The 72,089-nt window shown below is 38.6% G+C and overlaps 2 protein-coding genes across 3 annotated transcripts in view; one reads left to right on the plus strand and one right to left on the minus strand.

Annotated features, from left to right (window-relative positions):
• The first annotated feature begins 32,897 nt into the window (after positions 1-32,897).
• LOC117400692 (neurensin-1-like) lies at positions 32,898-45,099 on the plus strand. The gene is made up of 3 exons (XM_034000969.3): positions 32,898-32,997; positions 39,202-39,408; positions 42,426-45,099. The coding sequence occupies exons 2-3, from the start codon at positions 39,202-39,204 to the stop codon at positions 42,822-42,824; spliced, it is 606 nt and encodes a 201-aa protein (XP_033856860.1). The 5' UTR covers positions 32,898-32,997; the 3' UTR covers positions 42,825-45,099.
• Positions 45,100-63,011: 17,912 nt separating this feature from the next.
• LOC117400758 (doublecortin domain-containing protein 2-like) overlaps positions 63,012-72,089 on the minus strand; it is a 55,113-nt gene continuing 46,035 nt past the window's right edge. Inside the window, exons 8-10 of one of the 2 annotated variants that reach the window (XM_059022299.1) lie at positions 71,991-72,089; positions 65,811-66,086; positions 63,012-64,926 (exon numbers count right to left, since the gene is read on the minus strand). The exon at positions 71,991-72,089 is cut by the window's right edge and continues 2 nt beyond it. In XM_059022299.1, the coding sequence (XP_058878282.1) occupies positions 64,816-64,926; positions 65,811-66,086; positions 71,991-72,089 (486 nt within the window). In that variant the 3' untranslated portion in view covers positions 63,012-64,815. Of the gene's footprint in view, positions 64,927-65,810; positions 66,093-71,990 lie in introns of both variants that reach the window. The other variant, XM_034001084.3, reaches the window with a different exon arrangement.

Here is a 72,089-nt window from a genome sequence, read left to right on the forward strand (position 1 = left end):
CATAACCATTTTAAACGGTAAGGGTAACATGATTATTAAAAAAAAAAACATTATTATGCAACCCATGACAAAATAACAATTTGAAGAAAACTAAACAGTGAATGGCCATTTTACTGTAACTATCAAAAAATGCCCTTTATAATGAGAGTCTATACATCTCCCATTTAAACAGATATAAACTCAGTCTAATACAGAGATTTCTGAAAAAAACAGGTAATTACTGTGGAATGTAATTACTTTTTTTTTAAAATCAAATCCAACAGGATGTTTCATTATCCCTGTATCTTTCTGCACACAGAAAGAAGGTGACCTTTTTAAAGCAGTAGCCATGGTAACAGATCCCTATGTGCTGTGTAGCACAGCTTGTACACAATAAATAATAGAAGACTGTTGATGGGAAATATCAGTGCTTGACCAATGGTGATACCTGAGACTATAGAAATATAGAACTACAGAAATATGAAATGAAATGAATAAATTTATTAGTGGTGAGAAATCAGAAGTTTGTCATGCAATCATTTATATTCTGTCTGGGTGTCTATGTCTAGACTGGTGAGATACATTATCTTGTCTCCACAAGTGTGGGTGGTGGGGAAAGATGTTTAAATAAAAGCTTTTGACACTTGTAATGTAAAGTGTAGAGACAAACAGTTTTTTTTTTTTTAGAAATATTGCTGTGCAGAGCATCTTGCATCCACATAATAAGCCAGTTTCAGGCCAAATCCGAGTCGGAAATTGGATTTACACCTGGAGTTGGATTTGACTTTATTTAAAAAAAAAAAAGTGGGTTTCAAATAGACTTTGCTGTATTGTACTTTTTGCTAACCCCAGGAACCATGTATAATGTCCTAGTCATCAACTCTGATGAATCCTATTTGTTTAAAAACAAAAAAGGGGGGTAGGTAGTATGAATATTATGAGGATCTAAGGGTCATAATATTATTCTATCAACATATTATAATACACTGTTAACCAAGGCTTTAAAATGTTTTTTCTTACCACTTATTAGAATTGGCATCATTGAGCTGGATTTTGCCCTCACCCCAGTTTAGCTGTGTTGAGCATGCTCATTCATGGGGGTCTCGCATAGTAAAGGCATGGCTATGTAGCGTGCAAGGTATGTTGTACAGTCTGGACAGTGCAGGTCAGAAAATGCACAGGGACTGTTGCATTAGCTACTGCAGGTTAGAAAGGTAAAATCTAAAAGGACTGTTTCTCCTCACCATGCTACGGCGGACCCTGGCCAGGCACCCACTGAGCTCAAAGCAGACACTTTTACAACAAAACAAAAAAAGGCCCTTCTTTATAAGTTTATAAGAACTCCATTTAAGAGCCATCCAGTATGAAATTAAATGTAATTTAGTCCCTGTTTTTCACTTTACTGGCTTATTTAATTTACCAGAAATAAGGACAAAACGTGATGCTATAATAAAACTGTTTGGCTATACCTCTCTGAAGGCTGTTCTCTGTTGCCACAGATGGTTCCCCTGGGCCATTTTAAATGTTCTAACACATTTCTCCTGCCTTGTGAAATTAAGGGGACGTTCAATCTGTATTAGTTGCTTGATGTGGTAGAATGTAGATTGTGGAAGCACTGTATGTGATAATGGCCATCTGGTTTCACATAAGGAATCCGGTTTTGAAGCATGTGAAACGCACGGGCACAGATACATTCAGCCCTCTGGATGAAATTAATTACTTACCTCCCTATAATATATTTACCTTGGGACTTGGGTGTACCAGCAGAACACTTTAAAACGTTTGTGAGAAAATACTATAAAAAAGCTGACTATACAAGCTAATAGGGTTGTCAGTTAAGCCTCCAAATAGCAATCGATTAACTGGGCAAACAAAATCGAATCATTTGAATAAATATCGATGATTGTACCGCCCACATACATTTCACTCCATTCCTCTCCCCCCAATGTGATTGTTTTAATATCATTGCTGTAAGTAAAAGCTTGTGCACAATAATTGGATGTGACGGGTAATTACGCCTTGATAGCGTCAGGAGAAAAAAATAAAATAAACAAAATATCATTCGCAACAAGCCTAAAGCAAGTTTAACATACTACAGGGGTGTTACTAAAATATGTATTCCAAACAGATTACAGTACTTTGGAATGTAATATATATATATATATATAGACGAGATCACTTGCACGTTGCTGGGTGAAAAAAAAAATCTTGGAACCACATGACAGCTGTGTTGCATCTTGACACAACATTTAACCAATCAGAGAGTTGAAGGGGCGGGTTTCCTGTGTTAAGCACTTCGAGAGGCTAAAACATTAAAGACTGCTAAAAAAAAAACAACAATTATTTTCAAAGCAAAAATAGTGACAATGAATGCAGGGGGTCAAAATAAGCCGGCAATCGGTGCAATCAACCACCTAATACTCTTTGTGCCGGCTACTTTATTAAAAAAATATTAAGATTATTTTCTGGTATTATCATTCAGTCCATTTTTGTCGTATTACTGTACTGTAAGGTGATATATAGTACATAATAGCTATACATATGCACCACAAAAAAAAGTATTCCTATTTTGATATCATAAAAATATGTACCCAGGTGCTTGTGAGAGACATTGGGGGTTCATGTATAGAGGCTGTACGCCTTTAAGAAGAAAGGCGTGCTGGGATCAGCTGAACTTGTCAGCTGATATACAAATGCTTAAGTGCAGAGGTGCTGGATTATTACACTCTGGTTTCATGCAACAGTTATGATGGTGACCAAACGTGTGCGAGTGGTATTGTGTAAAAAAAATGGTTAAAATGAACAGTTGCATTCAAAAAATGTAGAACAGCGATAAACAAAAATAGACGTGCATTAACAAAATGCCCTGAAAACTTAACATAAAGATTTGATTTCCATTACACGAGAGAAGATGTTAAAACTTCATGCTGATTTGAACTCGGCTCTCGCCAAGATAAGCACCAACTAAGACGTAGCTTTACAGTAAACTAATGTGATCCATATGTGTCTCCATCCATTTGCGCTTCCTTCCATATGATGATGTAGATATCTTTCTGCCTGGTGTTGATGGCTGAAGTGTAATGCTGGCTCCAGGGATCAGCTTATTTGCCTCCCTAGCGTGTCAACACACACAACGGCTGCGATGCTGGCTCCGGGGATCAACCACAGTGCGGTCTCCCCAGTGCATCAGCATGACAACCGTCTGGATTGAGCTAAGTAGGGTACTTCTCTGGGGGCTTCAAGTGGGCACCTTCCATCCTCGGTGTTTCATTGACTAGCCCACGACACCTCAAGAGGGCTCGACTGTGATTCTGGCGTCCCAGCATCACCCCCCTCTGTCCCCCATTCAACTCAACCCAGCTTACTTACCCATGCATCAGCGTTTCTTTCTTTCTATTGTGCTTGAGATCCCCAACCAGAATCTTTCCCTCTCAACCACAGCCATTTGCTGCTCCTCTCTGCTGCTTCAGATAAGTTCTTCACTGTGTGACGCAACTCTTGGCCACTGAATCCGACGTCTCTGAGAAACCGGGTTGTAGAGTGTCACAAATCCTTGACAACCCACCTCCACTGGGCAAACCTGGACTCTTCATCCTCGCTGTTCCACTTCAGCGGCTAGTTGAGCATACCGCAGTTTCTTCCTCTCATACGCCTCATCTACAGCATCCTCCCATGGCACTGTTAACTCTACCAAAACAATTTAAATAAAGCAATACACTCAATAATTAAACTAAAAAGGAAGTGAAAAGGTTTCCGTTTTTTTTTGTGAACTCCAATAAACCTATGTTATCTTTCCCCAGTCAAATCGTAGAGTGCCTAAATAAGCACGGTAATTCACCATAATAAAAAACAGAAATGAAAAAGAAAGAATATAGTCAACAAAAGACCACACATTATTCAAATTCTTTGTTGTATTATATATTTAAGGTAAGGCCAGTTTATTTTTCCGTTAAAAGTGCTCCCAGCTATAATGTTCTGCCGCCCGGCTGTACAGAATTCCTGGGGATAACCCTGAATAATAATAATAATAATAATAATAATAATAATAATAATAATAATAATACAAACAAGTTGATTTACTTCCACAACGTGCACACCCGCTATAGGTCAAGCTGATCGTTACTCCAAAATTGCATTTAACATCACAGATCATTTTTTGTTTGTTTGTTTTTTTAAAATGTTAACGTTATTGAATATTGTTAAATATTAATTATATAACTCTTCATTTTGAAACTCCAAAGAAGTGGAAACTATATACAGTCAGTTTTCTTCAATGTGCACAATTTATTTACAGGCTGGTTTTTGTTTGTTTACATCGAACACACAGAGGGGTGTACTTACAAAGCATTTTCAAAACTGATTCACTGGTAGGATGGGACCAGCAAATCAGATGCTGGTTAACACGAGCAGAAGAAGAAGAGCACGCCCCCTGCTTGTCTGGCAGAGATACTGTAAATAGCGAGGCAGGGCGTTCGGTGCATTTTCGTTGATAAACATAAATAATGTTATTAACTATGCGCGTTACAAATATTTTAGCAATCAGAATGTCGAGTTTTTAATTGATTTGAATACTTACATTTGTTTTTTTTAATGCGATAAATTTCAATATGTCTGCCTTTTTTATTATTCTAATGGTGTATGGATATCTACCAGTGATTTGCCCCTTTTTGAAACGATCGGGTGCAGACCCATGGTGATATGCTGTAATATCACCCCCATGTGACCTGTTTTGACCAATCAGGATAGAGTATATAAAATACCCATTATATATATATATACTGTTATGGACCGTTGCTGAAATCGGGCAGTTGACGTATATATATGAATACATGGATGAAGGCTATATCTGCATCCTGAGCCATTTGAAAAAAAATTCATAATACCACAATAGTGACGTAAAAAAGTGATAATTCCTGTAGAGGAAAATATACTTGAACATTGACCCATTCGACTCCTTGAGACTATCACTTTCAATTAAAATACAAAATGTCTTGTTTTCAATCACTCGACAACACCCACAATACAGAAATGTTCATTAATGATCAACAAAATTATAATATGTTAAAAAAAAATTATGTAAAGCTGGTACATTCATATGTCAGAGGAACTGGAGAGGAATGGGAAATTAAAACAAGGTAAAGGCAATCATCCAAATAAAGCTGACGCACTAATGGATAACGACATAGAACGTCTGTAAAGCACTGAAACACTACATTTAAAAAAAAAACTGCTGAACCTCGTCTTCTTTAATATTAGCATCACAAGGGTATCCAGGTATTATAAAAAATAATTTAGTGAGTTACAGTTACAGGAAAACAATTCCATCTCGGGTTTCTGTGACAGTTTATAAATTATTCGACCTTTGGTCTCGTAATTTATAACGTCACAGAAACCAGAGATGGAATTATTTTCCTGTGACTCTGAAACCCATCTATTATTATTATTATTATTTATTTCTTAGCAGATGCCCTTATCCAGGGCAACTTACAATTGTTACAAGATATCACATTATTTTTACATACAGTTATCCATTTATACAGTTGGGTTTTTACTGGAACAATCTAGGTAAAGTACCTTGCTCAAAGGTACAGCAGCAGTGTACTCCACCTGGGATTGAACCCACGACCCTCCGGTCAACCACTGCTCCACACTGCTGCCCTGATATACTATATATATCATCATCATCATCATCATCTTCAGCTTTTTTCAATCCACTGCTGGATTAAGGCCTCCCCAAGATTCTTCCACAAAAGCCTGTTTGCTGTGTCCCTCATCCACGTTGCTCCAACGTGTTTCCTAATTTCATCTTGCCATCCTTATGCCTCAAGAGGAAAGTCTTCGACCAATGCATGTTGCCAGTGCTAACTTATGGATGCAAAACCTGGACCCTCAATGACTCAAAAATTAAAATGACTCAACGGAGTATGGAAAGATGCATGCTGGGAATAACAAGAAGAGACAGGAAAAGGAAGGAATGGATAAGAAAGCAAACAAAAGTATGCAATGTTATTATAAGAGTGAAAAAACTGAAATGTGGGCCAGACATGTAGCAAAAACAACAGACCATCGCTGGACCAAAGAGATATTAGACTGGATCCCAAGAGATTTAAAGTGACCAAGAACAAGACTTCCAGGAAGATTATATATATATATATATATATATATATATATATATATATATATACACACACACACACACAAATATATTTAAATTCACATTTGGAAATCTAGTCATAAAATTAACAAAAGTAAAATTGTCTGGTGGCAGCCCAAGTACCTTTTGGAGGAATGCCCTTGTGGCCCGTGGTCACATTTGTGTTCATGGTCACTGACCTAGATGAAGAAATAATTATGAATGGTTATTTTCGATGTCATAATCACTGACTTTCCTTGAACTACCTGTGTTTTTAAGTCAGAACAGAGGAAAGGCCAGATTGCAGTTAAAAGTGACTACAAAATTAAACATATTTCAAGTTTGAATTTCCTCTAGAAAGAGGAATTGAAAGATTGTGGTTAGAACAAGTCATGCAGAGTGCACCAACAGGTTATAAAGAGTGCACCGATAAAAAGTTCAGGTTCAAATCCAGAATTTGAGTCAGTATTTTGGAAAACTGGAACTTAAACAGTGATCTAAGTAGTGATTGTTGATAGTTAAGCCAGGTGATCCATTCTAAGTCTGCTGAGAGAATCCACTGTAAGAGCTTCATGCTTAGGAAGGAGAGGGTATAGATTCCACTCTTTTAACTTCTTGATATCTGAAAGTGTTGATGTACTTTTAATTGTTGAACTCTCTACTCTCTCACTTTTGTTGATGATTGTTATTTTGATTAATGCTAAATGCTGTTTGCTACAACTGCTTTTAAAAATATCTATTGGAGAATTCTAATTAAGCTTATTTACTTGATTCAAAGACAGCTCATTTTGCCATCTGTTTCCAAATGAGTGTCGTCTTATAAATGTCCTGCAGCCCCTAGAATCCACTTTAAGCTAATTGACTGAGAACTGTTAAGGTTCAAGAGTGTGACATACCACATTGTCAACAGTTTTTTTTAGCAAGCATTTTCCCTCATGCATATTTCATATTTACAGCATTTTGGTAGGCTTCATGAATGCTGTGGGAGACTGTAACAGCTGCAACCCGCTCGGACAAGAGCAACAATATGCAAGGACAGGGAATGGATTGTTTGTAATTGATTGTTGCACATTTGTATACTATTTTTCCATACAAAGAACAGAGAGTGTAAAAGTTTATAGGCAATTTTATATATATATATATATATATATATATATATATATATATATATATATATATATATATATATATATATATATATATATATCATTGTGTTACAGTCAACGACGCTTTATCAGGAAGCCTTGGTAGAAGTAGAAATATCCCGAATAAGCATCTGTCCCAATTAAAAGAGGCATTTGAGACAATGCATGGCCAACTTCCGACTGACCCTGGAATGAACTGTCAAACCATCCAGTCTGGGGCACGCTGTTCCTGTTATACCGTGCCCTCACAGATCGGCAGGATTCATTCGCTTTCTGTCACAAGCAGGCTGTATAAAAAGTGCTTACAAGTATAAATACCCCACAAAACACCTTTTTAAACGTACAGAAGATGATCAATCCAGCAAGAATTTGAAATGATCTGAAGCGTCTTTATTAATAGAAATATGTATTTATACTACTGGTACAGTAGTCTGAATCAAAGTATTATACTGTCCTGTTCATTTTGTATTTGTTAATACATATAAGAAAGGTTGAAAAATGAAAACTCAGAGCGTTGAACTTAATAATGCACTGAAGTCTAATTATAATTGTAGGGACGAATTCTGGATGTTCACCTAACCCCAAACAATTCAATCCGTAGGTGCGTTGAGTTAGATCAAGTTTATTTGAAGGTTAACACACAGCTTTTACAGAGCGCTCCGGAGACCCACTCAACCGGCACTTTATCAGTACATGGAAAAATGCGATCTGCCTGAATTCCCTTTTACATCAGTATATAGCATTCTCTATTCTAAACATTGCACCAATAATATTCCAACACACAGCAGTTAATTCAATCATCCTATGCCTATTCCTTTGTATCCTCTAAGAATGTTCACCTACAATCCAGCATTTTCTTGACTTTTCTAGAAGTAGGTTCTGCATTATCATATTGACATTTCTAGCACCTTGTAGACAATGCTATCATAGCATCAAAGGGCATGAATACTTTTGAATTGGCATTTTTGGAGTTTTGCAAAAAAATGCTGAAACAAATAATTGTAGATATCTATTTCTTGACTTTTTTTCCTCATCCACAAAAGCAAAACTTTTAAGTTTTGCTACAAAATAATTTTCCTAAAATTATAAGTTTCCATTGGGGTATGTAAACTTTTGACTACAACTGTATATTATTTTATATATAGTTAATGTTCCTTCGCAAACATGGTTGGCTTTGTGAGCCAACATGTGTATTTTACAAATTGAAGCGATGTTGTAATATAGAGATTGAAGAATTGGTTGATAATATAGTTTATTTTGCTTATGTAAATATTAAAGCCTATATCTGATGAGCAATGCAATGAAAAACATTCTGGCAAATACATTATAAATGTTGCATCAATCATCCTTCTTCTCTGAAATTGAATCCTAACAAGAAACAGATGCATTTCTCACAGGAATTATTTCAAATATTTGTTTGGAACAAAAGATCCCCAAAAGCAAATTGAAAAAACAAATGAAAAAACTGAGCTCGGTCTGCTAGTATCTTTTCGGTTGCTAACCATGTATGTTTGCATATTCTCACATTTTTACTTGGTGAATTGGCTTGTGATGTTTCTATGGTGACCCTCATGAAACATGCTAATTATCCTCAAACAGACAGGGAAGGATACTGGGGAAGACAAAAAGGAAATAAGATGTTGCAAAAACAAAGCAGCCTAATATTAAGTAAAGCTCAGGCATCATATATTTCTAATTGTGTGTTCTTCATTCTTGTTAAAATGGGTACACTACATTTGGTGGCTTGTTAATATACTTTTGAGGGGCATGCTTACTAATTGTCAATAAAATTATTGCAATCTGTATTGTTCAGACTGCTGGTCAAAAACCAAGCAGTCATGCTTTGGGGCGATTATTTATAGAAAACAGTTACCTGCATTTGGTCTTAACATACTGTACGTCAAAAAAAATATACCACTTCTGTTAAATAAAAATAAATTTTTTATTTGGCCCTTACCTTTTTATGATACTCTTTTATAACATATACATACTTCTATCACCATTAGCCCAAGGTCATCTGTAGTAGATAGCAATGAGTGGGAGTGGTGAAAGAGCAGTTGACAAGGACTGTTCTGCGCATATTGCACATTGCTCTTGTCAAAGCTTATAGAGTTATTGGCCTGTGGCACAGTCCCTGTCATTGTCATAACGAATTCCAATTGAGAAGGCCCTAACATGGTACAGCATTGATAATTAAGCCATAAACTTTCCACTCAAACCTATCAGACTTGGCAATTAGCTACTTAGGTACTTAACACTCAATAGACTTTTCCATTGATTTGGCCAAATGCAGTGGGTTGCAAAGCATTTAGTCAATATCAATAAATCAAATCGCTGCTTTAAAAATTAGCTTGTTAAAAATGTGCAGCACAAATTCTCTGCCTCTCCTTTACACACGCCTACTGCCTCGCTTACTCTCCTCTGTGCGCGCACCCTCTCTCAGTTAGTAAATTCTGTCTCCCACTTAAAGGCAAGACAATATGACATTTTAAAGGGACAGAACAGATTTACAGATTGTCACACTCCCCCTCCCATGAAAAAAGCTCATCCATAAACCCCAGAAACTCTTCACTGCCACCCTCTTCATTGAAGAGCTCCATGACTTTTCTTTTGTCCTGCTCCTCAAGTTCAGCTGCAGTAGGGTAACAAGGCTTCAGATTGGCAATGTGAACAGTTCTCAAATCTTCTCCTGTCTCCTACACTACCATTTGGTAATTACAGGTCCCACTTGTTTTACAATTCGATAGGGTCCCTTCCATCACTGAGCAAGCTTAGCAGTGTAATACATAGGGGTCTACTTAAATCGCGGTAAATTTATGTATTTTTCACGGGTATGTTGCGGAATAAAATTAGGATTTCGCGGACATTTCACTGACCTGTTAAACATTAAATAAACCTAAGTAGACAGTATTTCAGAACACTATAAAGCCTAAAAATAGTGGTACCTGCTTCCTTACTAAAACAGAGTGCTGGCATTTGTTAAAAGGCAGGCATGCAACACCCCCCCTGTAGTTGACTTGCCCATACATTGAGACTGCACGTCTGCATCCACTGAATTGGTTGGAAGTTAAGGCAAAGCTTTGCCAAGTTATACAGATGTGGAAATTGATTAGAAACAGACCCAAAACTCGGTTACCCTCAAGGGCATCTGGCATACTTTAAAAAAGGCAATGTATGCAGCACGTTCGTTGTCATATTATTTGTCCCATCCAATAATCTATTTTATCAGTAACGAGTCACAACAAAGAGAACGTGGCTATTCGGGTCAAAAATTCCAACTGCGAAAAAGTAAGCAGCAGGTTGAAGCGAGGTGGCTGTGCTGGATCGTTTTAGTACTGATTTAACTTGCAGACAGGAATACTTCTTGTCTGGGCTGACTTTCCAGTTTGGTTTCTGAAAGCTGTTTATTTTACGTTCTGTTCAGCAGCCTCTGTAGTAGCCTTTTGTTTAATGTGTGATTCTGAAGCTAAATTGATCGTATTTTCTCCAAAGACACATTAAGATATGCAAAACAATTACCTCAGTCTGCATGTACAGTTTCTTTGGGAAATATTTTGAAATGATCATCAGCCGAAATATACTTTGCTTTTTTTTGTCATCCATTTCTACTATTTTCCCTCCAATGCTGAAAACTAGATTTTAGCAACCTAAATCAAAACAATGCAGCACCAACTTTGTCCCACCCCCCAATGCACAGTACAGATCACATAAAAGCAGTAAAGAAGCACAGATAGGCTGATTTAAACTTTGTCATTTGAATAGTAAACAAGAACGTTAACCGCTTTGTGTACATATTATTTGTGGACGTTTTTTGTTTGTTTGTTTTTTGCTTAAGTGCAAAGCACACGGGACGGCAAAGGAATAAAAAAAGCGCTATCTACAGAAGGAAAATACGTAGTTTGTGTTGCTTGCATTGTGCAGTAGTTCATTTAAACGAGGTTCTTTTTTTTTCCTTTCTGTACTTGTTTGTATGCATTGGCCCCTAAGAGGTGAATTTCGCGGTGACCCCTCAATTTCACGATTACCGCAAAATCCGCGAAATCGCGATTTAGGTAGATCCCTAGTAATACACAGTGGCTTTAGAGTGATTAAGTACCCAAACTCAATCTTTAAGATTAAAGCAAACCTCCCTTCGATGCTTGTAGTAATTTCTTTTCTGGCGCTCGAGCCTTGGTTACATTTTTCTGAACAGATGCACGCAGTTTTATTACTCCGGAAAGTACATCATAAACAGGCAGGTCCAGCTTAATGTGTTGCTGGAAAGCTTTCTCCAATGACCATTACGAGTACGTCCTGAATTTACTTCAGCTGGTGTAAAACCAGTGGATTCTTGCACTGTTGAATTAATGGTAAAACGAAATTCATAAAGGTACTGATCCCACTTCTTATGGTGATCAGATACATAAGACGCCATCATAGGTTTCAGTGTACAGTTCGAGGATGGTATGCAGTGGTCAATTTCTGCACTACTTGCCATTTCACACACACACACCTCCTGAAGCACTTGAGAAATAAACTGTGGTCCCCAGTCAGAGAGAAGATATTCAGGGGTTCCCCATAGAGTAAATATTTCTTTGATTAGGATTTGGCCTACAACCCCTGCAGTGGCCCTTTGCAAAGGAAATAATTAAACCCATCTTGAATATTAATCCACAATCACAAGCAATTGAATATATCCTTTAGAACTATTAGGAAAGGGACCCATTAAATCTACAAGGGGTCTAGTTTCTGGTTTAAAAGTTTGGCACACAGTACAATTCCTGACATAGTTTACCACATCCTTCTACTTCTTTGACCAATAAGCAACCTCTTGGGTGCGCTTTAATGTCTTAAGTCAACCAAAATAACCACTAAAAGGATTATCATGGAAGGCCGACAGAACTTTGTTTCATATGGTCAATGACACATACACCTGGTAGTGAATTCCCTCATTCCACTGTTTCACTTTCCGGTAGAATTTTTTTAGAGATAGCAGAAGTTACCTCATGATCAGAAAGAAGGGCAGTATACATTTCCTGGATCGCTAGGTCTTTAGTCTGAGCTCTCCCGATATCTTCATCGTTCAAAGGAAACGGGTCGAAACACTCCTTTTGCTCGGATCTTTGAGTTTGCACTCACAAAAAGATGTTCTATTGAAAATGAGGGGGTGCTCTAGACAATGCATCAGGGGCACAATTTAATTTTCCTTTTTGATATTCCACAGTAAAATTAAATTCCTGTAATCATTACGCCCATCAAATTAATCGAGAGTTCGGATTGCTGGTATTGAAAATCTACAGGAGAGAAGAATGATCGGTAACTACGGTGAAGTATCTCCCCTTCAGGTAATGTCTCCACCTTTCCAGGGCCCACACCACAGCCAAACACTCTCGTTCCACGGTGGAATAATTCCTTTAAGAAGCTGTTAAAGGAACCTCTTCTGAATCAGGAGAAACACCTGCACCAATATAGCACCAAAACCATAGGCACTAGCATCAGTGTAGACAATGAAGGGCAAACTTATGTTTGGGTGCCCCAGCACTGGTGGAGAGGTCAAACAATCTTTTAGTACTTTACCCCTTAGCGGTCCATTTATTCAGCGCCTCTCAGGCGCGTCAGGTCCAATTTATTTTCACCCTACGTGCAGTTTATTTTAGACGCGCTGTTTAAAAGTTTTTTTTCACAGTAAAACAGGTTTAAAAGGCACTGCATATCAACAGGACACTCAGTACACCCACCCCACACCCCTTGTTCGCTGTATTTTTCACATACCTCTTCATAGTCGTGCATACTGATAAATCATCTCCTGATCACTCGTTTTATCACCAAACTCCTCAATAATGTGATTCAAGTCATTATTTTGTAAAGTGCTTGAATAATTTTGACATTGATTTTGATGTGTCACTGCATTGATCTCTGTTTGCTGTTTTAAAAAAAATAATCTGTCCACACAGTATATAAAATAGTTCCTTGCACACGAAATACCATACTTTACCTGTGACACAGCCGTGATTTAAAAAATAATAATAAATCAGCGATTTTCACAGGGCCTAAGTCACAAACAGTGACACAGGTGTAGGCAATTACTACACCACAGTTCTCAATTGGAAACAACTTACAACACTTATCAGGCTGGATCTATGCTCTCATCTGCACACACATTTATTAAATGGCCTAACTCCTAAAGAGTCATTTCAGTAAAACCAAACTTGGATTTGTATTGAAAAATGGACAGTTCAGAAGTACAGAACACTGTCATTTGCTTCACAGGCTTGTGGTGTTAGGTACCACATGTTGTACCATGGTGCAAGCTGACTTGGTACCCTTGTAAGTTGAGTAAAACTACAACAAACATATTACATTCCAAAGTTACAATACTTTGGAGTTTAAAAAAATAATGAAAGAAAATATTATTTAAACTAAAGTAAATAGTGTACTGGTTCAGTCAGCAGATAAAAAAGTGAAAATTGCACAGTAATTTCATGGCGGTGCTTCCTAATGTTATGCAATGTGCACATTTGCTTTAGGAAAATAAACTGTAAAATCAGTGTTTTTGAATTAGAAAATATTGTTCTTCTTAATTGCAGCCAAAGCCTTTGGAGAATTGTGAGCAGGAATTATACGAGAGCTGGCCTGTAGCGTATGAATTAACAGGGTCTAATTTAAAAAGTAATTCCTATGAGGGTATTATAAGCACACATCAGGGTCTCTGAGGGTCACATATTTAAATATCCATTAGCGGGAAGTAAAAGACCAAGAACATGCATGTCGTAAACCAGAAATGCCCTTCAGACAGATAGTCACCAGGGCCCATTTGAGCTTGCTAAGGGGGACATTCAGCTGTATGATTTATCATAAACTGAAATAATTAGGCTTTGCTGTAGCACTCTAAGTACCACTGTAAGCAAAAACATGATCCATATTAACCTTCCTTCAAGGACCCAGGGCACAGGAGAAACATGCAAGGCATTTGTAAATGACTGCTGTTAAGTAACTGTTATGTGATAATTCCTTGTCATTTGTCTGTCTTTGACAAGTCCTGGTGCATTCCTTTTTTTCCAGCAGTTAATGTACCTGTCATATTTGCCATCAAAGAATTGATAGTTGTCTAACTGTCGGGTCTAAGGTCTAGAGGGGCTCAGGTGTGGAAGTGAAAAAATAATTTTCAGCCAACTTTATTAATCACCTTTAAATTGACCTTATATTTGGTGCTAACATAGGCTTTGCACAGTTCCAGAAATCTACACCACGGAATAAGACAGACTCATTGATACTTCATTACCTACAGTACTAAAAGTTTTAACAGTAGTTCTAAAGGCTGCTGCTATTTTCCAAAGACGTGACTAGCTATATATTCAGCAGACTGTACATCTTGAAAAAATAAATAATGTACTGTATCATGGGTAGATTCCAAGCCTGGATCAAATTCCAACAAAAAACAATTCCAAGTGCCTTGACAGTAAAATACAGTGTAAATATGTCAACTATCTCACCTAATACAAAAAAAGTTCTAAAGATACATATCTTCATAAACAACACTTTTTCTGGTTCATTTGTTTGTGTACAGATTGTGTACATATTTAAGAAATAATATATGCAGTGTGCATTGTATCTGCTTGATAATTGACCTTCCATCTTTCTTGAGAAGCCACCTGGATCTGTTTTGTTGCAGGTAACGACTGCTGTGGCGTGTATTGTTGCTTTAATATGCATGCCCTCTACAATGTAGAAATCCTTTTGAGTATGGCAAATGTTTAAGCACATTCTAAATGTTCATATCACAAATGTACACTCAGTGTAAAAGTCAAAAAAGATAAGATTGCACAGATAAGATTACACCAAATACTGGTTCGCTGTAAATAATTTTCAGTGCTAATAATATCAATGTACAATAGAACATTTTGTGTTCCTCACAACCAGCCAGTGCTGAGTCTCCCTCGGCTCAGGTGACTAATCACAAGCTGCGATATCTCAGGTCATCAAATGTTCATAAAAGGCTGTCCCAGTTGATAATCATATTCATGAGGACTGTGCCTGGAGAGAAATATGTTAAGAGGTGGAGGGTTAGAGTGCTTCTAGTTTAAAATCTGAGGGGACAAAATAGAACGAAAACTAGAAACTGCTCAGCATAAGTGCTGATAGGTGAGTTATGTGCAGACAGATGTGTTTGTGATCTTTCTTTATGCTTTACAAAGTACTTTATTTGTTTCTAGTTTATGCTAAAACAAAGAACATTTGTTGAGTGATTCCTGCCTATGTAACAGGACAGAGGCTGGGTACTAACTGTCGACCACACATGCTGCAAGTAAGCATCTTAAACACTATACAAAAGAGTCAGGCTCATCAGCATGTGTGCTTTTAGAGCTTTTAACCTCATCTCACCAACAGATAATGATAAAGAGTAGCACACAACACTGCCTGATACACCTACCTGTTCTTCCTCACCTTCACAATAACCTTCATAATTGCTAGGCGTATTGGACCACCTACTATCTATGTTTTTCAACAGACCAAAAAACTAATAGCCATGTATTTAGATTTGAGAACTTATTCAAGAAAAACTTTTTCACCCTGTGCGTAGCATTTTTGGGAAGAAGAAGCTGTCCTTTACTCATGGCAGTGAGCAAGGACTCATTGGGGGTTTTACATACATTTACAAGAACTGAAATGTGTGGGGTGTACCAAGAGTAAACCAGAGGAGCAGAATTCAGGGCAGATAAATACAATTTACATGAGACTTTAAGAAACATAAAATATATTTTAAAAAGCATGGGTTAAACATATTATCCACACAATAAATAACAGGTTCCAAAAACAAACAAGATATACAATATATTTTTCTATTTATAATAAGATTCAAGCCATCTATTACTGTATATTTCATGTTTAGTTTGTTGCCAAAACCTAAATCAACATATCTGATTAGTCAATCCATGTTCTTTGAGAAATATCAAACTGCCTTTTATAACTGTTGAAAAAAAGTTAAATGACTCATATGGCAGAGAGGAGATATTTCATATGCTGCTGGGGAAATATTGAGATCTGCATGTTATAGTATGAAGATGGGAATTCATTATTCCTCATCAATGAATGGTGGTATGCACATAAAACCAGCCTGAATCATGCATTACAATTTAATTCCCTTCCAACTCTTCTTTTAGATATATTCAGACAATACATGTTTATATTTAATATCTGTACGCTTGCTACTTTGATCTCAAATGTCTATTTAAATGTATTATTCATTTTTTCACACGAAAATGGTTACAGTACTTATTTTATTCATTAATCTTGCAAGCTCCCGAACATTGTATCCATTACTTTATGTGTGATGACATGCAGTAACACATATTTTGATCCTGTGGGATAATGGAGGCATAGAGTAATAATTTAATATTCAAGAATTAAAAGCATTAAACCAATCCAGAAGAGCTTTTAAACAAGAGCCAGGGTGCATTAATCTACATTTTCCAATGTGTATAAAAATGTTTAGATACAATTAAGGTAAAACCTTAGTTTGGACAAAACTCAGAGCACTTGCCATACCTCTGTCAAAATAATTTAATATGATTAATCTACAAGGTGTTTTGTTTCCAGAGTAACTTCTCCAAAGCCAATTCCAGTACAGATTATACCTTTATTGCATTGTGTTGCCTCACTGTTGAATTTTAATTAATTGTCATCCTATCCTTCAGCTAAATGAGGCGACACTGTGCAATCCTAGTTGCCCAATTGTCTTTGCTTTCCTCATGAAAGTGTGTCTCTCTTAAACTTTTTTTTAAGTGTTTAAGAGGTAATTTACAGTGCCCAATTATTTTGCCTGTTTTTCTCCCTAATGGAGAAGGTCCACATATGTTCCCTCAATGCAGCAGCACCTCAAGAAAACATAGTCAGAAAGTGTCCTCCAATTCCACCTCCAATACAATCACCTCCTTTACTTACACCTAGGAGTTTGACAGAGAATGTCACCAAGCTAATCTGCTGACTTTATGAGGGTTATTTTCAAAGGAGATCCACCGGAGGATAGTGCTACACGCCATTATTTCGACTGTTTTTTTTCTGCACTGATTTTTTATATTTTCTAAAGCTGTCCACTAATTTGGTTCATTAATTAGTCTGACTTTCATTTTGGCAGAATATATAATGATCTGAGAATCTGTGTCTAGTTTCGAAAGACCAAAGTGGTGGATAATTTAAACTTCCACCAGTTTGCTTTCCACCTGCATCAGAATGGTCAATACTTATATATCCGCCAGTATAAAAAGAATTACCGCACTTCAGATCCAGTCACCCTGACTTTAAACATGAATCCTATGTTAGTAGCAGCTGCTGTTATCATTGAGCAAACACAAGAAAATCCAAGAAGGGGGAGAGTTTATAGAACATTGAATTTTAGTCAAAGAATACATTTTTTGCATTGGAAGCAGTGGCGCTGAAACAATTTTTATAGTGGGGATGCTGAAAGCCTTATCACAAGCTACCATCTTAAACGTGTTGATCTAGGCTTGCACATACTGTAGGCCTACTCATCTGAAGAAGTAATATCAATACTCAATACTGTGAAAATATGGGAGGGAATCAAAGGAAGTCTAAGGGAGAGCGGTCAAAAGCAATACAAATGTTAAATATGAAGGCTAATCACTCTTTAGATTAAAGAAAAAACAATATTGCCGTTCCAATTTGGGTACGTTTCCAATAAATGAAGCTGCAGATATATAAAAACTGTTATTTTTAACTTAGTCATTTAAACTAAACAGGTAACACAGATGTTTATGAATGTAATCTGCAAACTTTGTTGTAAAGTTCATTGTGAAGCAAAAAACTATTTTTTTCATATGCTTCTTGTTTTATATACTGATAAAAAATGTATAGCCTACAATACATGATAGTATTGAAATACTTTTTAAAAACCAAGAATATTAAACTAAGAGCTGACAAGTATGTTTTCTTTGACTTCTAGTTAAATTAATCAGTAACTATGGGGCAGCAGTGTGGAGTAGTGGAGTAGTGGTTAGTGGTTAGTGGAGTGGAGTGTGTAGTGTGGAGTAGTGGAGTAGTGTAGTGGTTAGGGCTTTGGACTCTTGACCGGAGGGTCGTGGGTTCAATCCCAGCTGGGGAACACTGCTGTTGTACCCTTGAGCAAGGTACTTTACCTAGATTGCTCCAGTGAAAACCCAACTGTATAAATGGGTAATTGTATGTAGAAAAATAAATAAATAAATAATGTAACTGTATGTAAAAAATAATGTGATATCTTGTAACAATTGTAAGTCACCCTGGATAAGGGCATCTGCTAAGAAATAAATAATAATAATAATAATAATTAACAAGCATAAACCTTTCCCACATATCCCACTGTATCATATGATTTTAAGCATACAGCTGAACCTTCAGTGAATGTACAAATGCTGGGACAACAACAAAGTTGGCTTTCTAATAAACTGGAATCATGTATCTCTAAACAAAATTATGTGGTCCATACAAGGTATAGAAAAACACTACCACTTTGAATCGGTGAGCATTTCAGACAGGTGTGTGTCAAGACAGAGAGAGAAAGAGCAATTCATTGAAATCATTTTAATATGCATGTTTCTTTTAAGCCTATAAAGGTACGGAACGGCGTATAGAGTATATAAATAAATGTGTGGGATGTTCAGAGCCTGTGTGAAATGTATATACAGTATGTGTATACAGTCTTCCTACATATTTTTATTTTACTTTGTATTTGGTGGATAAGGTAAAACATAACTTTTTGGTTCTTTGTGCAGCTGCATAAATAACCATTACTTGAATAAGATGTAATTTTGATAGGAATTAATGAAAGCAGCTGCTATATAATCACACTTTTAATTTTAAATATTGCAGTTATCGACCTACCGGTAAATCTTTTATACGTAGACAAATATTGCTTCCTGATGTATTTGTAGCCTTCAATGTGATCAAAATACTGTAACTTTATTGTAATTGTTAATGTGGATAGCGATATTGTTTCTGTCTGCCAGAGTAATGAATGGCAATGATCATTTTTATATGCACACGCACATTTTTATTGGTAAATGTCAGTATATTACAGGATTCTGCAGAGTCAACGCCACGGGGGTGTAACGTTGTCATTACGGCAAAAGTGTGGAGGGGCGTTGGCTTAGGCAGTGGCGAAATTACAGGCATTATTGCAGAGGGAGTATTTTTTACATTAGGCAGATAGATTATGTTCAAAGGTAGAGCACTGCACACAGTCACAGTAAATAATCAAGAAGCTCAGTTAACATATTTAATGAATGGTGAAATACAATTCAAGGTTGTTGCAGTATGTCCACTGTTTTGTCATTTCAAATCTTTTCACAAAACAAACATTAAACTTTAAAGCTGCAGTGCCCAGTGTAAAGCACATTATGAAAAACCACATTTGTAGGTGAAAACCGCTAAAATAAAAGTTGCTACAATCAAAAATTATACAGTATAAACATGTAAAATTTCTGGTCCTCTAAAATAAAGGGGTTTACATAATCTCTGGAAGTAAGAAATTGCTGTGTCCAGTGTGAAAACACAACACGAAATAATAAATTAACATCCAAAGTAGCAACTATTACATTTAAATGTTCAATACAAAAAAATGGTGCCTGAGTTACAAGCTCTTGCATTGGCTAAAAAAATAAGAAAAATATCCAAACATGGATTGCAGCATAACTCCACTTCTTCGGTATCTGAACCTTCATCATTGATGATGCAAGCAATTGCATGAATCATTCAATGCACAGAGCAACTACTTCTAGGCAGTGAGCCAATATATTTCCCCTCAGGCATCCTTTGCGCATTATTATTAAAAACCAGAAATTAATGGTGAAAATGTCAGTGATTTCAACTAACCGGGGGGTCGGCAGAATCCGGTATATATGTTTAATGACAATTTACATTTACTACAAACAATCTGGTAAGATTACACAGTTGCATTGTCCTGCAAGTTCACACATTTTCTTAACAGTGTATAATAAGAATAATACAAAAATAAAATATATGTTTGCATTTGCGCTTTGACTCGTTTTTTTTTCTGCTGGTTTGGGACAGGTTTCGATTGTGCTTATATAACATTACTCCTAAGAACCACACAAAATTATGCATGAAATGTGATCTGCTGGCGGGTGAAATGGAGGATCACTTTAGAAAATAGGAGGATATTTTTTAACAGATTAACAGGTGGAGAAATTCAGTGGATTTTGCTGTTTCACTAAAAATGAAACCCGTTCCAAAATCGGGTCCTATGTCTCACTTTTCACACCACAAGGTTTTACCTTTACCAAGCCACTCGTGAACTCTCAGCAGTGGAGAAAGTTTCCAACGGGGTGCCGTCTGGCACAGAGGTTTAAATTCAACCTCAATCACAAGAATTATGACTTTGATATTTAACTTATCCCTCAATGGATATCATAAAACCCCAATACAATTGAGTACTTTGCAAGAAGGTAGGATTGGATAAGGTCATATTCAGACAATTCATATATGTATTCAATCGTTGTAAACTTCAATTCAATCAATCTAGTTATTTTATTTGTTTCATTAGATTGCCATTTTACTTGTAATTAAACTATCCTGTTGTGCATAAGGGCAATACAGAAAGCAATTGCCACTGCCTGCTTCCTCCCCAGTGGGTTAAAAAAAAGAGGATTTCAGTTTCCATGGCAACCGGTCCAGGACTTTTCAACGATGATGTGCATTAAAATAAGCCCCTGTAAAAACTGAAAATGATACACGTGACTTTAATTAAACAAAAAGCATTGTATGCAAGATAAGTGTTTTTCACTCAGACATGAAGATTGATGAATGAAAATTGTCTTTATTGCTGAACACACAAAAAATGATTTTTTAGACCCAATTACCTTGAGAACACAGTATTTTATATAACATGCCATTGCCATTAAACCGCATGACATTAAAGCCATGTGACATTTCCAGTGTGCAAGGAAAATTGTATTATTCCCTCCTACTGAAACTTAAAAATAACTCAAGATAAAGGACACGACACTACTTGACCAGGTCTCAATAATATACTTATCAGTGGTCCTCTCCTGAGTAGATCATGCTTTCCACTACACCAGTATTCCACATATCCTCTTACCTCTCATTAATTTCAATAATTCCTGTTGAGCTTTATTTTTAAACTATTTAGTATATTTGACTCAGGTTTATCTTGTCAAAACACTACTAAATGTACATTTTTGCATTTGTTTATGTGTGTTTGCATTTGTTTATGTCATGTTAGGCATTAATGTAGAATGTTATGATTCTTGTGTTGCCCTTATACTATTCAATCTTTCTGCATCAAGTCAAGACTAAAATTAATTTGCCAAAACTATAGTAGGTTTTACCTTTAACACATCATGACGTGAACATAGAATGTATTGTGGCAAGACAAAATTACTTAACCTTCCATAAAATTCACAATGGAAAATGTTCATTGTAGAGTGTTGTGTAACATGTTTAGTATTCTGACCCCTGCATTCTGTGCAAATGAGCCTGGCTCTTTTGTACAGTGATTTAAGAGAGTCTACGTCTGCTGAAGAAACTGTGCTGTTTGAGCCAGATAAGAGGATGACATGGGATGAAGGCCTGCAGATCCAAGGGCAGCTGGTAAGAATTCCAAAACGATTGTCTTGCAAAATTAGCATCACTGTGAACAACACAACGCAACATGACATTACCTTACCCAGTAAAACTATTCTAGGCAGTTTGCAGAAAGTAAAGGGCTGTTATCCTATTGATATTGAACATGACATACCGCTGAAGGGCAAACAGGGGGAAGTGACTGCAGCCTCTGTCCAGGAAATGTCTCCACCTAAATCAAACTTAGACACCAGTCACAGAGAAACAACACTATGGGATCCACCAGTAACCCTACACCACTTAAATAGTGAACAACAAGAAATAATCCAAAAAATGTTCAGAGGAGAATGTGGAATCTTCGAGAGGGATGATCAAGAAATTGGCTGTATTGGCTGTCTTAAAATGGACATAAAGTAGCTAATGATGTCCCAGTACCACGTCCTTTATATGAGGAAGTGAAGACCTGTTGAACAGGAATTTCGTAAGAAACCAATTGTGTGCATTAGACAAAAGACGGAAGTTTAAGACTATGTGTGGATTACAGGGAGCTAAACAGAAAGACAGTCGCTGATAGGCACTCTATACCACACATACAATAAATACTTGATGGGCTAGGAGGAAACTCCTGGTTTACAGTTCTAGACCAGGGAAAATCCTACATGAGGGGTTTGTTAATGACGATTCAAGAAAGCTCACTGCTTTTTATTACGCTGTGGGGACTTTATGAATGGAATCGGATACCATTCGATCTCAGAAACACTCCAGCATTGAGTTTAGAGGGACTCAGGGATAAAATTTGGATACCCTACTTTGATGACGAGTTGGTGTACAGCCAGACATTTGCACAAAACATGGAAGATGTTCGTCAGGTTATGAGACGTCAGCGAGAGTATGGCAATAAATTGCAACCGAACAAGTGTGAGCTGTTTAAAAATGAGGTTTGCTACATAACGAAAGTCATTTCAGCAGAGGGATACGGAATGGATGAAAAGGAGATAGCTGCTGTACAAGCCTTGAAGAGTAAATCACCATCCAACATGAGGGAGGTAAGGAAGCTACTGTGTTTCCTAGGATATTACAGGAGCTACGTGCATGATTTTTCCAGACATGCAAAATGCCTGTATGACTTGCTGACTGAGAAACTTGATTCCAGCTCAGCAGGTAAAAGAACATCTAAGAGAAGGGCAAAAGGATTGGGACAAGCACCACCACATCAGAAAGTAGCCTGGACTGACGTCCATCAAAGAGCGTTGGAATATCTAGTTGATGTCATGTCAAACCCACCAGTGATGGCCTACCCAAAGTTCCAGGATCCCTTCATCCTTCACATAGACACATCTGAAGAAGGACAGAGCAGTCTTATATCAGAAACAGGAAGGTAAACTTTGAGTTATAGCATACTGTTCAAGCACTCTGACACCTGCTGAAAAAAGGAAAGCTGGAATTTCTTGCCCTCAAATGGTTATGCTCCGTCAATAACTGTCTACAGTGACAAAAAGCTGAAAAATATACCTGGGGTTTACTACTTCAATCCTCATTGACTTTGGTCTAATTTAATCTTTTTTTGTACTAATGATTTAATTGAGAACATTTAGTTATGGAAATAATGTATTATACTAAGTCTTCGGGAGTTGAAAATGTAAAGATATCTGCAAGGATTGCATGTGTCTGGCACTTGGGGAACTCTGTGTGTATACCACCTACATATAAATGTTCCTCATTTTATACATTTTTCAGTTACCAAGTTCATATAGTGCTAAATATTAAAAAAATTACATAAATACATAAGATGCTTTGCATACAACCACATAACCAGACTTTCCCAGAGCAAGCTCATGTGCTTTTGTCATCTATTAAAAATAAGAAAGCACTGTATCAGCATGCCCCCTGTAACAACTAGCCCTGGTCTCCCCTAATAAAATATTTGAAAGATTAAAAAAAAAAAATAATAATAATTTACTCAGTCAACTAAATGTACATAGACCAAAAGTTCCAGTTCTTGTTCTGTCCCTGTACTGTCAGTTTAGTAATACCACGTCAAAGCCCATAAAATGACAGTCGCTGTTATACTTATTTGTACTAATTTACTATAACTTAAAATAGTATTTAGCATTAACTTTTGAGTTGCGATGAAAATGACACTCCTTGGAAGATAATTAAGGGGTAAAAGTTTATTTAACATTAGAATGTTGCTTTGAAATTAGCCTACAAAAAATATATTGTATTGGTAGTTCAGACTCTATTTAATGAGAGATTGTATTGGTAGTTCAGACTCCATCGTACACAGACTGTTCAGTAATTTCTGCGTCCTGATTATAAATAGGACACTGTTTTTCTCTTTATATGTATGTCATATTCTTTATTTGTCCTTGTTCTTTATTTAAAAAAATGTTCTTAGAAAATGGACTATTTTCTTAGAACGTATTTATTCAGCGGAAAGGTACCCAACGAATCGGTACAAGTTCAAGGTAAATCCAGGTTTTAAGGCTTTTTTCTTAAAGAAAACAATGGTAATGACATGGAAAAGCGTTTTGTTTTGTTTTTTTACTCAGAAGTAATGACAAATCTGAAATATTTTTGACGATAGTAGTACAGTATAACCCTTACAAATATGTAAAAAAAAAAAAGCAATGCACTGCAGTTTTGTAGGTGGGGATAGGGTTTGGTTCAGTAGACAGTATTGATGTCTGCAACTCATTATCAGCATAACAGATGCACCAACAGGTATTGTGATACAGCTGCAAGCCTCACTCACACTGTTGCTGTGACAACAGTTATGACAGTGGTTCACGGAAAACAGGAAGCTAAATAGAAAGGGTAGACATTGATTTGTGTTCACCAAAACACAGTCTACACAATTGTCTTGTCACTGACTTAGGTTTCAAATATTTTTTTCCCCCTCTCTATTGAAAAACATGACATAGAAATAATATGTGGAACATTGTGAACCAATATAAATTAAATTGAGTTTTTTTATGCTCAGTATAAAAATAGGCCAATGTGTCATTGTCCAATAGGAATTGATTGCAACTGCAGTTTATACCAATAGATCAAAATGGTTTCTGTGACTAATAATCCATCACCAGCTCAACAAAAACAAGCGTCTGCTCATCAGTTCACTGTTAGAGAAGGTGTAACAGCCTATTATTTTTCCAACCACATTTCATTGTTGTTCATTAAATCTGGGAATTATTTGTTCTATTGTTTTAACCATCAGGGAAATCATACTTTGGACAGCAGTGTCTTCCAATTAAAGGATTATTATTTTGTACATAAAAACAATAATACATAAATTGTGTTTACAGTGTAAAATCTTTTTTTTTATGTATTCATGCATACTGTAAGTTAAGTCCTGCAGGACATGTAGAGGCTAGACAAAAAAATTGTAAACAACAGGCATGTGTAACACATACTCTGACCTTCTAAATACTTTAGATAGCCCACACCAATATGGGGGATATAGGGAAGGCAGGCTTACGGCTTATAACTAAAAACGTACTTGTCCAGTTGTCACTAAACTTGCTAAGGACCTTCTTTTGAACAAGTTAAGATTATGATTTCCATTACATGAGAGTGGATGTTAAAACTTCATGCTGATTTGAACTTGGCTCTCGCCAAGATAAGCACCAACTAAGACACAGCTTTACAGTAAACTAATGTGATCCATCTGCATCTCCATTCATTTGCGTTTCTTTCCATCTGATGCTGTAGATATCCTTCTGCCTGGTGTTGATGGCTGAAGTGTAATGCTGGCTCCAGGGATCAGCGTATTTTGCCTCCCTAGCGCATCAGCACACACAACGGCTGCGATGCTGGCTCCGGGGATCAACCACAGTGCGGTCTCCCCAGCGCATCAACATGACAACCGTCTGGATTGAGCTAAGTAGGGTACATCTCTGGGGTCTTCAAGTGGGCACCTTCCATCCTCAGTGTTTTGTCAACTAGCCCACGACACCTCAAAGAGGGCTCGATAGTGATTCTGGCGTCCCAGCATCACCCCTCTCCGTCCCCCACTCAACTCAGCCCAGCTTACTTACCTGTGCATCAGCGTTTCTTTCTTTCTATTGTGCTTGAGATTCCCAATCAGAATCTTTCCGTCTCAACCACAGCCAGTTGCTGCTCCTCTGCTGCTTCAGATAAGTTCTTCACTGTGTGATGCAACTCTTGGCCACTGAACCCGACATCTCTGAGAAACCAGGTTGTAGAGTGTGCCACAAATCCTCGACAACCCACCTCCACTGGGTAAACCCGGACTCTCCATCCTCGCTGTTCCTCTTCAGCAGCTAGCTGAGCATACCGAAGTTTCTTCCTCTCATATGCCTCATCCACAGCATCCTCCCGTGGCACCGTTAACTCTACCAGATGAACAAGGCGTGCTGATCCAGACCACAAGACAATGTCTGGTCAAAGGTTAGTGATGGCAATCTCAGGTGGAAAAATAAACGGTTGACCAACATCTGCCAGCATTTTCCAGTCTCTAGCAGCTTCCAGTTGTCCTGGGAGAGGCTTGGTTTTAACACCTTTTCTTGGTGGTTGCTCTCCTGGACGGAGGAATATTGTCTTCCGTTTGTAATGCTTTGATGGAACTGGTGGCAACTTATTGGTCATGTTACGCTTGTCTTCCAATGCTAAGGCCAAACATCGCAGCACCTGGTTATGGCGCCAATTAAACCGTCCTTGGCTAAGACCCACCTTACATCCTGTCAAAATGTGCCATAATATTGCAGATGATGAACACAAAGGACATGAGGGATCCTCACCCACCCAGAGGTTTAGGTTCTGTGGTGATGGGGAAACTGATCCTGCTCTGTTCCATTGTCCATAGGCCTTGCCAGCCAATCTTGCGTTGTTCCACACTCTCCCATCTCATCCATTCTCCCTGCTTGGCCTGGAAAATGGCCTTTACACACCTCATTCTCTCCTCCTGCTTTTGCACCTCGTTGACTACCAGCTTCCTCCATTGAGCTGGGATTGCCTTGTGTCATGTAGGAGGAGCTGAACTGAGACCAAGACCCCCTCTTCCATGCTGAACTTGCCCCATAATATCACCAATTCGAAGGGCAGCTTTTGCACGTTCCATGGCTTTCTTTGCCACCCACTTTCTTCCAGTTTTCAACACAGATGCTGCCTCCCTTACACATTTGTCGCGTGAATCTACACTTAAACTCCTCGGGTAGAGCAGAGACTGGTAGCTGCAGTATTCCTTTACCATAAAGCGTGGAACTCCCAACCATTTCCTGACGTATGAACTAATTAAAGCTTCCAGCTTCTCAACTGTTGTCAAAGAAACCTCGTACACAGTCAGTGGCCACAGCAGCCTCTGCAGTAGACCAAACTGAAAGCATCAGAATTTCAATTTGCTCGGTTAAGCGCTGCTGTCTATGCTCTTCATCCCTTCCACTGCTTGTTGTCTAACTTCTCCCACATGAACTGTGTCCTTTAGATCCCTGTCGTACCATCTCCCAAGATTTTTCACTGGCTTCTCAGACACTGCTGGTATTGCCTCACCATTAATGTAGAACATTTTATCTACTACTTTACCTTGAATTATAGAGATGCTCCTTGATTTAGTGGGCTTGAATTCCATTCGTGCCCATTCGATGTTATTGGTTAATTTGCCCAATAACCGATTAGCGCATGCTACTGTTGTAGTCATGGTTGTCATGTCATCCATCTGTGCTCAGATTGGTGGTAGTCGCATTCCAGAAGCCAAGCGCTCTCCTCCCACTACCCATTTTGATGCCCTAATAATTACTTTAAGAGTATCAGAATCTGGGGGTATATAGAGCTCGCTGTTTGTCTATCTGTATCACATATACATTTTTTACATATACAGGAGATATAGGCCATGGTGAATAACTTGTCATTGATGTTTTTAATTACAGCCATGATGGGGGATGCATGTCATTGACATGCTTGTTAAAGAACATATTTTATTATCAAAAGTCGATGCAATAACACTTTATAATGGGGTCCTGTTTCTTTACCTTTTTTTATGCTGGAAGAATTCAGCAACAAGAAGGAAGTGACTCCTCTTGGTGACTCAGTGGCTGAATTGGGAATAAAGCCATGATTTCATTTTTTGCTACTGGTTCTTAGTTAAAAAAGAAAAAGAAAAAAGAAAAAAAACAGAATGCATATTGCTCACTGTGAAAAATAAAAGATAGGGTTGCCAAGACATCTGCATCTGAAGACTCCTGTTTGTACATTGTGAGACTACATCTGTGGCACTAATTTTAAAACTATAAAACATGTATGTGCTGGATAGTGGTGTATCCACTGTAGTTATAACAAAGATGTTCTGCACCATAAATGTCTAAAAACAGTGTGTGTCTTACCCATACATTTGTATTATGTCATTACTGTCCATGTAGTGGCTTTTAAAAAACACCATATAACAAAGTCTGTGATAACTGCATGCCTTTATTTAATGACAACAATGGATAAAATGCTAAAAATATACCAGTTACAGTGTCTTTAGCTTTTTCATTGCAAACTTGTCGAGTACTTATAGGTCTCGGTTTTACAACAACTGTTTAAAGCACAGGACTAAAAACCAGGTGTCCTCAGAGCTGGTCAAAAGCAGAGGACGTCTAGTAACCTCCCAGACGTGGATTAGTTTTTATCAACAAAAGTCGGGAAATTCAAAATGAAATGTGATGTTGTAGCCAGAGAAGATGCTTTTGTGTAGGATTTGTAAACGATGAACCGGTTTTAAATAACTAATTTTTTTGCAGCTTCTTTTTCAAAGGCTACAATAACCATTTCGTCCTGGAGTGATATGTATTACCATACATATATTCAAATGCATCATTAAAAGCATTAATTTCTTAAGTCGCTAATTATGTTTTGTATTTTCGCCCGTCCCCAGTTTGGTTATGCCCAATCGTTGTGTTTTACTGAACTGTTGAATCTCAGGACAGATTGTATCAATTGTAGAATTATATTATGGTTTATTGCAAACGCTGGTATTTTGAGGGGGCAGCAGTGTAGAGTAGTGGTTAAGGCTCTGGACTCTTGACCAGAGGGTCGTGGGTTCAATCCCAGATGGGGGACACTGCTGCTGTACTCCTGAGCAAGATACTTTACCTAGATTGCTCCAGTAAAAACCCAACTGTATAAATGTGTAATTGTATGTAAAAATAATGTGATATCTTGTAACAATTGTAAGTCGCTTAGACTTATAATTGTTGACTTGCTAAGAAATTAATTTGAGGCGAATACCCAGGAAATGCTATATCAATTGTAACATAACACTGACATGGTCAATTCGCACAGGAGTGAAAAGTCACAGGATGCATGAGTTTGAAATTCACATGGGATTAAATTTTATCAATGTTGGTAAAAAATTCCCAAACCACCTGTTATGTGGAGATTTTTTGTTCCATGCGAATTGGACTTTAGATTGTACATTACTGGTACACCGGATGGTCCCTGCTGGAAACACTGGTAAGCCTACTTGAGATGAAAAGGTTGAAAACCACTGGTTTAAAGGCAGCAGTCGCACCAATTGGGGGTGGGGGCTGAGGGGGCCGATACCACCCCCACAAGATTTTTTTTTTCGCTGCTGGAGACGCATAACATGGTCCACGGGCTCCACCGTAGTTTGGCTAAAGCGCGCGACATCATCAATAATGATTCAGTACCGTTACATATAGAGCCAAGGTCAAATCGTATTCTCACAGCTATTGAAATAATTAATAAATCTGTTTATATATTTTTTTTAAATACGAGAGGAAGTGTTCACCATAAAAAGAACAGGGATGCAAAGTACCTAACATAGTTTTTTTCAGAAGAAAAGTAGAAGGGAAAAATCTGTAAGGCCTGGAGGCCTTTCCAGTAAGCCATCATGGAGAAATGAGCACATGTTTCGAGACTGTGACTGTCTCGGAAGATTTAGCTACCGTTACCATCGTGGAGACTCCAACACATTCTATAGAAGTTACAGTGAATGATGTGAGTAAAAATAAAAGCGACTCTCCTGTGCAGTCAAGACTATAGAGCTTTCCTGTAGGCAAAAAAGACGTAGATTCTTGCTGCATTTCTACCATGTGCACGAGTGGATTGGATATTCTGTCAAAGAAGATGCTGTTTATTGTTTTTCTTGCAGGGCATTCTTTAAATAAAGGAGAAAATGTAGGAAATAGAACATTTATTGATAAAGGATTTTCTAAGTGGAAAGATATGCATGCTGTTTCAGGCAGCATACAGAAAGTGGCCGTCATAAAAGCTCAATCGTTGCATGGTCGGAGTATCGGGCCATATGTTCGGGTGAAAAAACGTCTATAACATCACAGCTATCTACAGAGAGGTCAGCAGATGTCCAAGAAAACCGAGCTCACGTTAAAGCTCTTCTTAACGCAGAAAGTTTTCTTGGCCAACAATGATCATCTTTCCGAGGGCAGTGTTACGATGGTGCGAGTGTAATGAGTGGATGTTCAAATGGAGTGCAGGCAAAAATCAAGGAAAAAGTACCTCATGTTGTATATATTCACTGCTATGCACATAGACTGAACCTGGTGCTTGTCAAAAACATTTCAGATGTCAGATCTTTGAGTTTTTCAGTCTAGTCATGGTATAACTTCACAGCAAACAATAACACCAGACATGAGTTGTTTATATAAGCTGTCCTTCATCTAGAGAGAACTGCTAACACATGGTGGCTGTATTGGTACAGAGCAATCAACAAGATCATTTTGCGTTACAAAGCTATTCTGTCTGTACTGCAAGCAACTATCTCACTGCAAAAAGACAGCTCCACCGAGGCTACTGGTTTGAAAACTAGATTAGAATCTGCCTTCATCCTCTACCTTCACATGCTGGAAAAGGTGCTGGGTATAATGAATGCACTCTCCGAGCAACTGCAACAAAGCGGTCTTGTGTTGCTGCGAACAGCAGACTTGATCAAAGTTACCGGCAATCAGCTGCATACAGCACGATCAGAGTCAGAATGGGAAGCTTCACTGGCGAAAGCACGACGCTTTGCTGAAAGTGTTGGTGTTGCAATCTGTTTCGACCTCGGCACTTCCATCTACATCTACATCTACATCCAGACCAACAAGAATCCACAAAGTATCAAAACTCTTAGTGGACTATTTTACCAACTCCAATACTTGACAACGAAACAACGATGAGCCAACTAACATTCACAACAAGATGAGACAGGCTTACTATGCAATTATTGATCACTTCACTGACGAATTTAGTCGATGCTTAAAAGATAATGAAAAACTTCTTCAATCAGTGGAAGCGTTTGATACCAAGTCGCCTAAGTTCACGGATGTCAAAAGAATTGAAGAACTTTCGAAACTGTACAGCACTCACATTGATGTGGTCATTTTGAAATCTCAAACCTGTGCAGCAAAAGCGTACTTACATTCAGGACTATCAAATGCAGAGGACTGCAACATTCTCACATTGCTTAACAAATTGCAGACATTGCCTGTGGCGTATTAAAAAGTTCTGAAGGTAATCAAAATCGCCCCTTACCCTGCCAGTCACCACAGTTGCCAATGAAAGATTCTTCTCAGTTTTGAAGAGAGTGAAAACCTTAATCAGGACAACTATAGAGACTAAAGACTCAGACATTTAATGCTGATGGTAGTTGAACAACAATTAGTTCAAACATTTGATCTTGATGTTCTAGTGACCGATTTTGCCAATATGTGAGAACATCGGTATGCTTTGCTTGACTGATCTATCATCCGACTGGATCAAGGATTTTCAACCCAAAACATCAACGTACAAGCGGCTGTAGATTTTGTAAGTAATATCTGCCAAGAAGAAATATTGTGTATAAAAACTGTGCGCGCTGTTTATTGTATATAACACCAATGTTTTACAGGTAATTTATAAGTTTAGTTAGTGCTCAAAGAAGAGCTAGGTTTTTGTTTTCATTTAATTGGGAAAAGTGTTTTTATTTTTCTACTTCTCTGTATATATTGTGCACCACGTTTGTGTGCCTGCAAGGGACATTTTGGCCACTGTTTAACTCAGTGTGTATCCAAAAACACGGCATGGACCAAAATGCATTGTGAATAAAAACACCCAATTCACCAGTACTCAGAACCAGTTTTTCCACACCACACATGACACACACACACACATCCTATTACATTGTTCAATTATTGCCTTGTTTCTGTGGAGTTTGAACTGTTGTCTGTAGCTGAAGGACTATAATACACGTATTGCAATAAAATGCAGTCCAGTTACCTTGGAGCTCATTTGTACTGGATACAGTACATTACAATGCAAGGATTATGTTTGTGTGGTGTTGTATTGAAGTTTTGTTATTGTTTTATTATTTGCATGTGACATGTTGATGTATTGGTGCTTTGTTTATTAAACTTGTGGTAAATATACTGTATATAAGATTAACCCAGCATGAGGTGTTTTCTCTGATGAAACCCAATGAGCACCACAAACCCCTAAAACTGACCCCCTAGCTACACCACTAATCAGAAACCAAGAATTTATACTTTAGTGTGCAGCTGAAATCTTCACTGTGAGGCAGGTCTGCTTTAGTATAATATGCATGCTGGGACAGTTTAAGTGAAATAATGTTGTTTTCCTTACAATAGGTGTCAGATTTTCTATTGGTGCTGTAATATAAGACTGTTGGTTGCAGTCTAGAAGACCTTAAAAGCGCATCACAATGCCAGGCAATGCAAAGACTGCAGGGTCTAATATTTAGTTATTTTTCAGGTTTTGAGCTTGATTACATGCTGCCACTGTTTTCATTGATGAGTTATGCTTATGAAAGAAAAATAGCATGTGATTTTTTTTTAAACGCAGTAACACATTTTACATTTACACACGTCCTTTTTCCTTTTAGACATCTAGATACCTAACCTGACAGACGTGCCTAAATAAGACATCTCTGTTCTCAAAATACCTTTAATCTCATTCTGTACTGAAAACGCAGTACATTATTAAACAGACATGACTTGACTACAAGTACTGTACACAACTCCGCTACAGTTTGACTTTATTGTGGGTCCACCCACGCTGGGCAAGGCATCTTTGCGCCTGCGTAGCCGGGTGTATAAATGAACAGTAATACAGTACATTGATTCTCTGAGACAGCGGACGTTCAGTGATGGGATCCAAGTGAGAGAGCGGTGGCCAGCAATCACTCTCCAGGCAGTAAGCTGGTTATGTCAGGTAACATCCTTCAATATTAACGTTTTTAAAATACTTTACTGTAATGTAATTGCTCAGTGACAGTGTTATGGATGCTATTTGTGAAACGTGTTTAGAGCTATGTTGGCTTCATACTAACTGAGAAAGATATATTGTGGGTTTTTCGTATGCAACACATATGATATAAAACACTTTATGAATAGCTAATGCAAAGAAGCACTGCTTTGTGCATTGTTAATCATACATTGCATACTTATATTACGTGATGGTAAAACTATGTTTTGCTTTGGAACATTTGTGATATATCGTTTTATGTTTTTTGTTAAAGTTTGAATTGTATGATAATGTCGAAACGCATATAATGCAAGTGTGGTTGTAATTTAAATAACATATCTTAACAATATTTGAGCCTTTTATGTTAACACAACTTATCTTTTTATGTGTACAGTAGCTGCCCGAATCGCAGTTTCCATACAAAGGAGCAATTTGCTTGCATAAATCGATCTGCGTAATTCTTGGTTCACATTAATGATGGTTGAGGTGAAGTAACCATAAGCTTACATTAGAGACACTCAACAGTACGCTGGGTATGTTTTAGAAATGTAGAATGCTGTACATAATCAACAACAAAAACAACATACACACCTCTACGTTGCATATGTGTATTCTGTTTTTTTCTTTTTTAATTCGGTCACGAGATCTGATATGAATAATCCCCATAAAGCATATCAAATACAAAGTGGGTTTGACCTTGAAGTCTCAGTTTGTTTATAAAGCTGAGTGGTAAATGCTTTTCACTTGCACATGTGTTCGTTTTTTGTATGAGCTGATCTTGAACGGAAACCTTGTGGCAAATATACGTCACTCATGTTACTTCCATTGCCTTCAATTTACAGAATAGAGGATGAATTGATTTCTATTAGCGGCCATGCAAAATCGGTGAAGCATATCAGTGCAATATCTTCTCAAGTGTTTTATATTTTACTCTAAGGATGTAGGTAAATAAAGCACAAGTGACTGATTTATTTAATGACAACATGATCATTGTAATACGTTTTGGTATCAGTGTAAGAAGCCCTCAGAGAAGCGTTATAACTTGAAAGCTATTTCTGCTTAGTCTAAATTAGTATCACTTTATGTTTTCAAAAAGTGGTATATATTTAGAGTGTGTGTGTGTGTGTATATGTGTATATATATATATATATATATATATATATATATATATATATATATATATATATATATATATATATATATGTATAATACACACACACACACACACACACACACACACACAAATACGCTGGTAAATCTTTCTGTATGTATACTATACATATACTATAAAATAGTGGAGAGAATAGATTCTCAGGACAGCTGTAATATAAGAGTGCTGATTGTATAAATTACAATAAAGCTCTACTGTAGCTCAAAATGTATATGAATGTTTAAGAAAGAAGTCTACTATTAGACCATTTGTACCCTGCTAGAAAGTATGGGTGCTGGCATAGGTTGCATACTGTATGTAAATACAACGAATGCAGGTTGTTGATTTGTCTGGTGCAAAATGCTCTGGGAACATTTTGAATAGCCTTGTATATCAGTTGTATATAGAATAATATTTAAATGCTCGTGCTGAGGGACTGAAAAGCAATTCAATTTCATGTTGACTAATGTTAAGTTAAAGGTTTGGGATTAAATTGTGATTTCAGTTTAGGGATAGGCTTTAGTGTAGATGCTTCTGGAAGCATATATCTTTCTGGAGCGTTTGGCCCTGGTTTTATTTATCAAAGCCTTTTAATAAAAACAATGTGTGAACATTGATTTTTGTTTCCTTTATGATTCAAATGATCAGTTTAAGTTTAGTGTTTTTTTAACTCAATGCTTTTCCCATGGTACACAGACTGTTTTACTTGCTTGTTCTAAGCCTTTAAAAAAACATATTATTTATTGTTGTAAAACAAAATGCAGTGGATTCCCTCAGGTTCCATGACACCTGCAAATATTTGTCAGAATCTTTTCAATGCATTTGGTGAGAGGTTCTGTCATTTTACTGTCTCTAGAGGTATAAACATTTAAAAAAAAAAAAAAAAAAAAAACATATTGCCTCTTCCTGGTCACATGGGGTTTTGATCTTGTTGGTAAAATTTCTGGGCAAACTCAGTTAAATTGGTTTTAAATACAATTGCAAAAGGAAGTGCATTGCAAGGCATCATCAGGAGTCTGCATCTGAAACAATGCTGACAAAAGTTATGAAATGAACACATTTCTTCGGTTGCTACAGTTTCCCAGTAAACATTATAACATTGGCCCAGCGTTGGTACAATGTCAGGCGTTATGTTGGGCCTACGTCATGATCCAACGTTGGGACAACATACTTTTGCTTATCGGCAGAACGATGGCACAGCGTTGTTTGGCGACGTAAATATAATGTATTGTTTTTACATTAGCAATAATATGTATTAATAACTGTGATTAATTTAGGTGGTACTATTAACAACTAATTTATTACAATAGTGGAACAAAAGCACATTGATCAAGTCATATCTTTTTTATTTTTTTTTTTAAATGGGGGGGACACACGTTGCCGAGATTTTGTTAATTGTTGTTTTTTGTATATTGTATTGTGCAATGTTGCTTTATTATTGCATTTATAGTCTATTTGTTTATATAGCTCTTTGTGATGCTAGATTTTGTATTCGTATTTCTGAATATATCACCATGTGTACTGGTATATATTATGTGGGGCTGTGTTAGCTTTAAATTGCATACATAGCGCATAAGAGTGGTGGGTTATCATATCATAAAATATGTCAATGCTTAAACAACTCTAAAATTATTGTTTATATAACAAACACACAATTTATTGGTTAAAATATTTATTTAATTTCAGACACATTTTTACAGACATTTTAACTTTAAGAAGCAGTATAAACAAGAACTTCGTTGCTGGGTAAAACAACTGAACAAGAACTTTGTTGCCCTAAAAAAACTATAAACTGCTAAACTATAAAAAATAAATAAAAAACACCACCTAAAAATCCCCTTCTGCATTTTGTCTCGCATCAGCGCGCTGCTGTCTCCCACCATTCCCATCCTTGGAGTACCAAGGATGGGAATGGTGGGAGACCAGCCAGTTCATCGCACAGATTTGTATTTCTTCTTCTGTGGCAGTTTTCAAAACTGGATTTTTACGTACTGCTTCTGAAAAAGAATGCACAAGAATGTCTGTAAAATGCTGGTCACCCCTAGCAATGATTTTTCTACGATTTGTCCTGTATAATTGTAATTTTGAATGATTCCTTAGAGCAGTATTTAAGTCAAATGCATACAGTTGTATACTTCTTACATAAAAAAGCAAATAAAAAACACACCTTTCAACTGAAACATGTGCTACAAACTCAAATATCTTTATATAAGATGACAAGAACCTGGTTACTATTATTTTATTTGTTGATAAATGTTATGTATCATTAGAAAAATACAATATGTTATGTATACTGTAAAAAAAAAAAGACAAAAAAACACATTAATAGTCACAAAAAATGTATTAATTATATAGTTGGCTACAGTAAGTTGTTGTATAAATTAATGTAGAAAGTACTTGATTTTGTGTCCCTTTGTATTTTTATTGTAATAAAAATGTTCAACTTTAAACCTAATTTCTGGAGTTTAAATGTTCAGAGTCAAATGTAATCAGTGTTCAATCTACATTTACTTTTACTGTTATTATTGGTTTTCTCTCAGCTTGGTGGTCTGGTATAACGTTTTTTTCATGTGCTATGATCCGGTCAAGTCTCTTGACCTTAGACTTCCAGCTTTGTGTGTTGTTGTGTAATCCCTTATTTTACTATATAAGTCGTTGCAGTATTTTGTTGTTTTACCACTCCATGCTAGGTAACTGCACCATAACATTTTTTTTTTTTTTTTTTACTACATTCTTGTGTGAATTGCCTTGACAAAATAGTCTGGCAAGTGTGTCGGTCTATGAATATAAAAAAAAATACACAGTTTGAGTCTTAGTTGAGATCAACTTTTTTATTTTTAATTACCTTTTTTTTATTTTTTTACCTTTTGTAAGCCATACATTTGAACCTATGTATTATTATCGTAAAAGCAAGAATTTTTCTTAAAAGCTTTCGCCTCAGAAAAACAAAAAAAACACTAATTCTACTCTAAATACTCTAAGTTGATCACTCTATTCTACTATCCTCTCTCGCTGACCTGGTGATCTCTGGCACTGCTCTGGCCTGGTTCTCTTCCTACCTCTCCAACCGCACTTACCAGGTAACCTGGCGTGGAGCAACCTCCACACCTCGCCCTCTATCAACAGGAGTCCCCCAAGGGTTAGTCTTGGGTCCTGTCCTGTTCTCTCCCTACACCTGCTCCCTGGGCCCCCTCATCACATCCTATGGTTTTTAATACCATTTCTATGCTGGTGATGCTCAGATTTTCCTCTCCTTCCCCACCTCTGACTCCACCATCCCCTCCCGTATCTCTACCTGTCTGTCTGCTATCTCCTTCTGGATGCACTCGCATCACCTCAAACTAAACTTCTCTAAATCTGACCTCCTTTTCTTTCCCTCCTCCTCCTCCCCCTCCTCTGATCTCTCTATCTCCGTTCCTCTGGAATCTACCACACTCTCTCCCTCCTCCTCAGCTAAGAACCTCAGAGTCACCCTGGACCCCTGCCTCTCTTATTCCCAGCACATCTCCACTCTGGCACGCACTTGCCGATTCTTCCTGAGCAACATGCGAAGAATCCGACCCTTCCTCACCAACTACGCCACCCAGCTCCTGGTCAAGACCCTGGTACTCTCCCGCCTAGACTACTGCAACTCCCTCCAGGCTGGCCTCCCTGTGTCTGCCACCCGTCTGCTCCAGCTCATACAGAACTCCGCTGCTCGCCTGGTGTTCTCTCTGCCTCGCTTCTCCCACGCAACTCCACTGGCTCCCGATCATCGCTCGCATCCAGTTCAAGACTCTAGTACTAGCCTACAGATGCCTTGACCAGACTGCACCCAGCTACCTCCAGACCCTAATCTCTCCCTACACCCCCACTCGACACTCCTCCTGCACTAGAAGACTGGCTCTACCTCCTCTACGCTCCCCTGCCTCCCGAGCCCGCTCCTTCTCCACCCTCGCCCCGCAGTGGTGGAATGACCTTACTACAGATGTCAGGACTGCCCAGTCCCTGACCACCTTCCGGCGCCTCCTCAAGACTCACCTCTTCAGACAGCACCTGTAGAACTCCTCTTTCTTTCCCTCTGGACACTTATCACTCTTCCTTAAATGCGCTTTACTTGCTCTTATATGCCCCCTATTTTACTGCATTTAATCCTGTACTTTAGAGTAGTGTAATCTGTCAAGTGTTATTTAATCTGTAGTATTTTGTATTTAATTATATCCTGATGTAACTATCACTGACAGTTATCTGCTCTGTTATTGAATCGTATTTTGTCATACTTGTACTTGCTAGAACCAAAGTCATTGTATTTATCTTGCTCTTAATTGTATTATTACTTGTACTGTGTTTCTTGAAATGTATTTTTGTTTATGACTGTAAATTGCCATGGATAAGGGCGTCTGCTAATAAATAAATAATAATAATAATAATAATAATAATAATAATAAAAAATTGGTATATATTTAACATTGTCCATTTACACAAAATATTTTAGTTTAACAAGGCTACACAGGATAAATGTGTGTTATTCGTCTATTTGTTTACTCAGATAGATTTATATAAAAGGTGAAGAACAATGTATAAAATAGTATAAAATACTGTAATTTCTTTGTAAAATAAGAATATTTGTGTCTATATAATACCATGACAAAAATAGTACATTCATCCTTTTATTTAAATATCTAATGAAAGTGCCTTTTTACATATTAATTGGTGTGTGTGTGTGTATGTATGATAAGTATGTGAGTATATATATATATAGTATATATTGACTGGAGATGAGGGTCATATTGGAAAATTATTGCCCCTAGGGAAGACTATTGTTACATAAATATTTGTGAGCCTTTTATTATGCGTTTTTCTCGTATGAAAAAAAAACACAAACATTTTTGGCATGAATATCTTAGTGCTGTACATATAATGAAGTAATATACTACTACCAGTGCAACAGGTCGCCAACATTTCTGGAGCAAAATAGGTTTTATGGGTGTGATTCACATGATGGATAAATAATACCTTTGAACATTTTATTTGTGTTTCAGATGTGGAGGATGAGTTCTTGCTCAGAGATCTGTGGGTCGGAGCATGCTGAGCAAGTGCACAGTACTGCCGAGAGCAACTGTCGGCGCTATGGGGTTCGATCGTACTTGCATCAGTTCTACGAGAACTGCACCGCTTCAATCTGGGAGTATGATGAAGATTTTCAGATTCAGAGATCACCAAGCAGGTGGAGCTCTGTTCTCTGGAAGGTAGAACATTACTTTTTACATAAACTCTAAAAATACATTTATAAGTTATTTATACAAGTCTTTTTCACAGATATACTTTTTTGTTTTCAAGACAGACACAGGAAATTCCAAGAACTGTTTTCTGTTTATTTTATTTAGGTTAGAAGAGGAGAGTCAAATCATTGTTCAGTGAGGCAGAGATAGCAACATGAGTTTTGCACACACAGTGACCCATGATTTTGTTAATATTTTTGGTGATCGATGAACCATACCAACAATAATACCTGCTGGACAAAGGGTTCAAATGCTCTTCCATTTTGGCTGTCACTCGATGGCAGCATCAAGAATCCTGGCTTCTTCTTGTGAACTCAACACAAGGTTAATTTGCAAGTATATGAGTTTCTGGCCCATATAATCTGTAAAAAGAGATGGTTGTTTTCACGTTCAGTAAGAATTTTTTTAAATAAAAGAAAATTGGGAAAATAGGGAACGTTGATAATAATGGAGTTAATTTATTGATTAAATAAATATAATACCTACACAAATACATTCATTACATTCATCAGAAATAAAGTCTTCCGTCATACTTATATTTATATTGTATATTGTATGATGTAAATTGTTGCCTTGTGTTCCTGAACCTCACCGACAGCCTTGATGAGAAACATCCTGGTTCAAACTATTAAAAACAAACTATATAGAATTATAATAACACATGGCCTGCATTTCAGTTAATATGGAAAATATTAACTGAATCATGGAAAGGCTTGTTTTAATTGGATTTATTTCACAGTAATTAAATTTACAGTACAGTGTGCAAGGTATAGAGTGTACCAATTACAGTACCACGTGCATTCATTCTTAGAATAGCACTCTCTCAATTGAACAAAATAGTTTAAAGGACAAGCTGCAACCTTGGTATGAAGAATATGTATCCCGCCGGAACAATGTTTAGCTTCTAATGGCATTGCATAATTTTAAATAGGCCAGGTTAAAAAGCATTATAACATGCTATGAACAAAACTATGGTAGCTGTGCTGTATATTGTAGATTATATTTTAACAAAACAGTTGACTGAATTAAATAAAATGTATTATGCTATATAACATTTATTTGGACCCAGAATGGTTGAAGACATTAAAAAAGATTAAATGTTTGTCATTGAATTTGTTTTCTTTTAGTATTTTTAAAAAAAAAAAGTTTAATTGCCTGTTACTGAGAATAGATATTATAACCAAGCTGTGAATGTTCCCAGAATAGTAAACCAACCTCACCCCAGGAATCTACATGTTGTATGCAATACTTTTTTTTTTTATTAGAATACTTCTAGAAAGGAGTAGCCATAAATGTTAAATCACCAGTGTGTGTCTATGCAGCATTGCATACTAGGAAAAAAGAACCTACTACTAAGTCTTACTCAGGTAATGTATTAATATGCCAGTACTTATTTTTCCCTTAGTGGTGTCTCGTACAAAATAATCAACAGAAATGTCATGATACTGGTAGGCACTTATTGTTTTGGAAATACAGTTGTACCTAATTAACAGTAGAACAACCGCATTTATAGGCATACCTAGAACAACCATGACTGGTCAGTTTGACCGTCATATTAAAAACAACATAAATATTATAATGAAAGGACAAACAATTGAATATAAGTCGTAGTTTATTTTCAGAAACATCATATAAAGCATCTACACAACCGAAGCATTGTAAATAAACTGACATTTGAACAGAAGTGTGTTTATATACAGACGTTACATAATGTGCATCCTCAAAAAACGGTAAAAAAATGAAAGGAACAAATATTTGAAAATAAATTTGTGTATATACAGGTATATCATATACATACAAAACTGTACAACTGAAACAATGTAAATAAGTATCTGTTTTTTTGGGGGTTTTATATTGGGTTTATATTGCCTACATAACAACGTGCATAAACACAACTGAAGCTATGCGTTTATATACATCCATCCATCCATCCATTATCATTAACCGCTTACAGACATACTATAATCGCAATGACATGAATAAATAAACATTTGAACAGAATGGGCTTCAGTCAAATGTGTGTATATACAGTTATATAATGTACATAAAAACTGTACAACTGAAACAATGTAAATAAATATCACATTTTTTAAATAAATGGGTTTAAATTGCCTACATAACAAACGCAACCGAAGCTATGCGTTTCTATACAGACATACTATAATTGAAATGACATGAATAAATAAAAATTTGAACAGAATGGGCTTAATTTACAATTGTTTACAAAGTCTTAGTGCTGGCACAAATCACACAGATACTGCTTTTCAAAATATGCAGTGCACTTATTGCATTTTCCGTCTTTGCTGCATCAGAATGTTTGGTAGAATTTGCAGTAATTCCAAATACTCTTTTCTGTCCTGCTTCTATAGCGATCCATTTGCAGTGTGTATTGGGGTATCACTGAATTGCTTAAAAAACGTGTGACTTATAGTAACCAATTCAGACAGACAGCCTGGCACCGTGAGCTGTCAAGGCTGATTGATGGGCTATCAGAGGCTCATTGAAACAATAGCAGTGTCCACAGACAGCTCACTTGAGGAATGCCGACTGATACAGACTCAATATGGCTGCAAGTCACGACTGATAAACACGAATAATACTACAACATTTAATTGTTGTAATGTTTTATATGTATCGGTCAATTTGACCGCACCTGGTCGGAATAGGTATGACAGTATTTTATCTCGCTAATTTGTACAGCTATGCGATTCATTCTGTCAGGGGAATTAGTACATATATTTAGGAAAAGTCAGGAAAGCACAGCTCCTTATCTTAAACACACACAGCAATTTAAATTGAAATTCCCCAAATGGTCAAAATGACCGCCTTGGTCGTTCTAGTGTTAAGATAGATATCGTAAGTTTCAATATTGATAGTTCTACATATTGTAATAGTATAAATGTACACACGGCTTAGAAAACACTAAATATTAAAACTTAGTGTTTTCCTGTTTTAATGATTTAACCCTATGTTTTTCTTTTTAGGTCGGACTCATAACCGGTTCTGTCATTCTGCTAGTTGGCTTGATAGTAATTGCAGTTGGCTACACTGTCCCATCAAAAATTGAAGCATTTGGGGAAGATGAATTGCTTTTTGTGGATGACCATGCAATACAGTTTAACAGAGCTCTCGACATCTGCAAGCTAGCTGGCGCCATTTTGTTTTGCATTGGAGGAACGATGATGGCATCATGTCTGCTGATGTCTGCTTTTGTCAAGAATTATTCGAAAGAGGAGAGATACCTGCAGCAGAAATCCAAAAAGAGAATAGCGGAATTGCAAGCTTCTGCCCATCCAATTACAAAGGTTCCGACTCCTGGAGAGTGTAAAATACCTGTTACTCTGTCAAAAGTGCAAAATGTTCAACCCTCTTCTGAAACCTGATATTAAATGTTCACATTAGCCATGCATCTGTTCACTAAACATCAGCTCCCTTGATGAAGCAGAAAATTACACATGCACTTGCATAAAAATAAAAAACATAATCTTAAAAAAAACATAGTCAAATAAATAAATGCAGAATTATAGTATGGGCCATTTGTGTGGGTTTTTTTTTTACCCCACTGAGACCCTTTGCTTAAGTCACTCCTTGTTTCACAGTGCCCTGGTACGTAAACTATTATCCATTGATTGGACTGAGTTGAGGGTGGTGTATTTGATGCATATGTTTTTGTCCCACTCATAATCTTGCTTTCCTTGAAGAGAAGTCTTGGTAGCCATCACTGTAGAAACCAATTTATGGTGGATAAATTACAGAACACATATCCCACCCACCTAGTTGTTCTCAATGGGAAATTAATAATATTTGGGATACCACAGCACTTAATGGGACACTTACTATAATTAGTGCCACATATTTGACAAGAATGTGTGAAAAACAAGTAGCCTGAGTGGGGTAAATCAAAGAACAAATGTCTCAAACCAGTCATTCTGCATTTATTACTCCCACAACATATCGTGTTTCCCTGCTATTTGTGTAAAAAATGAAATGCTTGTTGAACGGGCAGCAGTGTGGAGTAGAGGTTAGGGCTCTGGACTCTTGACCAGAGGGTTGTGGGTTCAATCCCCAGTGGGGGGACACTGCTGTTGTACCCTTGAGCAAGGTACTTTACCTACATTGCTCCAGTAAAAACCCAACTGTATAAATGGGTAATTGTATGTAAAAATAATTAAATAATGTGATATCTGTATAATGTGATATCTTGTAACAATTGTAAGTCGCCCTGGATAAGGGCGTCTGCTAAGAAATAAATAATAATAATAATGGAATTATGGGGTGAATGGGAGCAATGACCATTTTGCCAGATAAGTCCAAATCTCTGCCTTTCAATAAAGAAACAATGTATGAGTAAACCAGTTAACTTTGCTATCTTTTAAAGTGGCATTGTGCAGTATGAGGTTTTACTACATGAAACCGTTCTCTGATGAGAACTATTTCTGCCTATCAGTGCTCCATTATCAACACAATTAAACACAGGCAGGCATGGGGTATGTGGATTGAATGTAAGGTTTCAATTGTTAATAAAACCACACAGTACTCCCCATCAAAGCAACTTTCCAACACTGATCTTTTCATGCTTTTTTTTTTTACTGATTATGTTAAAATATTTAATAACATCAAGCAAATTTTAAACCACCCTTTGTCATTTGTATGGTGCTGTATACAGAAATTGAGCATGGCATTTTCTCCCTGTGGTATCTTCTGATTGGCTAGGTGGAATTAAGCTCATTAATTATTTCAATATTACAACATATGTTTATGCTAATTGTTTAAATGACATCTATGGGTTTCCTGGGTGACATGCAGGTCATACTGTGGCAGCAGGCAGAATTAAAACAATATACAAATATTAAATGTTGTTGAAAATGATAGTGAAATACTGTAACTGACAGTGGGTTATAATCCCAATGTTATTGTTCACAGCTCTTAACCTTTCTCATTATTTATTTATTTCTTAGCATCAAAGGCATGATAGTTTTCTAAAGTCTGAATATTTTATATATTTCTGATATTTCTTCAGTCATTTCTCTTGCCTATATAATTTGCAGTGAATAATTTATTTTATGAGGCTTGTGGAAGTAGTTTTTTTTTTCATAGAACACTGCTGGAGGAGTAACTAAAGGATTTTTACTGACATCTTTAATGAGCTTCTTTTCCTGTTAATTATAGAGTAACCATAAGGAGAAAACATTATTTTCTAAAAAGAAAATTGCTTTTATAAAATCTGTTTAACAGACATGTAACTATTCATTTTCTTGAATTGTGGAGTACACACAACAATGCTGGTACAAGAAATTACATTTTCTGCTGTGCAATCCTGTTGGATGACCTTCAGTTATATTTTTATATTAGTTACAGAGTTTTCCATGTGTGGGGTGTGCTAATTGAATATGCCTTTTTCTTAGCAGTGTATAAATGTAATTTTTCTTGAAGAATATTCAATGATGGTTCCTTGTGCAGTCATATTTTTGTAAGTAATGTGAAAGGAACTAAGTTCATGAAGCCAAGATGTATTCTTCTCCTAAATGAAATTAAACCTTAAATGTATTCTAATATAGATTCTCAGATAATCAGATTATTTTAATTTACAGTTGTGACTGAAGATCATTTTGTCTATTTTTGAAGGGATTTAGTAAAGAAATAAAGATCAGGACAAAGGTTTTGTATTGTTTTCATATTGTATTTCACAACATACTAAACACTATTTTCTAATATTCTCAGATGTTACTGTTTTTACATTATTAACAGTTCAATTTTTCCATTAAATATACTGCTCAGGTGAGCACTTTTGGCTAGGGCAAAAATGAGATGGAGATTGGGGAGATGGTGGTAAACTCAAAAGTGCACAACAAACTGTAAATACCAACCTGAAATATTGCAAAGCTATACAATCACATGATTACAGACACTATTAGGTTTTTGCAATATATTAGATGTTTAAAAACCACATCTCACAAACCACACTACAACACAACCTAGCTGAACCAGTTTAAAGTTCATGTTTACGATTGTTGCTTGTGAAGCTATTTTGTTTTTTGGCTTGTGTGTCAGCATTTTAAACATTAGAGAACCTTACGCAGATATGGAACATACTTTTCCAGATTCTTTAGTACCTCAACCCACAACCACGCACAAATCACTGCCTCTTCAGAGAATTCCATGTGGTATGTTTACACATCACTAAGAACCTACAGTAGTACTGTTTAATTTTGAAATAATGGTCATACATTACAATAATACAATATCTACCAATGAGACTTCGATATAGTCTTTTGTCCATTCTGTCAAGACCCAGATTTTGTGACTGTTTATTTCACAGCTTTTTGTACTTACAACAGCATATTTTGTCCCGTTATCATAATGACTACTAGTTTTATACAGTCACAGACCAAAGTATTAGCACCTGTGACACGGATGGCTAGTGGTGATGTCAGACCTGGAAGACGGTGGACACAAACAACAGTACAGTACAACGGGACATTGGCCAAAACAAACATGAAACCAAACCAGCACGCGTAGCAATTGTTTATATTTAATAAGCTTTGCTTTACCTCACGACCCTCGTCCCGCCTCCAAACACACACTCCCATGCCAAAGCTGCAGGTTTATATACATGTGACCATCTCCAAATGAATAATACATGAATCAATCAATCTGCAGTCATATTCTGCACAGGGGGTTAGCATGGATGGGGAAGTTTAACTCCATCCAAGCTGCAAAAGCAACAATAACAAAATGGCATGCTTTATACAAATTAAACAATACAATTTTTAAATAATAATAAAAGAAATACAAAATACAAAACATAATATGCACAGGGGTGGGGTGTACACTGTCACATATAACCCCCCCTTGTGTGTAGCAACGGCCTCCTCCCCCCTTAAAATCCCAAAAGTCTCTCAGGTAGTCCGGGGCCAGAAACGGAGGCATCAAGGGGCCCACAGGTGTTAATGTTGTCAGCGCACATGCTGACATCAGGGCAAGGTCCTCCTCCAGTGGCCCCGCTTGCAGTGAAAAGGCTGACAGCAGGGTGTCACATTCCAGCAGTGGAAATGCTGCTACCTCCAGATGTGCAGCCTGCAAGGGCAAGGCTGACAGCGCAATTGCTACCAGCGGCACAGGGCACTCCAACAGCGGCAAAGCTGCTCCTGGTGAATACCAGAAATCCCCGGGCAGTGACGTGCAGGCATCCCCAAGCGATTGCGAACAGGCATCCCCAGGCGATGGCGAACAGGCATCCCCAGGCGATGGCGAGCAGGCATCCCCAGGCGAGGGCGAGCAGGCCTCCAAGGCGATGGCGAGCAGGCCTCCCCAAGCGATGACGAGCAGGCCTCCCTTGGCAGCCCTAGGCAATGCAGGCTTTGCAGCCCTAGGCGGTGCAGGCTTTGCAGGCTCGGGCAGGAGTTGGGAGGCGACAGGAGCCTTGGGAGACGACAGGAGCAACAGGTAGTATCCCTCTGGCAGTAGAGTTTAGAGCAACAAGTGGTCTCCCTCTGGTGGTGGTGGCGGGAGCAGCAGGCAGTCTCCCTCTTGTGGTAGAGGCGGGGGCAGCAGGTAGTCTCCCTCTAGCGGTGGAGGTGGGAGCAGCAGGTAGTCTCCTATCTTTGGAGACTGGTGCGGCTCTCCCTCGGTCACTGGAGACTGGTGCGGCTCTCCCTCGGGCGTGGGAAACTGATGCGGCTCTCCTTCAGTCGCTGGGGACTGGTGCGGCTCTCCTTCGGTCACTGGATACAGCGGGGCTTCTCCCTCTTGCGCTTGAGACAGCGGGGCTTCTGCCCTCTGGTCATCCCTCCTCCACCTCCTCTCCAGGGCGGGGGCAGTTAATGACGGAGTGACCCCCCCTCCAGGTAGGAAGGGCACCACCTCGAGGCCTCGACTAGGCGGAAGTAGCTGTCCCAGCGGCCCCCCTGCTGTGCCTGTGGCCCCAGTTCCACCTCCTGCCATGGAGTGGGATGGTCGGGTGCTATGTGCCCGACCTCACCAACGGCACAGCACCATTCCTCACCTTTTAGACAGGTGAGGCATTGTCACAAAGACGGCCAGAGTGGGTGGCGTCAGACCAGACAGGAATACACAGACAGAGACGGTGGTGATGATGAGCTGAGTGCAATGGCTGCACTCAGCGTTTATTAACAAATAAAAAGGTTTTAAACGGTACACAAAACAGGACACGGCACTATAGCCAAAATAAACAGACATACAAAACGACTAAACACTAAACAGACGGTGCAGGACAGACAGACGAACAAACACGGTGAGTGAAAACACGTTAACTATTACTTTTACTGTTATTATTATTTTACTTCACCTCCGTCTCCAATCCCGTTCTCCACTCACCGAACACCTAACCCTGACTGAATGAAATGTGCGTCTATATATACTGTTGTGCTGGGATTCAATTACTAATTAATTATTCACTTGAATCCCAGCACGTGAATTAATTCTGTGCAACCCCGTGCTCGCATATTATATTTTAAATGCACGTGCGTGATGTGCAATCCCGTGCCTAAATACAAATATACAATTTAAACACACGTGAAACACAGACCTGTTTATATCCCGTGTACCAATCTATACACCAACATTGACATACGCACGCATACATACAACATAGAACACACAAATGCACACAGGGGCGGGGCACTTTGCCACATATACCCCCCCTTGTGCGCAGCACACATGGCCTCAACGGCCACCTCCCCCCTTAAAAATCCAGCAGTCCAGGACAAAGTCTCGGGCTGGGAAGGGAGGCTTCAGTAGGCCCATGGCTGGCAATGCTGTCAGCTCCCCTGCCGGTAGTGGCACGGCTGACAGCATGCTGGTCCCGTCCTGCACCGAAAAAGCTGCGGGGGGGGGGTGGTCCCCCAACCTCCCCCTTCTTCGTAGCCGGCAGCTCCCTCCTGTGGGGCTCCGGCCACAAGAACTCCTGCAGCGAAACTGCTGCTGGGGAAAGTGGTCTCCAGACCTCCTCCCCCTTCTTCGTGGCCGGCAGCTCCCCTTTCTGGGGCTCCGGCCACCGTACTCCCTGCGGAGGTACGGGCAGCAGAGGCAGCTCCAGCTCCTCTGCTCCGGGCGGTGGCGGAGGCAGAGGCAGCTCCAGCTCCTCTGCTCCTGGCGGTGGTGGAGGCAGAGGCAGCTCCTGCTCCTCTGCTCCTGGCGGTGGTGGAGGCAGCTCCAGCTCCAGCTCCTCTGCTCCTGGCGGTGGTGGAGGCAGAGGCAGCTCCAGCTCCTCTGCTCCTGGCGGTGGTGGAGGCAGAGGCAGCTCCAGCTCCTCTGCTCCTGGCGGTGGTGGAGGCAGAGGCAGCTCCAGCTCCTCTGCTCCTGGTGGTGGTGGAGGCAGAGGCAGCTCCAGCTCCTCTGCTCCTGGCGGTGCTGGCTCCCTCTGCTGTGGCGGCTGGGCATGTGCGCGCCGTGCTGCCTTCAGCAGCATAGCTAGAGGCTGCTGGGGGACACCAGCATCCTGCCCTTCTCCCCCCCAAAAATTTTCAGGGGGTTGAGCCTGTAACCCCTCCCCTTCCGGCTCTTGGTGCTGAACCAGCAGGCATTTTCCCTCTGCTGGTGGCTTGGGTCCCAGGGCTGTGGAAGCCCCGACTTGCCTCCCTTTGGGCTTTGGACGCACCGACTCCTCCCTTTTGGGCTGTGGACGCACCGACTCCTCCCTTTTGGGCTGCGGACGCACCGACTCCCCCCTCTTGGGCTGTGGACGTTCGGGCTCCCCCCACTCAGGCGTAGGACGTTCGGGCTCCTCCCACTCAGGCGTAGGACGTTCGGGCTCCTCCCACTCAGGCTGTGGACGCTCAGGCTCCTCCCATTTGGGCTGTGGACGCTCAGGCTCCTCCCATTTGGGCTGTGGACGCTCAGGCTCCTCCCATTTGGGCTGTGGACGCTCAGGCTCCTCCCCATAACTGCGGAAGGGACAGTGGGCGAACAGGTGATCCTGGTCGCAGAGGAGGCACCCCGGCGATGGCTTGTTACATCGCCGTGGATGCCTGGCCCTTAGGCGGCACTCCTCCTCCCTGTCCTTCACCTCTTTATCCGTCTCTGCCTCCCGCTTGGGCTGTGAAGGCAAAACCAGCAGGCATTCACCCTCTGCTGGTGGAGATGGGGACAGCAGGTACTCACCCTCGGCTGGTGGAGATGGGGACAGCAGGTACTCACCCTCTGCTGGTGGAGATGGGGACAGCAGGTACTCCTCTGCTGGTGGTCCTGCTACCTGGGCTGCTGTTCCATTTATGGTTGCCTCCAGGTAGTTGAGGACAAACTCCACACCCTCCTCCAAGGTGTTTGGGGTGTGTTCCTGCTGATATGCCTCCCATCTCTCACTGTCCATCATCCACAGGACCCGGACGACTATGGGCAGAGACTGGGCCTCCAGCCCAGCATTCTCCAGGAACCAGCCCTGCAGTTTGATGGCGTCTTCTGCCATTGATTTTTTTTTTTGTTTTGTTTTTTTCCCCCAAAACAATATTTGTAATCTTTTTTTTTTTTTTTTTTTTTTTAATCCAGACCCCTCCTGGTCTGACGCTTGGAGGCGCGGCTATCCCACGAAGACACCACGTGTCACAAAGACGGCCAGAGTGGGTGGCGTCAGACCAGACAGGAATACACAGACAGAGACGGTGGTGATGATGAGCTGAGTGCAATGGCTGCACTCAGCGTTTATTAACAAATAAAAAGGTTTTAAACGGTACACAAAACAGGACACGGCACTATAGCCAAAATAAACAGACATACAAAACGACTAAACACTAAACAGACGGTGCAGGACAGACAGACGAACAAACACGGTGAGTGAAAACACGTTAACTATTACTTTTACTGTTATTATTATTTTACTTCACCTCCGTCTCCAATCCCGTTCTCCACTCACCGAACACCTAACCCTGACTGAATGAAATGTGCGTCTATATATACTGTTGTGCTGGGATTCAATTACTAATTAATTATTCACTTGAATCCCAGCACGTGAATTAATTCTGTGCAACCCCGTGCTCGCATATTATATTTTAAATGCACGTGCGTGATGTGCAATCCCGTGCCTAAATACAAATATACAATTTAAACACACGTGAAACACAGACCTGTTTATATCCCGTGTACCAATCTATACACCAACATTGACATACGCACGCATACATACAACATAGAACACACAAATGCACACAGGGGCGGGGCACTTTGCCACAGGCATATATCCAGCATGGCAGAGATGCGGCAGGACTTGCGACCAGTCCCGCACTGCTGTTGCCCCACCTTCTTGTGGTTATTTCTTCCCATCTTTTGTTGCAATCCCTTTTTTTCTTCAAAAAACACCTTCAAAAACACTATTCTTGAAAAAAAAAACTGCACCCGCAGTATCCCTGGCCTGATACGTGGAGGTGTCGTTTAATCCTACACAGGACACCATATGCGACAGTAATGGCAGGTGATGACATCAGACCCGGAAGACAGGAGACACAGACAACAGTGCTGGGATATGAATAAATGCGCTGATGCACCGGTTTATTGTAAAAAGGTATTGTGCTGGTGTATAACCAGCACGCGTAACAATTGTTTATATTTAATAAGCTTTACTTTGCTTTGCTTTGCCTCCGACCCTCGTTCCACCTCCGAACACACACTTCAGCCAAAGCTGTGGGTTTATATGACTGTCTCCAAATTAATAATAAATTAATCAAGCAATGCTTTATACAATTTAAACAATATGTTTTTAAATAATAATACAACAAATACAAAATACAAAACATAATATGCACAGGCTCGGGGTGTACCCCGTAACAGCACCCTACAACTTAATATAAGATAATTCAAGAAATGTTTAATATAAGCATTTAGTGAACAGTCGCTACTAATTAATACGACCAAAATACACAAATTCACAATCTTTATAAAAATAAAATATTTGTTGATGACAAAAGTATTGGTACCTTTACATTAAAAGTCTGTATAAATATAATATAACTAAATAAAAAATATATTAATTTATTGAAAATCATTAGACAGTAACTACGCTGCATTATAAAGTCAATAACCAGAAAAAGAGGTAATTATTTCCAACATCTGTTGAAGAAAAAACGGTTTGTCAACACAGAAGATGATGGTCAAGACAAAGGAGTTGGATTCACATTTGAGAAAAGCACTCAAAGCAAACTACAGCAAAGGAAAAAATCCACAATCAAGAAGTACCACAGAACAAATTCAACTGAAAAGTTGACAGCCAAAGAAAATTACAGGTACAACAGGAAGGTGAACTGTCTGAGCAGCAAAAGAAATCCAGGATTAAAAGCGAAGGATTTACAGAAAAATTTAGAAGCATCAGGCACAATAGTGCATGAAAGAACTGTACAAAAAACAGAGAACACACAAGAGTTGTGTACATGTAGACCTCACTGCAAACCACATTTAAAGAAAATTAATAAAACAAATTAAAAAAAAAACATCTTAAATAAGCCAAGAAATATGAGGCATTCTTTAACAGAATTCAATGGTCCGATGAGTCTAAAATATAACTTTGTAATGTCTCGTTTAGTGTTATGTGTATTGTAAGGGTACGGGGCACGTCATTAGTTTGTGTTTGCGTGCACATGGTGGGCAGAACCCTCCCCCGAGGCTATAAGTAGGGAGAGCCACGAGCAGGAGAAGGCGTGCAGACTGAGACTGGATTGGTTGCTGTGAGGGACAGAGTGTGAGGCTGAAAGTGAGGGCCTCACCTGAGAAGCAGTGAGAAGAACCCAAAGTGTGTCTGTGAGTGTCTGAGAGAAGATAAAAATGAATGAAAGAGCAGTGAGTGAGGGCATTAGTTTTATTTGATTATTTTGGCGTGAACCCCAGCCCGAACAGGGATTCGCTGTTTGTTTTATTTTAAGTTTAGTTATTAAAAACAGCAATTTCGAATTCCATCTGGTCTCCTCAAGTCTTTTTTCCCTCACAACGTGCTCGACATTACAGTATAACCCATACTTCCATTTATTATGGGTTTATTTTGAAATACTGTTTCTTTTGTTTGCATAAATAAATTAACTACAGTCCTTGCTTTTGTGACGTAGTTTCTTCTCCATCCAGTCTCGGTCCTGTTACAATGATATTGTCTAAGGAGTGTTGGAACCATAAGATCCTCACATTATTACATATTTGCATTGTTAATTATTGCACACATTTAATATTTGTTTTAAAAGACTTCTCATTTCCATTTAAAATAATAACTTGGATGAACCTAAACTATATAATTTTGAATTTGATCACATTCAATTTTTAGACTAGTTCTTATTTTGTCCTGAGATTAGCCTAATTGCTCTTCTCTATACTGTGTCATTACAACTGTGATACCCAAGACAGAGATGTCTACTATTCATGTGTCCTGCTTGTACAATACTGGTTTTCAAGCAGGATTTGAGTGAGAAGAGAAAGGCACTATGCCCTAGGGCCACATTATAAATGAGAAATATACCAGATCAGAAGGGTCAGATTCAGTTGGCAGCCACTGTCGTGCTTGTGAGCTTTGATGTAATCTTTCACCATCTCCTTGGAGAAATTATATGTATTTCCATCCCTGCAGTAATATACAAGTTGCAGAGCTATACAACCGTCAAGGTCATTTCAGTATGTATTAGTTAAACATGCTGTTCAGTATATTGTAGCCTTTATCTGAGACTACAAAGGAAATTATAATGACAAATATTTGTTGTTACGTTTTCCTTTAGGATCATTCTGAGTTATTTTGAACCATTACTGAGTTTTAATTATTATCGTTTCTGCAGTAGTCTCATATAAAGGCTACAATATCTTACACAATAATATCTTGAAAGATATGGTTGGGTGAAAAGATGCAATTACATTCCTTTGTGAACAAGTTACTATCAAGATGTACGTTATGATGCTATAATCACAGGGGGGCAAGCAGAAACACCAAGCTGACATTACTTTGACAGCCTTCTATTTTAATGAAGTTATTCAATGAAGATATGTCCTGTTTATCTTTAGGTCTGTTTTTCAACTGTGCTACCCTGTGTCTTCTGTCAGGAAAACTTATTAATAGCATCAGCTTTTATGGAGAATTACACATGAGAAAAGTATAAAGCCCTTCATTCTTTATACACGGTCATCTAACCAGTGAGACACTCAATAGCTTACGTATTTTGAGTCAAGAATAAAGAAAATGGTGACTCAGACTGTGCCTGTGGGAATGTTCTGAAAATAATCAAAGGGATGTGTTTTTTATGTTTTATTTTACACCTTTCCCCTTCTTGCCAATGCTATAGCATGCAATGCTTGAATAATTTCTGTAAGTGCTTCAGAGTTACTCACAAGTTGTGCTGAAATGACTCACCAAAGAGCTGATGGGTGAAATAAAAAAATAACAAGTACATTTAATCATGTTGGCAAGAAACCACTGTGGATTAATATGACATGGTGTAAACAGAATTTATTGTACAGCGTAATTGATTCTTTTTCACTCCAACTTTCTAGGATATTTATTTATTTTTTTATAAACTCCAGGTGGTCTGCAAACAGCTCCCTAAATTCGGTTAAGCAGTTCTTGCAAAAACCCATTTCTACACAATCACTATTACTAAGCAACAAAACAAGCAGCTTTAACCATATGATGTACAATTATAAGATATGTATGTAGTCTGCATTTTCCCCCTTTATCTGTTTTCTTTTATTACGGGCGTGTTTATAAATTAATATATTGTAGCGTTTTCGGGTTCTTCTGGGACAGAAATGAGACTGAAGCCGTGAGTGATGAAGTTAAAGGCTCAGGCTATTTATTTATTTTTGTACAATAATCGATTAATAAAATAAAATGAAATAAAATGATTACAAGTAGTTATTGGCTTCCTCTTCCTCTTAGCTCTCTCTCTCTCTCTCTATCTCCCCCAAACACAACCTTCTCTCACACTCTTGTGCCCCCCTTTCTGAAAAATGAGTTGTTGGCGAGAGAGCTGGGTAGATTTGGAAAATGAATGTCCCCCGATCAAGAGTATACCTCTGAAACTCAAAGATTAAAAAAAAATAAAACATGTGCTATCATTTAGAAGGCAGACTTACGTGTTGCTTAATAATATAAATACTGTAATAGATGTCGCCTGGACGTTTAATATAAAAGGAAGCAAATGTGTTGTTTTTGTTAGTTCTGATACAATACGTTGCTTCAAATGTGGAAGTCAGGGACACCAGAGAAAGTACTGCCCGATGAGAGAGACTGAGGAAGGACAGGAGGCAGGGGGAAATCAGAGAGCACAGGAGGAAGAGCCATTACCAGAGCCAGAGCCGGAGCTGAGACTGTTGAAAAGCAAGGGAGCTTGGACGAAGAAGGTGAAGAGGTAACATTTACTGTGGTAAACAATGAAAGAAAAAAATACAAAAAAATCTGAGGGCGAGTTGGACCGGAGCGCTGAGGTGGTCTCTTTGGATCGCTTGCCTCCTCAACCTGCTTGCTCTGAGGGGGAGGACCGGTCCGGGGTGCCGGGGTCTGGGTCTGGTGACCGCGGCGCTGCAGGAGTGGAATTCTGTGCTGCTGGGGCTGCTGATTCGGACCCGGGGAGGAACTTGGGGTGGTGGCACCTCTCTGTTCAGAGGGAGAGGAGCACGGCGCTGGGTCTCAGCCCGGAGCTGATGCGACTCCATCTCCACCTGACTCACAAGCAGAAGCAGCCGAGGTGGATCGGGAAAATGACAGTGAACAAGAAGAAATGGACATGAATGAGACAGAGGCAGGTGAGGCTTCAGACTCCTTGTTGCTCTCTGAAATTCCTGACAGACAGATCACCCAAGAGAAAATGATATTCAGTAGAGCAGATCAATGATTATTTAGACTTGACAAAAGGTAGGAGAGGGGTGGATGTAAAAACGTTTTTTCCAGACCTTAAATTGTTTTTGTATTTTGCTGATATAGTCGCGAGAAGAGTGACATTAAAAGAAATTGATCAGCCAAAGAGATACAGGCTGAAAAAATTAACACAAACTGTTAGGAACATGTTAAAAGAAAAGAACAATCCTACGTGTTAAAATGGCTAAGCTCTATAATAATTTTATGTATCTTATTGGTTGTTTCTGTTTGATCGTTTTTGATTTTTTAGCCGCCATGAATAGAATTAATTTGATCTCTTTTAATATTAACAGGGGCAGACACGGTTTTAAGAGGGCACAGCTATTTGAGTTTTTAGAACAGAAGAGGGCGTTTTTGCAGGAAACGCACACAGAAGGTGACTGGGGAGGGCAGTGTGTGCTGAGTCATGGGTTCAATACTAGTCCTGGGGTGGCTGTGTTGTTTGCATCTGGCTTGGCAGCTAATGTTTTAAACATCACAGAAATAATAAAAGGGCAGATTTTACGACTGAAGGCTAAAATAGGAGAAACAATATATGATTGTATTAATGTTTATGCTCCTAATATAGGGACGGACAGGATTGTATTTTTTTATATTTTAAAGCAAACTTTTGAAGATGAACATGTTTTAATAGTGGGAGGTGATTTTAACTGCACAGTTGATTTTAACAAAGATAGAAATAGTGTAGAACCTCATCCCCCATCCGCGAGAGAGTTGGCTGCAATCTTGAAGCCCAGTGACTTGGTGGACATCTGGAGGTGTCTGCATCCCACCACTCGCCAGTACGCATGGTCACACAGAATCTCCCAACACATAGTAAGGGCGAAATTAGAGAGTTTGTACACAACAAGACAAAATTTAAATATTTTTTCAATAGCAAAAATAATACCAGCCTGTCTGACCATCACTGCGTCATGATAACAGCTATAATAACCAAAGAAACTCATAGGGCAGCATACTGGCATTTCAATACAAAACTATTGCAGTACCTCACCTTCACACAACAATTCAAAGATTATTGGTTAATTTGGCGACAGCAAAAAAGTCAGTTTAAAAATATGGGGCAGTGGTGGGATATTTTCGAATACACAAATAAGGCTTTTTTTGCCAGCAGTACACCTTGGGTGCCACTGAGTCACTGAATGCAACTGTGAGAGAGCTGGAGAGACAGATACTTCAGTTTGAGACAAGCCCTAGGCAGTCTGCTGGAGGAGAAGGTGTGGGGGGCACAAGTGTGATCCCGTTTTATTGAGCTCATGGATGCCCCCACAAGCTTCTTCTTTGGACTTGGAAAAAAAGAGAGCGAGCAGCAAGCGGCTGACCTGTGTCCGACTGACCGGTGGCAGGGAGCTACTTGTTCAGGAAGAGAGGCGGCAGTGCAGTTTTACACCGAGCTGTTTTCCAGAGAGCTCTGTGACCAGACTGACATAAATACGATGCTATAAGTGCCCAGCTTGAGTCAGGAGAAGCAAGGGAGTCTGGAAACACCGCTGTCATGCAGATGGCCAGTGGAAAAGCCCCAGGGATTGACGGACTGCCAGCTGAATTCTATCAGCGCTTCTGGAAGGAGCTGGGGCCGGACCTGCTGCTGGTGCTGCAGGAGATCCCGAAAGCTGGAGAGCTGCCGAAGGGCTGTCATCACTTTGCTGCCGAAGAAGGGAGACCTGTGCCAACTTAAGAACTGGAGACCAGTCTCATTATTATGTGTTGATTTAAAAATAATATTAAAAAGTTTGTCGAATAAGCTAAAGGACTGCTTGAACTCTATAATTTAAACTGATCAAACATACTGTGTGCCAAGACGGTCAATTTTTAATAATAGATTTTTTTTTTATTTAACCAAAATGGGTGATTTTAATGTGGGGCTGGTCTCCATAGACCAAGAAAAAGCGTCTGATCGTGTTGACCACCACTACCTATTTAAAAACCCTGCAAGCCTTTGGGTTTGGCCCTGTGTTCATTAATCATATTAAACTTTTATATAGTAATGTTTTTAGTGTTTAAAAAATTAATAGCGGTTTGAGCTGTCCATTCCCAGTGCACAGGGGCATCAGACAAAGCTTCTTCCTGTCTGGTATGCTGTACTCCCTCTCCATTGAGCCTCTGCTAAGGAGCAGGCTAATTGGACCAATAGTGACACTTTCCTGTCTGGCAGCTGGCATGAGAATGGCCCTCCTGTGCTGCCTCATGTTCTGAGATGGAACAGAACATGGCCAAAAGTATTAGGAATGTTCTTAGGGACAGATACCTTTATGGAACAGAACTGGGAGGGCATGGTGGATAAAGTGAGAGGGAGGCTTCAGAGTTGGGGTGCCTGGACCCTCCCAAAGGAATAAAAGAGGAGTTGTAGAAGCTGTTTCTGGAGTTTTTTGGAGAGAGAGAGAGACATTAGCTGAAACCAGTGGTGCTGTATCTCTCCCGAGATGAAGGAAGGCAAGCGCTGGTCAGCATTGCTAGCAGGGTAGCAGCTTTCAGGATGATGGCAGTGCAGTGGCTCCTGTATGCTGGGGAAAAGGCTCACTGAAGGAAGGTAGCCTGCTTCTTTCTTAACAAGGTAGGGGGGATACACATGGAATACACATGTTTTTATTGACCACAGTACTCTGAACATTTCTAACCTGCTCCTATTCTATGCCAATATTTTTAAAATTTGGAAAACTGTAAATGATGAAGAGAGAGGAGAAGACTCTATTGGAAGAGCCTCTCTTATTTAACAGTCTTTTTCCAGCACATTGTCTTCAGTCACAGGCACTGTGTGCAAGGTAGGTGAGTGCAGTTGTGACCAGACTGTCCCACCTTATGTCTCCTGGGCTTTCACGCTGGCTCAGTGCTGCCGAATTGGGTGGCAGACTGAGTTGGCACTGTGAGAGATAGGTTGACAGGATTTTGGCTGAGATCAGGAGCTGTCTCTCTCCAGGGCTCAGAGATGACTCGAGGACAAGAGCAGAGTCAGATAAGACTTCCTGGTGTTGCTGGTGTTCCCCTGTGTAGATGAGGAAGAGCAGGAGGATGGAAAGCTGTTAAAAATATGCAATGTTAAAAACAAAGTTTTCCATGAGCTCAAGAGCAAAAGTCTGTATATTTTTAATATAAAGATAGCTTGTTTTTAAATATTAAGGGGGGTGTCTAACTCTAAATGGAGGGACCATCAGTCTGAGGGAGAGGAGGGAGTCCTAGTGTGGAGAGTCTTATATAAACCACCCTTAGATAAGAGAGCTGGAGACTTACAAATTTAGGCTACTTCATGGCATTTTGCCTACAGGGAGGTTCCTGCACAGAGTGGACTCTGCTAGCAGCTCTGTGTGCAGTTTCTGTGGACAGTTTTCCATACATACAGCGACTGTGAGAGACTCAGGCTGCTGTTTCACCTGACAGCTGCTGCAGGGGCTGGGGGTCTCTTTTACAAGACAGATTTTTATTTTTGGAACCTCCTATAGTTTTAAACGAAGGAGAACATGGGTTTTAATTAATTTTATTACAGGCCAAGCAAATTTGTCAATTTTAAAGTCTCGGAAGAACAAGCAGGACTGGCAGATGTGGTTGGCTGTTCAGAGTGCTGGTGGTCAGCAGGTTAAAGGTGGATTTCGCCTATTTTAATGTGGTTAATGATCCGCAGGGCTTTCAGGAGAGGTGGTGTGTGGGAGACACTCTGTGCTCTGTGTTTACAAAAAAAAAAAAAAAAAACTTCAAAAATATTTTCTGCTATTTATTTGTTATTTACTTATGCTGTATCATCTATATTTAAACAAAATACTATAAAGCCATAAACAGACTCGGCTAATAGTGGAAAATTATATGCCCCTCAGGAAGACTAGTGTTACCGACAGGGAGCTATGATACATGAAGCCACAAGCTGAGGGCATTGCACCCTGGAGGTAACAATAGTCTTCCCGAGGATCAATCATTTTCCACTATACCCTCCTCTCCAGTCCCTATTTAATATATATTATTAGAGACCCGTCGAGTATTGGCGACTGGCGAGTATTTTAAGTTTCACGGTGTATATATATTATTATTATTATTATTATTTATTTCTTAGCAGACGCCCTTATCCAGGGCGACTTACAATCGCAAGCAAATACAAATACATTCAAGTGTTACAATATAAGTCATACAATAAGAACAAGAAATACAATAATTCTCAAGTGTGACAAACCACAATTCAATAATACAGCAGATAATAGTGAAAGTTACATCAGGATATGATTAAGTAGTGATAGTTACATCAGGATATGATTAAGTACAAAATACTACAGATTAAACACTTGGCAGATTACAATATTCTGAGGTACAGGATTAAATGCAGTAAAATAGGGGGCAGATAAGAGCAAAATAAAGCATATTTAAATGAAGGGTGATAGTGTCCCAGGATACAACAGAGGAGTTCTACAGGTGCTGTTTGAAGAGGTGAGTCTTAAGGAGGCGCCGGAATGTGGTCAGGGACTGGGCAGTCCTGACATCTGTAGGAAGGTCGTTCCACCACTGCGGAGCAAGGGTGGAGAAGGAGCGGGCTCGGGAGGCAGGGGAGCGTAGCGGAGGTAGAGCCAGTCTTCTAGTGCAGGCGGAGCGGAGAGGTCGAGTGGGGGTGTAGGGAGAGATGAGGGTCTGGAGGTAGCTGGGTGCAGTCTGATCAAGGCATCTGTAGGCTAGTACAAGAGTCTTGAACTGGATGCGAGCGGTGATCGGGAGCCAGTGGAGCGAGCGGAGTAGTGGAGTAGCGTGGGCGAAGCGAGGTAGAGAGAACACCAGGCGAGCAGCAGAGTTCTGGATGAGCTGGAGCGGACGGGTGGCGGACGCAGGGAGGCCAGCCAGGAGGGATTTTACGATAGATATATATAGATATACTGTATATCTATCGTAAAATTTCAAATAATCGCCAGTCTCCAATACTCGCCGGGTCTCTAATAAGCCCAGGGGCTTCTGGGAAATATGGTAAATAGACGCCGTGTCTCTTTTAAACGCCAGGTTATGAATAATATAATGCGCGTCATACTGAATGTTCTAGTCAATACACACACGGCTGTACAGCGAGCTTACCAATATGTTTTTCAACAGCGATGAGAGACCCTGGGGCTCAAGATGAATGATAAGAAAACTGAATTAAGTATTTTAAGGTACACGTAATGCATAGTTTGTTTTGTGAGGTTATTCATTTTAAAACGAGTTGTGAAGCTTTTTTGAACGTGCTGAAAGTAAGTAAAATACAAACTTGTTTTCTGATATTAACAGGGTTGCCTTTTAGTGTATTTGTACGTGTGTTTTTTTTTTTTTTTGGTTGGTTTCTTTTAACAGTATTTCGTGCATTGAGTCTTGCAATGGATATTCGTATTTTGCTCCTTTTCCAGCGTTCTTATTTATCAATGTACACGTTATAAAAACACATTAGTCACGTTTGCTTTGATTTTGTGATAAAACTGGTACTTGTATTGATTTTATTGTTAATCATTAAACAGTTTGAAGCATTTTTGAGTGTGTTGTGGGCCAACAGTATGAACTTATTTTTCGTAACACACAGTATTTCATGCGGTTGTTTTGCAATGAAGATTCATTGCTGGTTAATTTTTCATCAATTGTCCATGCTTACCAATGTACACGTTTTGAGAGTGAACAATAAATATAATGTGTTAATAAAGGTGATACTTATTGATTTTATTCATTTTAAAACCATGTCTAAACGTATAACTACTTAAGATTCATATTTTGTAAAATACACTAGAATCACCATTGACAGCAAGTTGCATGAAAAAAATACCGGTCTCTTAAGAGCTGATGTAGATCAGCAGTCCCCAAACCTGTGGGTCGCGGAAGAGGGCATAGTTGACATGTGCACATATATTTATTAAAGGATTGTAAAGGACAGTATTACATTTTTTTAAATGTTTTTTTTTTTCTCCCTCACTAGATTTCTTTTTAGAACCATTGATTGGTTGTCATTTCGTGCCCTTTCCCCAACTTGTCATTCAAGCATTTTGTGTAGGCTAATTATTCATTCATTCATTTGATATTATGGTAACATCGCTGTAATAATAGAAAAAATGACTTACAAACACATATTTTTAAATAAACCAACTCTGCGAAACGCCCCTAAAAGTATATATTATTGTTAGGTAACAACATTTATAATAACCGTCACTTTGACTAGCATATACGCTGGCATTATCCTTTTATTTTGTTTTATTTTGCATATATTTATTTTATTCTCAACGCACCTCTTAATAAATAATTTGCAAATGTTTATAACAAACATGATTTTCAGAACTTGTATACAGTAGTTACTACAGTAGTCATTTTAGAAAAAAAGCTTACCTGCATGTCATTCACCTCCAGTGATAAGGTGGCAGTATTCCAATGACAGGTTACTTCTATTGCAATGAAAAAGTCTTGATTCCTGCAGTTATTTGAAATTAAATCAGTGCCTTTTGTTTTTAAAGTAGTACTTGTATTTAAATAAAAGCACAAAGGAATACCAACAAGGCGGCAGGTCAGTTGAGAGACGAGAAAAAGACGAAGTACAGAAAAAGAACGCTAAGCACAACAGTGTACAACACTGTTAAGTTTAAACGATGATACTTGGTCTTTAAGGTACTATTTTTAATCAGAAGGAAAGTAAGTATAGGATTAATAGTTTAGCCACTTATGGTTATGTATGTAAGATGTCCCTGGGTGGTGTGTGGTTGTAGGTTTATAGACAGACCCAGAGTCTCCAGTTAGGTATAAACAGTGTTATATATATATATATATATATATATATATATATATATATATATATATATATATATATATATATATATATATATTAGATGTTTTGTTGTCATCTAAAACTCCAATATATATATGACTTATTTTCATTATTTCATTATTTCTCATGAACGAACACACAAACAAATTTACTTGCCAAGAGTTGCTGACAAAACTCATGCGTCGTCATTGACGGGAGACATCATCATTTTCAAGGTATAATTCTGAACATGCTGTTCTTCAGATCACTGACCTAGTTCTGACCCCACTTTCTATGTCCACTTTCTATGTCCTGTTTCATGCAAATAGCAGCTACTTCAATTTTCTTTCCTTGTGCAAAATTAATTATCCTACCTTCTCTGCTCTGCTTAGTTAAAAAGCATGAAAAACAGCCAGAGTATTAACCTGCACAATTAGTCCTGTTTCTGTGCTACCACAGGAGTCTAAATAATTGGTCCATTTGAGTTCTAAATGATTTGTCCAGTAACATTAAACTGTACTTTGGCAAAACCATTTATTTTTAAGTAGAGACAATTATATGGGTGTCATTTTACATGTTATATAACCCTTATAAAAGTTTACCATAGTAAAAGCATAGCAAAGCGTAATAAACAGGGGTCGGCAACTTGTTTTTTTTTTTAAATGTCCGTCACCACTCGATATGGTGCTGACCCCTGGTAATAAAGGACAGTGAAAGCAAGGTAAAGCGTAGCAAAGCAATGTGAAGAACAATGAGGTATGGTAAACCGTATTAATTAACATGGTAAATCAGGGTAAATGATGGTTAATACATGGTATTACCATGGAAACAGCATGGTAAAAGTGAAAAAATACCATGGTAAACTTGTATAAGGGAAAACATAATTGGTACAAATGTGGAAAGACTTTTTTTATTAATCACATTATTTTGTTACCATTTGCTTATTAATGACTGGTTTAATGGGGAATCTGCTTTTTCTTTTTCACTTTAAACCATATAGTTAATATAATACAGGTTATTGCTTTTCATTTTAACTATTTCCGAGAGCACACAGGTAATAATAAATAAGATCTGAATTAGATTTATTTTCATATTTATTTGTATTAATATTGTTAGTAAATAAATAACTTTACATGTTGTTTCATTATATACCCACAAAAGAAGGAACACATACAACTGAAACTTTTAAAATGTATACTATCAATTAATAACAAATATCAACACATTATTTTAATAAACTATTGTTAAACTAATGTTAAAAGAAAGTAAGTGCAATATCTGTGTTACAAATGTGTAAAGAGGTTGCCAAATAATGAGCTGCATATTTATTTTTTCCACTTCAAAACAGCAGAGGTAGATTTGATGAAATTCAACATTGTGTACTTGTACAGTTTCAAAAGAAAAAAGATTAAAACAGCTATTGGCAGTTATTCTTACAAAGCTCTCTAATTCCAAAGTTGTGTATATCAGAAGAGGTTTCATTCTGTCATGATATACTGTAGAAGAAGATAAAATGTTTAAAGATCATTATATAAGAAAAATCCTTGTTTTGTTGTCATCTAAAACTCCAATATTTTGTATTGTGTGTTGTCTTATTAAAGAATGAACCAAGCCATCTGTTACATTTATACAATGCTTCCTCGTTATTTCACGATTCGATAATCCAATTAATTAAATTGACAATTAGGCTACGACAGTAAACTGTACTGTGTAAGTAAAGTGATTTTTTGATGTGCAAGTCAGATAGCAAATAATCTAAAAGTAATTTAAAAAAAAATTACAAGTACAGGTACAGGTGCAAATAATTAAGATAACTTGTGTATTTCAACACAATACATTTTGAACACAAACACAAGAACATTTTATTACACAGGGAATCGGAGGCCAGTATATCTAACATTTATTATACTCAATGTTATCATATGCTCATACATTATAGTACTGCCTATACACATAGATAGACATAGATATAGATATAGGCTAGACTATAAATTGGAAATACATGTAATTTAACAGACCCTTAGATATTCAAATTGCATCCCTGTTCTGTAATATATAGGTTGGATAACCTGCCACAATGGGTAAGACAGCAGACCTGACAGACTCTACTAGATGGCTAACTAACTTTGAATTTGATTTGGCTCAGCCTCTATTTATGGGTGCAGGATGTGCACCCATTGAAAAGTTATGCACAGTTAAAGTTTTGCTCAAGGAACATTTATGTATAGATAAGACAAACATTAAAAAAAACTGACCCCACTGGTCCTTATTTATAAATCTAGTATGTATTCTGTACTCAAGATATTATATTTTTTAACCTCCTTAGAGGACCATCTGTGGTCACTGGCCAACAATCTCCAAATATATCATTTTAATAGCATCTGTTCTTTCAGGAACCTGAAGCCTAATAGAATGTTAAACCATAATGTTTTATAACAGTCATCTTTTAGTTCAAACGATACTATGTTAAGTGAGGCTAAATTACCATATACACAATAATGCTGTTACTGTATGACATTGCTATGTCTACATACTTAATTAAAAAGCCTCCATATCACTCACTGGTGTCTCCGATAGACATTAGCTATGGCTCTATCACGTTCATTAGATAAATACATGAATGTACTGCACTCATTAGACACAGATATCCACCCTAAAACATCCTACACTTAGCTTATGTTGATAGCATGTCTCCCTGTGATGCCCATGATGATTATCTTGCACAAGATAGTAGAGTTCTAGGTAGTTTATACGTTTTGCAGTTCAGGCATGTTCAGTTTAATGATGTATTTCTTTTGTGCTGTGATGTAGCTGATTGGTGGGCTCACTAAGCCACAAGAGCATATTCATCAGTTTTTTCTGCACTTTCACTCCTCCGAGAGCTTGTGATTTGGCTTTCTGGGCTGGATGGTGTTTCTATTCCTAAAGGACTGCAAGACTGAAAGAAGAGAAATAAATGTACATTCACAGTTGTAATCTGATTATTTTTAAATGGTAAAATAGTGCTGAAGCAAGTCTAGATTTCTATATTGTAATCCATGTAACACAGTGATCTGGAATGAAGACATCAAACGCAGCAAAAAGGAAGCTAGCATTCTACAGTGCTCTGTGAATTTAGCTGAAGTTCTTAAAGCATTTTGAAAGTATTAACTTTTTTTAAAGAATGTTTTCACTATAAAAAGGCACTACATTTTACAGCTCACATATGAAAGGTTATTGTAAATACTTTTTAAAAATATAAAAAGTTGAAAAAGTAAAGCCTGCTACTATATGTTTTACTATCTTTAGTAATGTTAAACAGAATGATGAATATAGAGTTTAATGGTGGCTGCTGTTTAAGTCATGAAAAAAGACCTCATTGACATTTAAATATTCTTACCACCTATTGCTGCTGTATCATGTGTACTGTACACCATTAAACCATTAAAACAGTTGCAATTGTTTTGATATTTGTATCTACATTTATCAACTGGAGGAAGCTCTTAATGCTATTTCACTGAACTCACTATTGGAGAACATCTTATTATATCTTCTGAACATCATATTATTTTGCTTTTCTGGAAGTCCTGCTGAACCACATTGCTGTTTTCTCTTTTTCATTAATAGCCATCACTGTAAGGGACTGTTATAACGTTGAAATATGAGTGATTAGGCCATTTAAAAGACAACACTGTTCTCTAAAACATATATTACGATTATCTCTGTATACATAATGGTTATAAGAAACAAAAAATGACTGTTGAATCAGTACGTAATAACACTTGGAGCATTGTTAGGCACGAGACCACAAGTGCTTTTAATCTGGAATATGTTTTTTCTCACCTTTCTACTTTCCTCCTCCTCGAGCTCTGGCATCTCTTGATAGGGCTCCTCTGGTGTTTCCTGAGGGGGCTCCTCTGGTGTTTCCTGAGGGGGCTCCTCTTTGTTATCATTAATAAGATCTTCTTCATGGTCACTCCAGCTGGCAACAGTATCCTCTTCGGTACTTCCATCTGCCTCTTGGCCACCATGAACTTCACTTTCCCATTTGTTGTCTTCAACTAGCTCCTCATCCTTCAAAGTTTCTTCTACATCATCTTCTTCATCCACTGTTTCTGCCTGTCTCTGCAAAAAAACAGTTATATGTAAAGCGAACTATTTATTAAAGCATGGAAATGTATTAGATACATTTTCTTTGATTTGTGATTTATTTATCAAAATGTTCTGTCTTCTGTTACATTTAAGTGTCTAGGCCATTTATACAAAAGAACATAAAATGTGGTCTAAATCATTTAGAGCACAGGGCTGGCCTTTGTCTTCCAGAGGCCGGTAGCTCACTGACATCCGCTCTTTCTGGGTGTAAAAGAGGACGCTGGCTTGGTCGTAGGATCGGTGGATGACCACTTAACCTTCAGTTCTCATGAGCTGTGTAGGGGAATTGCTATGGTGAGGGTAAACAATTACTGGGCACTCTAAAGTTGACATTAAATTGTACATGTCCAATTTAATGTCAACTTGGCCTAACCGTGAATTAACCAACATTAGTTATTTTTTAAATCCTGAAATAGTGTTCATATTAGACACACACTGTAAGATCATGTCCATGCATTATATGATTTACCTCAAATTATGAGAATGTCACGTGTGAGTCAAGCAATATGAATGCTGCTTTGCTTATTGTGTTCTAAAGTTAGTAAAAGTGGTGCTGTCATATAATTGTCAAGTTATTATTATCGACCAAGGGTTTATATCCCACAGCACACAAGCATGAGTGCTTCACCATTGTGGATAGCGTGAAAAGGCCAGGTGGTGTTCTCAAGAGAACCTAAATATGCAGTAATTATAATTTAAGCATATGTAACAGGCAGATGCTGGTGCAACCTGCAAACCTTGCAGTAGTCAGATAAGATTATTTGAGCCATCACATTACCTCATTTGTCCTGCCAGGATCAACAGTGTCCAAAACAGCTGTGTGTCACACAACTGAAGGCCAACATTTCAAATCGCAGTTCGGTACTATACTAAACAAAACTATATTGAAGCCATAATTGTAAGCACTTAATAATAAGTACAACTTTTTTGAAACTGAGAAAAGCGCATATGAAGATCTTAACATGTTGTAATGGGGTTAACAGGTTCTTGCTCTGACATAGGTACAATACGTGTCTGGAGGGTTTGAAACTTTTACACATGAAACTTCAGTATTTTTACACATGAAACCATTTAACTAACTTTACAAGACAAGATAATTAGGGATAACCTGTACTTGCACTGGTTTCCATTAAAATGTCAGAATAAATGTACCGTATTCCTTCGAATTTTTGCTCCTCAAAAATAGCCTGTGTCTTAAATTCTAGTACCATATAGTGATGCGTGTATTAAAGTCACCAACAAAAGACGTAATTACCCAAGTACACAAACAGAAACGGGACTGACTGCAAAGAAAAGATGAACAAATCATCCATGACACAGACAGCCATTTTCAAAGAAGCATCATTAACTTCCTGAGGAATTCAAAGATAACCTTTTACAATTTCAGCATTTCTAACAAACAGTACCAGCTTGGACAGATCAGAAATGCTGAACAGACCCCCGTATTTTTTGACTTGCCAAGCAATACCAAAGTTCACAAATTGGGAGAAAAACAGGTGTGAGTAATTCCAAAGCAGTATTGTGATAGGTAGACCATGTCGCTGATTCTTGGAGTGCATGTGTGCATATGGGGGGGGGCTCAAAAAGTGTCTGTGCTACAGCTTGGTGCCACTGCATGGCCATTGCTACACAGACGGGCACTGAGCAAAAGGTTGTTTACATCGAGGATGAGAGCATTCACTCCATGTAGAGAACTACTACGGAACCCTTAAACTGCAAGACGGTGCCCAGCCGAGGCCTTGTGAAGAGGCTGGGACTCCGGGAGCCCAGTAGTAGGTTAGTTTACGGGAGGTGATCCCAAACCGGGTTTTCGTAGTATAGTAGGTTCCTGGAGCGGGACGTCTCTTTTAATGAGGCTAGCACGAATTCCAGAAAAAAAAAACAGTAGTGGCAGGAATACCTGCAGAAGTCAAAGATATCCTAAAGATCTGTTTATTTTACTTTTTAAAAATAATGATTTATTTTAAATGTTTTTACCGGTAAAACCTCCATTGATGTTAGATTCAAGTCTGAAATGAGACCACAGAGATTAGTTTCCCACTCAATCCTATTGGTCCTGTTGAAGGACCAGATGGGTCCAAACAGTAAAAGCCCATTGAAACTCAGCATGCAAAATGGAAGAGATTACACTAGGAATGCCTATGGTTTTTACTTTTTTCTGACAATTGACAAAACAGAGCTCCATCAGAGATTTTTTTTTTCTTTCAATAGTGACAATACATAAGCTAAGGAAATATACATAAAAATAAGAACTAATTTCTTACTGGGCTTATTATACACCTACTAAAATGTTTGAGTAACAAGAAAAATGAATAATGTGTCATTCAAATGGTGTGTATGACTGTAAGAAAAGATCACAATGTGCAATGGCCAGTGACTATTATCAAAAAAGGTAAGCTGAACAGTATATAAAGGGTTTGCCGCCTAAACAGGACAATGCTAAGCATCAAAATTGGCTTTTCAATGACCATCATTTAAAACTATCAGTAGACCACATAATGTAGTTAATTATTTTCCTCGGCATAGGTTGGCATTTTAATGGTTTAATGGTGCTAAGTGCAAATTAGGCATCAGAGATAGGATACTGTCCATTTAAAAAATATGATGCTTATCTTTGGGATTTGGACCCTTGATTATTGTGAATTATAATCTCCAACATAATGGCACCTCTGCTTAGCTTTTTCCAGGAATAACATACAGTAGTTTCAAAATGAGCTGGTTCTCCACCGAGTTACAGCTGTACATGGCTGGAAATAACCAGCCATCCACCTGTCCAGGTCACAAAACTTCCTGCAGGGGCAAGGTATAATTACATGTTACTTGTTTCAAATCAAGGCACCACAGGGACAATGCTACACTCATGATTGCGCTTTCCTTCTCTTTTGAAAGTAAGAGATTTCATTTATTCTGGGAGCCACTCATTATGTTGAGAGACTGGGTAATTGTGGCAATGTGCTCCGCCCCTGTGTGCATTTCTGTGTTGTATGTTGCGTGTGTTAATGTTGGTGTATAGAGATTGGTACACGGGATATAAACGGGTCTGTGTTTCACGTGTATTTAAAAAGGTAGATTTGTATTTAGGCACGAGGATGGCACAGATCACTTCACGTGCTGGTTAAAATGTAATGTGTGGTCACGGGAGTACACTTAATTAATTCACGTGCAGTTGTACCGAGATTCCAATTGAATGATTGACTAGCAATCGACTCTCGGTACAACTGCATAAATAGATGCACGTTTCATTCACTCGGGGTTGGGTGTTCGGTGAGTGGAGAACGAGTGTGGAGAAGGAGGTAAAAAGAATAATAATAAGAATAATAAGAAAATAAGTGTCTCACTCACCATGTTTTGTTTGTCTGTCCGTCTGTTTACTGTTTAGTACGTTTTGTTTGTCTATTTTATTTTGGCGTAGAGTGCCGTGTCCTGTTTTTGTGTTCTGTTTAAACCTTTTATTTTGTTAATAAACGCTGAGTGCTACCATTTGCACTCAGCTACTCATCACCACCGTCTGTCTGTGTGTTTCTTCCGGGTCTGACGTGTCACCACTCAGCCAGCCTTGTGACAGTAATTTAATTTGAACACTTGATTTTGGCCATTTACTGTATAAAAAGACTAAAGATATTATAACGTTTCGTCAACGTTTTTGGAGTGAAATAAGATGGGGAGACCAGGTGGGATCCAAAAATCTGACCAGTTTATTTTTATTTATCAACTGGAGGAACAGCGAATCCATGTTTTGGCTGGGGTTCACGCCAAAATAATAAACTCCTATTATTATCTTCTCTATTGTCTTTTCACGCTCCCTCACTTTCTGCGATCTTCTTTTCTCTCAAACACTCTCAAACACTACCTCTCTTCCACAGACGCACTCTCTGGTTCTTCTTACTCCTTCACAGTTAAGGCCTTCTCTTTCGGCTTCTCTCTCTGTTCCTCAGTCTCACAGCAAGCAGGGGACCCAATAGGAGGGCAGGCCCAGAAGTTTCTGGTACGTCACTACCGTTAGTGCTCTGTTAAGCTGAACGAGCTCCAAGCAGGCAGCTATTCTTTGCACTCTGCCGTCAGACAGAGTGGCCAGCATGAACTCGAAGTCAAAGCACAGAATGAAGTCCAAGCACACACTCCCAGATAGGAGGCTGCCTGGGAAGGTGTCAGCTGGCTCTTTGCATGATTCACCGCAAGACCCAACTGATGGAGGTGACCAGTGACAAGTTCTGTGTGGGCCTCTGCCTGTGCTGGAGACTTGGCACAGATCAGCCAGTCGTCCAGATAATTGAGTGCTCTGATGCCTTTGAGTCTCAATGGGGCCAAAATAGCTTGCATTCACCTGGAGAAGGCACGTGCAGCTAGGGAGAGGTCGAATGGCAAGACACAGAACTCGTATGCTGTTCCCTGAAAGGCAAACCAAAGGTACTTCCTGTACGCTAGTTTCATGTGGATGTGGAAATAGGCATTTTGAGGTCCACCATGGTGAACCAGTCGCCTGGCCTGATTGATAGGTGTTCTGGGTCCTTTTCAACGGCGACAGTCGAGTCACTAGTACCAAAACTGCTTTCAGAATTTTCAACAGCTAGGAATTGTTTGGCTTCAGAGCTCAAACTTGCTGATGAAAGATATAATTTCTTTCCAGAAAGTAAAAGAATGTTTGATTTCTAATGCTACATTTTGTACAAAATAAAAGTAAATTACGTAAAGTTGTAAAAATAAATAAAAGGCCAGAACTTCCGTGACTGATCTGTTGCTGAGTGTAACCAGCCGGTAGATTATGTGCATGTCAGTTGTGGTGGTCGTGCAGAATTCTGGGTTAAATGTTAAGAAGAGATTCTACCCATAGCGGCGCTTTATATAATAAATTGAAATATGCAATGATTTAACCCATGGTATAGCCAGGATTTGCTTTTGACAGGAGAGTAGGAGTGAGTAAACTCTTTATTCATTAAATGAGAAGTGGGTAAACACCATATCCCCGAAATGAGAAGTGGGTAAACTCAGTTTACCTGCATATACCATCAAGTACATGAGTATCTGAATCTGGGGGTACATGGAGGCATCTGTCAGTCTGTATGTCAAACCTACATTTTTACATGTGCACACAGTGGTTGCACTGTAGGTAATATACTTTTATGTTACTGACACGCCAATTGCTAAATTTGGCAAATCTAAGTGTGGAGTGGCAGTCTGGCTCTGGAGATGTAATGTTAACCTTGAGAACATTCATTATCCCTGTCACTGTCTATCTTCCACAATTTTAATAACAGTCTAGGAGACAAGGTTTTCATTCACTCTCTTAAATCTGCAATTACTGTGAACCTTTCTAACTGGGGGATGGGGATAAGCTTTGGAGGTACTAAGAACAGACAGGTCATCGGGGTGTTGAATGCAGTAATCCTCTCATCTGATCAGTCAAAGTTCAAAAGACTAAGCAGTCATAAAAGCATGAGTGTGATTCGACAATTAATTTTTTCTCTTGCTTTAACCCCCTTTTCAGCACAGCATGAGCCTCAGAGGAGCGGCCTGCTGGGTTCCAAGGGCTTGTACTATTGTACTTGCATGACCTGGCTGCACTCCACCCAGAGGTATGAGAAAACACAGCAAGTATAGATCCCTATGGCGATATCTTACTAAGTGACTGATTTACTAAGCCTCCAGACACTCCGCCCCTGACTTCTACCTAGATGATTTCTGCTGCAGGGTAAACTCACCTAAGGGGACTTACTAGCTATTTAAAATGTAGTTACTACAATGGTTTAAAACTGGCCTAAACACCACTGTCATTCAGTCCTGTCTCATATTTTTTTTTTATATGGACTGATGTCCACTTGTGAACTGAAAAGGGGTGATCCCAACCCAGGCCTCACTTTAATAAATGCTGACCTGGTCAACTGGAAGCTCCACTTGCAGGTCTTCATCTTCTTGAACCTCCACGGCTCCTCTTGTCTCAAGTTTCTCCTCGTATGCCTTAAACACACCCTC

This window comes from Acipenser ruthenus, chromosome 4, assembly GCF_902713425.1.
Source record: "Acipenser ruthenus chromosome 4, fAciRut3.2 maternal haplotype, whole genome shotgun sequence".
Taxonomy (NCBI): Eukaryota; Metazoa; Chordata; class Actinopteri; order Acipenseriformes; family Acipenseridae; genus Acipenser; species Acipenser ruthenus.

Coding starts and splice junctions, on each gene's coding strand:
- LOC117400692 (XM_034000969.3), top strand. CDS start 39,202: ATGTGGAGGATGAGTTCTTGCTCAGAGATCTGTGGGTCGGAGCATGCT. Junction 39,409..42,425: donor GGAGCTCTGTTCTCTGGAAG/GTAGAACATTAC, acceptor TTTTCTTTTTAG/GTCGGACTCATAACCGGTTC.